General features: G+C 50.7%; 1 protein-coding gene across 7 annotated transcripts; it reads left to right on the top strand.

The window, feature by feature from the left end:
• Window positions 1–14,350: 14,350 nt before the first annotated feature.
• Window positions 14,351–58,762, top strand: LMO1 (LIM domain only 1). 7 transcript variants are annotated; one of them, XM_034932090.2, is made up of 5 exons: window positions 14,612–14,749; window positions 19,546–19,805; window positions 52,579–52,792; window positions 55,982–56,107; window positions 58,347–58,762. In XM_034932090.2, exons 2-5 carry the CDS (start codon window positions 19,781–19,783, stop codon window positions 58,450–58,452), a joined length of 471 nt encoding a protein of 156 aa, XP_034787981.1. In that variant the 5' UTR covers window positions 14,612–14,749; window positions 19,546–19,780; the 3' UTR covers window positions 58,453–58,762. The 7 variants fall into 7 exon arrangements, with proteins under 7 accessions (XP_057155075.1, XP_034787981.1, XP_063464161.1 ...); XM_063608090.1 differs by lacking the exons at window positions 14,612–14,749; window positions 19,546–19,805 and adding exons at window positions 20,095–20,396; window positions 28,566–28,669; XM_057299092.2 differs by lacking the exon at window positions 19,546–19,805 and having other exon boundaries at window positions 14,351–14,749.
• The last annotated feature ends 502 nt before the right edge of the window (window positions 58,763–59,264 follow it).

Genomic DNA, 59,264 nt, shown 5'->3' with positions numbered 1-59,264 from the left:
TTACCTATTGAATAGCCCATCTGTGTCTGCTAATACCAATCCACTTTCCAGTGGATTTCCACTTCTACCTATCAATTTCCCAAATGTTTAACTTTCCACTATCCTTCAGCCCATCCATCCACTCATCCATCTATTTACCCACACTCTCTGTGTGCCAGACTTGAGTTAACTTATTCATTGGGAAACACTTTTTATTTGATATATATGTATATATATATGTGTGTGTGTATATATATATATGCATATATACACATATATATATATATTTAATTTGAAAAGTACTGAGATCATAAGGGCTGGCTCCTAAAATGGGTCCTTCCTCCAAGAAGGAAGTGTGGAGATGGGGGAGACCACTGAGGACTGGAATCACTATAGAAGTTTACCTAGAGGAAGACAGATGAAGCCAAGCCATGGAGGACAGGATGGCAGGGGGAAGTCAGAGACTGACATGGCTAAAGCTGTGCAATTCTGGAAGGGGCAATATAGAGAAAGGAAGGGAGCCATGTTTGGAAGGCCTTGAAATGTTGGGCTTTGTTAGCGTGCTGTACCAGAATACAGAAGGCTGAGCAGGGCCAGGTGCATAGTCTCCGGGACTTCCAGTGCCCGCTCCTATAAAGGCCCTCAGTGGTCCCTAGCCAAATGCTTTCCCTTGGTGGAATGCCTGCAGTTCCCATGTGTCTGCCTAAGGCTGGAGCCCTTTATGCCTTCCACAACCAATTATATGTTAGTTGGGTTTCTTTTGGTTGCAAGTGATAGAAACTCAACTTACTCAGAACATCCGAGCCAAGAGAAGGGCAAGAAAGGGGCTGGTCTTCAGAAAAAAAATAGAATTAGGCAACAAAACACTATTGGACTATGTCTGTCACCCATCTCTGCTTGTCTCTTCATGCTGGCTTAGAACAAATTTATCTACATGGCAGAGAATACGAGTCTCGAGTCTTGACTTTCACATCTTTTCTTTTTTTTTTTCTTTTTTTGAGCTGGAGTCTGGCACTGCCACCCAGGCTGGAGCGCAGTGGCGCGATCTCAGCTCACTGCAACCTCTGCCTCCCGGGTTCACGCCATTCTCCTGCCTCAGTCTCCCGAGTAGCTGGGACTACAGGCGCTTGCCACCACGCCTGGCTAATTTTTTGTATTTTTGATAGAGATGGGTTTTCACTGTGTTAGCCAGGATGGTCTCAATCTCCTGACCTCGTGATCCGCCCGCCTTGACCTCCCAAAGTGCTGGGATTACAGGCGTGAGCCACCACGCCCGGCCTGACTTTTACATCTTATAACTTTAGCCACCAGAGAGAAACAAACCCAACTCTCTTGGTCCCAAGTTCAAAACTCCTAGTGGGAAAACCCACTGGGCCAACTTAGATCAGTTGCCCACTTCAGGGTCCAACAGGCCATGGGGGTAAGATTGTGTAAGAGCTGGATATCTTTCACAGGAACGTCGGAATAGAGTAATTGGGTAGGGGGAAGTACTTAGAAGGTGGGGGAGGAGGGATTCTCAACAGACAATTCCATATTTGTCTATTAGAGTGACTGCTATGGTTTGAATGTGTCCCCAAAAGTTCATGTGTTAGAAATGTAATCCCCAATGAAACCGTACTGAGAGATGAGACCTTTAAGAGGTGATTAGTCACGAGGGCTCTGCCTTTATGAATGGATTAATGCTGTTATCTTGGGAGTAAGTTTGTTATGGAGGGAGCGGTGTTCTTATAAAAGATGAGTTCAGCCTCTTTTTGTTTCTCTCTCTCCTTCACTGTGTTCTCTTGCCCTTCTACCTTCTGCCATGGGATGACATAGCAAGAAGGCCCTCTCCAAATGCAGGCCCTCAACCTTGGACTTCCCAGCCCCCAGAAGTGTAGGAAATAAACCCCTGTTCTTTATTAATTACCCAGGTTCAGGTATTCTGTTATAGCAGCACAAAATGAACTAAGACAGTGACCATGAACCTTGGCACCCAGCATGAGACCTGGCCTTAGGATACATGAGACAGTGTTGGTTGTTAACAAGAGGAACATGAAGGGGAATGGGAGGCTTTCAGTCCAGACTAGCAAGCAGAAGTTTCATCCCCACCTGCACTCCTTGCGATGGTTCTGCTGGCCTTAGCAGGTCTAGGCTTATCCTAGACCAATTGGTTCTAGGTCAGTAGCTTCCAGCTCCCAAGCTCCTGTTAAGATCACCTCTAGGGAAATGCTTATGGTCAGGCTGGGCTAGACTGGACTCGGAGGCCATCCCATGGGGCACAGGTTTGGGTGTTATCACATTATTCTAAGAGTTGCCCGCTCTGTCCGGGAGGGAGGTGGGGGGGTCAGCCCCCCACCGGGCCAGCTGCCCCGTCGGGGAAGTGAGGAGCCCCTCTGCCCGGCCAGCCGCCCCGTCCGGGAGGGAGGTGGGGGGGTCAGCCCCCCGCCCGGCCAGCCACCCTGTCCGGGAGGTGAGGGGCGCCTCTGCCCGGCCGCCCCTACCGGGAAGTGAGGAGCCCCTCTGCCCGGCCAGCCGCCCCCTCCGGGAGGGAGGTGGGGGGGTCAGCCCCCCGCCGGGCCAGCCGCCCCGTCGGGGAAGTGAGGGGCGCCTCTGCCCGGCCGCCCCTACTGGGAAGTGAGGAGCCCCTCTGCCCGGCCAGCCGCCCTGTCCAGGAGGGAGGTGGGGGGTCAGCCCCCCGCCCGGCCAGCCGCCCCGTCCGGGAGGGAGGTGGGGGGGGGGGTCAGCCCCCCGCCCGGCCAGCCGCCCCGTCCGGGAGGTGAGGGGCGCTTCTGCCCGGCCGCCCCTACTGGGAAGTGAGGAGCTCCTCTGCCTGGCCACCACCCCATCTGGGAGGTGTACTCAACAGCTCATTGAGAACGGGCCATGAAGACAATGGCGGTTTTGTGGAATAGAAAGGGGGGAGAGGTGGGGAAAAAATTGAAAAATCGGATGGTTGCTGTGTCTGTGTAGAAAGAGGTAGACATGGGAGACTTTTCATTTTGTTCTGTACTAAGAAAAATTCTTCTGCCTTGGGATCCTGTTGATCTGTGACCTTACCCCCAACCCTGTGGTCTCTGAAACATGTGCTGTATCCACTCAGGGCTGAATGGATTAAGGGCGGTGCAAGATGTGCTTTGTTACACAGATGCTTGAAGGCAGCATGTTCGTTAAGAGTCACCACCACTCCCTAATCTCAAGTACCCAGGGACACAAACACTGCGGAAGGCCGCAGGGTCCTCTGCCTAGGAAAACCAGAGAACTTTGTTCACTTGTTTATCTGCTGACCTTCCCTCCACTATTGTCCTGTGACCCTGCCAAATCCCCCTCTGCGAAAACACCCAAGAATGATCAATAAAAAAGAAAAAAAAAAAAAAAAAAAAAAAAAAAGAGTTGCAGAGCCAAGTTGCTAGGACCCTCAGGCAAGGAAGGCATAAAGTAGGAGGTCCTAACCTGTTGAGCCAGGCACCCATCTGTGGTCCTATGAGGTAGAGCTTGGGAAAAGCAGCCCCCAGACCTATTTTTGTGTCCATAGGCCTGGACCACATCTTTAGTTTCAGAGAGTCTTGTCTACAATAGCAGAAAGAGAGAGTGAAGGGTGAGCCTTGCCAGATTCCCTACAGGTGGAGCAGCTGAGCTGAAATGTAGGGTCAGGATAAATACCCATCTGGGCTCAACTGGAGGCCCTGAACATGAAGCAGCCTTAGACATAGGCAGTAGCCTATCCTAATCCACCTGCCCTTAGCTCCCTGGTCCAGCCAAAAAGAAAGAACTTTGGATGCTTCTTCATGTCCTTCCTTCCATCTCTCCCAGGATCAGGCCTTTCGTGAGCATCAGGGAACTTCTTGAAACAAGGAGAAAGCAGGGAGCACATCAAGGCTCAACCTTGGCTCCAGGTTTCCATCCTGGGAAGCTCTTTGGAAACAAGGAGCCTGGCAAAGCAGAGTCTAGAATTGGAAACTTGGAACTTGGAGAACACATTCAGACTATTTATTGGTGGGGAATCAGAGGATCAGTGTATTCATTAGGAAAAGGGTTAAGCTACTATAACAAAGAGGTCCTAAGTTACAATGGCCTAAAGAAGATGGAACTTTATCATTTATCTGTCGTAACAGGAGATAAAAAGTCTAGGTTGGTAGGGCTACTCCACAAGGCCACTTAGAGACCCAGCTTCCTTCTGTCTTATTTCTCTGCATACCTTAGGGTATTGATTAATCAAATCTGGGTGCTCTAATATCTATATTCCATCTTATGGAAAGTGGGGAAGATAGGAAGCTGTGGATAAGCAACTTGTTTCTTCATGCCGGTATAGTCTTTGTCTTTCCCCAGAACAAATTTATCTACATGGCAGACAACATGAGTCTTGACTTTTACATCTTATAGCTTCAGCCACCAAAGAGAAGAAACCAACCCAGCTCTCTGGGTTCCGATGTCAAAACTCCTACTGGGGAAACCCATTGGTCTAACTTGGGTCTCTCCCCTTGTAAGCAAGAGGTGAAAATAGCTTATATCTCTCTTCTGCCTACAAATGAGAACTAGTAACTTATCTATAGCCATTGCAATGGAAGCTGGAAATACAGTCTCCAGTGCCATGTGCCCAGGAGGAAGGGAAAGACATGTTGGATATGCCACCAGTAGTCTGCCACACTCAGGAAGGGGAAGTTACACAGTGTGAGATCTGCAAGAAGTGGAGTCAGAATCACGATCTAGGCCTAGTGTCACCAGCAAGTCTGCAGCTCCACTTCTACCTGCAGGCTCTGAGGGCTTGAATTAGCATCCCGTCCCCAGGTGTGGTCCCCCAGGCTTTAGAAGGCTCAATCTAGTACAAGCCCCAGGTGGTAGCTGTGACCTCCAGTCCTGATAGGACTCAAATATTTCTGACTCACCACAAGGGGTGTTTGAGCACAGGGGCTTGGAGAAGCCCAGGCAAGTCCTAGGTAGCAGCAGCTATGGAGGAATATGTGCTTCCAGGGTTTTTTTGTTTTGTTTTTGTTTTTGTTTTCTCCTCCAAACTTGTATCATTTTGGAGTTGGCAGGGCCTCTCAGACAGGTTGGATGCTGGGTGAGAAGGAACCCCTTTGGCTTTTTCCATCATGGGGCAGGGGTGGGGCAGGAAGACCCCACCAGAGATTGAGGGAGAGAGACCAGGAAGGGGACTAGGAGTGCCCTCCCATCAGTCCCACATACCTGGGCCCCTGCCTGCAGCATGGAGAAGGACTGTTTCTGAGATGCGTGTGCTGTTGGGACATGCGGTTGTAGCTCCAAGGGGACCACCTGCATGTGGGTGTGTTCACTCTGGTGAGCCGGTTGGGAAACAGTCTGTTTTCTGGGAGTGAGTCACAGTGCTCAGCCCCACGGCCCAGTCGGTTGGCGTCCATGAAGCTCACGGACCAGCACCAGCCTCCAGAGCACGTGGCACAGCTGGCCCCTTAGACCCAGCCCAGGATCACTCCAGGTCTCCAGTCATCAGTGGACAGGTGATTAGGAGGGTGGGAGAGGGAGGAGACGACCCCTAGTCACATAAAATCAGGGTTCAGATTGAGAGTCTGACATTGCAAGTCAAGCTGTGTGGGGTTTGGTTGCTGGGGTATTCGTAGCCTCAGAGGGGACTGTGGGCACCCAGGAGCCCCTTTGGTAAGGGTCTCTGAAAGGTGGGAGGTGCAGAAATGAAGCCATTTGGAGGTGGGGAGAGGTCCCTACAACAGCTGGCTGGGGAAGCCTGAAAGCTCATCAGCACCTCAGAGGTTTTTGCCATAATCAAGTCTCAGAGCAAGCTAGTTGGCTACATAAATGAAAGAACGGAGGGAAATATTTGAGCCAGGCAAATTCTCCCAACAGGGGCTAGGGTGGCAGGTGTATGGAGTAAGAGTAAGTTCAGAATATCTGAGTTGGATTGGACCCCTGAGACCTTCTTCTCTGACCCGTTTTTCTCCCAAGGTAGGAGGCTGGAGAAGAAGATGCAAACACTTATAGCTTAATAGTTTTTCTTTGATCGCTGTCACACAAATAATTATACAAATAACTATGTAATTAACTAGATCATTGTGATAAGAGCTATGGAGGAAAAGCACAGAGGGCCCCATGTCAGACTATAACAGGGAGGCCTAACCTAGTCTTGAGGGGAGAGGCCACCCTGACATTTAATCCTGGATCCAAGGGATGAACACGAGGTGGTCCAAATAAAAGGGGGCAAGAACATTTCAGGCAGAAAAAAATGGTGCACCTGCAGGCCTGGAGACAGGTGGTGGTTCAGACAATGACAAGGGTAAAATGCTACATCATAGGAGCAAGGGTGGGTGTCAGTGATGGGAGACGCTTCAGGAGAGCCTGCTCATACACAGCCAAGTGGACATGCAGAGAGAGGATGGGGGCTTGCTGTGGAGAGCAACAGGAAGCTTTGAGGGTTGGTTGACGAGATCTGATTTGCATTTTAAAAATATCTCCTGGCTGCGCATGGAGTAATAGAGGCTGTATCATTGAGGCCCAGGGTGGACTTTGGGTGGGGGCCAGTAAGGAGCTCTTGCGGCAGTATGCAAGAGATCATGGCGACTTGGACTAGGGCAATAGCAGTGACTGATTGGAGGGTGTGTCAAAAACAACTCCCATTTAATTTCTAAATTGAAAAAAGTATAAATTACTCATACATTATAAATAATGAAAAGATAGGTGTATACTTTTTGTTTGAGTCAAGGTCTCACTCTGTTGCCCAGGCTGGGGTGCAGTGGTATGATCATGGGATCTTGGCTTACTACAGCCCCTAATTCCTGGGCTTAAGCGATCCTCCCTCCTAAGCCTCTCGAGTCACCGGGATTACAAGTGTGAGCCACCATGCCTGGCTCAGTGTATATTTTTTCCTTCACTCTTACCTTCCATTCTCACTCGCTAAGGTCACCAATGTTGACAGCCTGAACAAGTGCAGGCTTTCACATCTTTCCTTCATGTGCATCTTAACAGAAAGAGGTTTTCTTTTGAATGGGATAATATTACTTGATACTCTGCAATCTACTTTTCCCACTAAACAGAACATCACAGATGTCCTTTGCAAGTCAGTTGCTCTAACTCATTTTTAACAGTTGCATAATATTCTACAGCAGAGTTGTAGGACAATTAATTCAATCATTGATTGGCACTGATATTCGTATGGTTTCCAGTTTTCTGCCACCACAAACAATGCCGAAATTAGGATCCTTATGTATAGGTGATTTCCTCTTATAGGATGGAGTCCCAGATAGAGGATTTATAGGTCAAAAGGCATGTACATGTTTAATAAATAGTGCCAGATTACCTGCCCCAAAAGTAATAGCTCGTGCCAGATTACTTGCTCAGTAGCAAAGGAGAGTACATATTTTCTCAAAATTGTAGCAGATCTGGACATTTCACTTTTTAAAAATTGCTTGCCAATCTAATGAATTTAAATAATGAAAACTTATTTTGCTTTAGTTTGCATTTTCCCAGTGAATAATGAGGGTAATCATTTTATTGACCATTTAGATTTCCTCTCTGAATGGCCTGTTCATTCTCTTTTTCCACCTTTCTTTTAGGCTTTTGTCTTTTATTTACAATTTATAGAAATTCTTTGTATATACAGCATATTTTGCAAATATTTTCCTAATAAATCATTTGTATTTTTCTTTTGTTTGTGCTATCTTTTGCCATAGAAGTTCTGAAAATCAAATTTAGTATATTTATCTTTTCCTTTGTTAGCCCCAACAAATTTATTCATGTTGTTATCCAAATCTATTAAATTTTTCTAATAAAATATCTTCCAATATTTTCAATGTTTTATTCTTATTTTAAAATATTAAGCCACTTGGAACACAATTTTTATATTTAGGGGAGGTAAGGATCCTATTTGTTTCTTCCAGATGAATAACCAGTTATGGCAGCACCGTTTATTGAAACAACTTTATTGAGACATAATTCACATACCATACAATTCACCATTTAAAGTGTACAATTCAATGCATTTTAATATATTCACAGATTTGCAAATCTCCACAATTTTAGAACATTTTTATAACCTCAAAAAGAAACTCTGCACACCTTAGCTATCACACCCCTACTATCCCCAGGCCCTAGCACCGACTCATCTACTTTCTGTCTCTACAGACTTGCCCATTCTGACATTCAATATAAATGAAATCATACAATACAGTCTTTTGTGAATGGCTTCTTTCACTTAGCATTATGTTTTCAAGGTTCATCCATCCTCTGGCATGTATCAGTACTTTATTCCTTTTTATGGCTGAATAATATCCATTTGTCAGTTCACGAACATTTGGTTTTTTTCCCACCATTTGGCTGTGATGAATAATGCTGATATAAATATCAGTATACAAATTATTGTGTGGACCTATGTTTTCAGTTCTCTTGGGTGTACACCTAGGAGCAGAATTTCTGGTTATAGGTGACTCTGTTTAACTTTTTGAGGAGCTGCCAGGCTGTTTTCCAAAGTGGTTGCACCATTTTACATTTCCGCCATCAGTGTTTGAGGGTTCCAGTTTCTTCACGTTCTTGCCAACATTCGTTATCTCAAGTTTTTCATTCCAGCTTCCTAGTGGGTGTGAATTGGTATCTCACTGTGGTTTTGATGTGCATTTTCCCAATGACCAATGATGCTGAGCATCTTTTCAGATTCTATTGGTTTATTTGTATATCTCCTGTGCAGAAATGTCTATTCAGATGGCACTACCACTTATTAATTTTTTCTGTGATGAATTAAAATGCAACGTTTATCATATATTAAATTCCGTTCTGTACTTTAAACTGTTTATTGTCTCTTTGTTCCTGTGATCTATTTCTCCCTTCCTGACTTACACCACACTATTTGATTATGGTAGTTTTGTAGTATGCTTTATTATCTAGTAATGCAAGTTGTATCCAATTAGTCTTTCTTTTCACGTGTTTTGTTAACTAGCCACATATATTTATTTTTTAATTGCACTTCAAGTTAAATTTTTTTCAGTTCTAAAAATTTTTAATTTGGGATTCTAATAGAAATTGCACTAAATTGATATATTAATTTTGAAAGGATTTACTTTTATGATAATATCTTCTCTTTTAGAAATATGGTTGTCTTTCTATATATCCAGATCTTGTTATATGTCCTTCAATATGCTTTCATGAGTTCCTTTAAAGAAGACCCTTATCTTTGTGATGATTGTTGTTTTTAAATTATTCCTAAATATTTGCTTTGTCACTATTGCAAATGTTCTATTTCATTGCCATTTCTAACACATCATTGCATTTAGAAAAAAACTACAGCTTTCTATCTATTTATCTTGTATTTAACTACCTTCTCAATTATCTAATAATTCTAGTAACTTTCACACTAAATTTTATTGGATTTTTGGTTATATAATTGCATAATTTGTAAATAAACATATTTTTGTCCTTTCAAAAAACAGCTGTTTATTTTAAGCAGTTCATTTTCTTGTCTTATTGAGTTAAAGTCTCAAAAAATGTTGAATAATAATGATGATAATGGATATTCTGTCTTAGTTCCAATTTATGGAAATAGTTTCAGAATGTCACATTTATTTATTTTCTTTTGGGTTTTGGTAAACAGTCTTAACAAATTGAAGTAGTTTTCTTCTATTTCTATTTTGCTTAATATTTTGTTAGTAATATATGCTAAATTTTATCAAATGATTTTGGACATATATTACTATACTCATATTTTGTTCCTTTATTTGTTGATGTAGTGACTCATACTGATAGAGTTCCTGATGCTGAATCATGTTTGTGGTGTTAAAATAAACCCTCCTTTGTCATGGTGTTTTATTCTTTTGATACTTTTTTTTCATGTCAAGATAGCTAATATCTTATTTCAGCTTTTGCGCTCTTATTCAAGCTGTTCTGTGAATTTTTTTCTTTTAAAATTCAATCTTTATAAGGTTTGGGATTAAGAAAATGCTGGCTCATAAAACAAACTAGGAAGCTTTCCAAATTTTTCTCTTGTCTGGAATAGTTTAAATAACATTAAAATCATCTGTTTTTCAGGTTATACAAAACTCATTTTAATGTAATCTGTGCCTTGTGGGGTTTTATTTTAATTGCGATAAAATACACATAACATAAAATTCACCATCCTTACCATTGTTAAGTGCACAGTTTAGCAGTGTTAAGCACATTCACATTGCTGGGTAACCAATCTCCAGAACTCTTTATCTTGCAAATCTGAAAATGCTATACCCATTAAATTCCCCATTCTCCCTTCCCCTGAACCCCTGCCAACCACCATTCTACTTTTTGTCCCTATGAATTTGACTACTCTAGGTACCTCATATAAATGAAGTCAAGCAATATTTGTCCTTTTGTGACTGGCTTACTTCACTTGGTATAACATCCTCAAGGTGCATCCATGTTGTAGCATGTGTCAGAAATTCCTTCCTTTGAAAGGCTGAATAATATTCTTCTGTATGTATCTATCACATTTTGTTTATCTATTCACCCATTGGGGAACGCCTGGGTTGCTTCCACCTTTTGATTATTGTGAATAATGCTGCTATGGACATGGATGTACAAATATCTCTTAGAGAACCTGCTTTCAATACTTTTGGTTTATTTCCAGAAGTAGAATTGTTGGAGCATATGGTGCCTAGTGATATTTTAATGGCATAGTTTTAATATCTTTTTAAATGTATTCTGTTTATTGGCCTATTTGGGATTTCAACATCTTCTATGCTCAGTTTTGATAATTTTCTACTTTGCTTGAAGTCATCCATTTCTTCCAGGTTTTCACATTTATTTTCATAGGCTTACTCATATTATTGTTGTAATTTTTTAACCTTCTCTGTACCTGTGATATATCTCTTTTCTTATATCTAATATCATATATTTGTGCTTTATTTTCTTAACTAGGTTTTCGTGGAAGTTTTTTTTCCATTTTGTTAGTCTTTTCAAATAACCAAGTGTTGGTTTTAATTTTCCCTTTTAATTACCTTTTCTATTACTTGTTTATTTTCTATTTCATTGTTTTCTGACTTCATTAATCTTCTTCCACTTTTTTGGTTCAGTTTATTCTTTTCTAATTTCTTAGATTGAATATCTAGTTCATTTTCTTCCAGTCTTTTTAAAAAATATTTCAAGCATATGAGGCTATATTTCTTCCTCTGAGTACAGCTGTGTTCCGTAAGTTCTGTATGATATGCTGTGTTTTCTATTTTCATTACTAGATTGGTAATTTCTGTTTTGATCTTATTTTGATCCAGTACTAATTTAATGGGATGTTTCTTAATTTTCAAGCAGTTTATGCTTTTAGCTTTGAAGTTGGCTTTGTTTGACATTAATATTGCTGTTTCTACTCCCTCTCTGCTTGCATTTTCTTGGTGTATCTTTGCCCATTGCTTTATTTTCAGTCTCTTTGTCACCTTGTTTTGGGAGTATTTCTTGTAAACAGCATTTGGCTGTATTTTATTTTTAACTTACTCAGACAATCTGTTTTTTGATAGGGAAATTCACTCTCTTCATGTTTAGTGTAACATACTGATATACTGACCTCCACCGCCATTGGGAAAAGCTGGCGGTTGCACCAGGGACAGCTCCCCTATTATTGTTCTGGTCCATTCTTTCTCACACAGCCTTTCCCTTCATGCCAGTCATGCAGCTAAGACAGGTTGGAACATAAAGGCATAAAAATGCCAAATACCAGATCCCACAATTTTACAGTAATTAGCCCCAAATTCTGATGTTCCAATTCTCCTCTCCAGGATCTTCCTCTCCAAATAGTTGTGAGACCTAGGAATGCTTACCCATGTGACCCAAGTGCCCTCTGGACACCACTAGATTTTGAGTTCTGGATAGTCATTTTCTCTCTAGCAGTCCCAGGGTTGGGAGATGGGGGTTGATGGATTATGAGAAGAGACGCCGTCTGTATAATTAGAGCTGTTGCCTGATGCTCTTGCCATCTTGCCCGAGCTGCTGTTAATGCCACCAAGTTGCTAATCCCAGCTGCTCTCTTTTCCTCTTGGCCCAGCAAGGTGACACCTCAGCTTCTAATGACCAGCTGCTTCGGAGGGGGCTCCCATAGCCAAGCTGCAGGGCTTCTAGTGACCCAGTTTCTCATTTGCACCACGGCCCTCTTCTTCTGAGAGTGCTGGTCAGGGGTGAGTTAGGCCCCACCTTGCACCATACTTGGAACTGTTCTTCCTCTAACCTCCTGGTCTTGCTTCTCAGTCTAGTCCACCCATGAGGATCTCCTGTCAGGAACCTCACTGTCCTTCTGCCAGCAGGCCCCCGCTGAAGATCTCAGTCCTCATGATAGATCTGTCCCTTCAACTTTAGCTTTGAAGTTGGCTTTGTTTGACATTAATATTGCTGCTTCTACTCCCTCTCTGCTTGCATTTTCTTGGTATACCTTTGCCCATTGCTCTATTTTCAGTCTCTTTGTCACCTTGTTTTGGGAGTATTTCTTGTAAACAGCATTTGGCTGTATTTTATTTTTAACTTACTCAGACAATCTGTTTTCTGATAGGGAAATTCACCCAGCTGTGGACTGAGTTCAGTGTCTTTCACCAGCAGTTGGGGCCCCATATAAATGCAGAGATAGGGCGGGGCATCTGCTTCATTATCCCTGATCACTCCATGATGTTTACACTCTCTGAAATTTCTCTTTCTTTCTATGAAAACCAGGAGGCTGGTCTTTTAAGAGCTCACACAGGCCCTTGCTGCAAGTGATGGTGGGAACAGGGAGTCTGGGTGCTTACGCCTCAGGCTGGCTTCTCTGAGTGTGAACTCTGGCCAAGCAGAGATACCCAATTGCAAGGCCCCGCTAGTCTGTATGGTGCGTTTGTGCGAAGTAGCAAAAGGTGCCCTCTCTGGGTGGGTGCAGTCCGTGCCAGCTACATGGCTTGGAGGGTGGAGGGGTGCAGAATTTCAGGCCCTACTTGCTCTTTGACAAGACGCCTTAGTACATGGAATAGCCAACACCCATCTAGGCAGTCACTCCTGGGGAATTGAGAGCAGCTGATTTGGGAGATCATTCTGAAGAATCTCTCTGCACAGTCCTCCTTTCTTCACCAAATTGAATATAATTCATGCAGTCATTTCACAAACTTTCCCAGACACTACGTGGGTCTGTTTGGGAGGATAGAAGAGAGTGGGAGGAGTCAGGATGAGCTCCCTCCCTTCTCTCTACCCCTCAATCAGAATGTGTTTTGATAAGTGGGGGCTTGGGGACAGTATAAAGGTGACTAACTGCACCTCCCTTACCAATTAAATTTTTTAAAAAGCTGCTATGGAAGGAGCGAATATTAGTTTCCTGATTTATAAAGCCAAATGGATTAAGCTCATTCATTGCCCGAGGAAACAAAAAGGAAATCTTCAATACCTCTGTGCACATTGAGAATAGGAACAATGCCGGTCTTTAGAAAGCAGAAACCTAATTTGGGGGAATCAATTACCCTCTGTGTCCTGCCTCTGTGGGCTCTCTCACTGGTTCTCTCAATAGATTTCCTGGGAGGTAAAATGTGGAGAAGTTGATCAACCACAGGCACACCCTCGGTACAGCCTTGAGACAGGAGGTGAAGAACTAGGTCTAGGGTGGGTGGAGTTGGGGGTTCCTGGGCACAAGGGTGGGGTGGGGAGGGTTTTGGGATAAAAGTTGAGAGTGGGGGCGGTATTGAGAGGGGCAGTGAGAGGGCAAAGTGGGTGGTGGTGGTGGGAACCTGGGGTTTATAACTGGGGGAGAGCAAAGCCCAGTTGATGCCTGAACAGGTGACCGGATGGAGAACACTGTGGCCCAGCCTGGGTCCAGAGTCACCACCGCCTCCTGATCCTCTCGGATTTCTCCTCTGTGATCTGCACTTTCCCCCGTGGGGCTGAGCATGCCGCGGGGAATGGCTGGGCAATAATGAAAAAAGAAAGGGGATGGGGCGCCTGCCACGGTAGCCACGGAGTCATATTCACAAAGTCACACACAGAAGCACTCTCGCGATCTCATACACATTCCTGTGCCGGGTCCCAGTCCAGGCCCACTGTCCCCAGACCCAGAGTCACGCCCAGCCTGGCGCACTCATTCAGAATCACAGGCACGGAGCCCACACTCCTACCCGCACACACCCAGCCGCAATCGCACGCGTCCCACCCCCACCCTTGTCTTGAGCTCACACAGTGGCTCACCACCCCACACAGCCCTCACTCTGGCATGCGGACACACACACACACACAGCCCCTCACAGGCACACACTCTGGCTGTGCTTTTGTGTTTTGTCAGAATTAATGAGAAAAGTTCCCGTGCCCTGCGGGTAATTAGTGTCCTTGGAGTTAAATAAGCTAATGGCGGGCACCTCTGGCCCAAGCAATTATGTTTGTGTATTGAATAATTGATTCAAAGGGGGGGAAGGGCCGCTAATCAGATCTGAGCATAATGAATTGATTTAATTAACAGGGGAATCTGAGGGGCCCTGGGAAATGCAGCCTTCACTCTGCTGAGGCGAGCGCGGCCGGCACGGAGGAAGGACGCGCGCGCGGCTCAGGCTCCGGCTGCGGCGCGGCCCGGCCCGGCCCGAGCAGCTGCTGCTCGCGAGGCTCCCGCGATCCCGGCCTGGCCGTCTCGCCCCCGCGCCCGCCCCCCAGTCCCTCCTCCTGCGCTCCCTGCCCGCGGGGCTGCGCTCCGGACTCCGGTCCGTCTGCCCCCGTCGGCGGTCGCGGCTCTCCGGACTCGGCGCCCGCGCGGGGCCGGCGGGAGCAGCGCAGGCGGCCGGCGGCGGGAGTCGGAGCCACGCGCCCCTCCGTATCCTCGGCGCTAGTCCGGCTGGAGCCGTCGGGACCATGGTGTTGGACCAGGAGGACGGTAGGTGCCCGGCACGCGGGACGTGGGGCGGAGACTGCGGCGCTGGCCCTGCGGAGTCCACCCCGCTAGCGGCGGCAGCGCCCTCAGCACCCGCGGGCCGCCTCCGGCTGATGGGTGGCTTCCCGGAAGCGCGGCGGCTGATGTGTGCGCCGGTGCCGGGGTCGGCGGTGCCAGGCTCAGCGCCCGGGCTTCGGCGGCGGGATTAGGAAGTCTCCTGGTCCCAACGAGGCCGCCAGCCCTGCGCGCTCCGGCTGGGAACTTTCTCACGGACTCTTGCCGCCTTGCGGGCATCCGGAGCGCCTCTGCGACCCGCACCGCGGGCTTCCCGGCAGTGCCCACTGCCAGCCAGTCTCCCAGCCTCTCTGGGTGTCTGCACGTTCCCCTTCCGCACCCTACTGCGGAACGGATCCCAGCGGGGTGGTGGGGGTGCCCACAGATCCTGCAGGTGCAGGGGTGAGGGTGCCGTCAAACCAGCACTGTCTCTGCGGTCTGGCACTCCGTAGCTGCGGGATGGGTGACATTGCCTCCGCCCCTGGCAGTTCACCCAGCCTGGCATGTTGGGAGGTGCCACGCTGGCTGGGGTAGGTGGGTGGGCCATCTAGTCCAAAATATCAGGTCCAACTGGAGGCGGTTTTACCTTGAAGCTAATGAAGTTTAGGGTCCTTCAGGTTCCTTCAGCTGCCAGGTCCTTGGTGGTAATTTGGTATTAGTAGTCTTGTAGTCCTTTTCTTAAAGAGCCCCACGCCCGAACTACAGTAAGCTTTGGACCTCACAAAATTTCCATCCATCCCTGGGTCCAACTCCTACCCTTTCCACTGCCAGTCTCTTGGAAGAACACACAGCTCTGGCTGACCCAGAGACCATCCGCGGAGGCTGGGACAATCCCTTAGTGCCTGAAGGACGAAGTGCTGGGGCAGGAGGCTGGAAGGTTTGGGGTTGAGAGGCAACTTCTGGGCTGCAGGGAAAGGGTCTGGCTGCCTGGCCTTCCTCTCTGGCCCAGCTAGTCCCTTGACCCACCCTCCCACCACTCACTATAGTGATCAACTGTCCTTGTTTGCTCAGGACGATCTCAATTTTAGTACTGAACATCCTGTATCCTAGGAAACCCTTGAGTCACAAGGCAAACTTGGACAGTTGGTCAGTGCACACCCAAAACCTTCTCAGGGCTGTGGTGCAGGGGTAGGGGAGATTTCTTTGCTATGGTGCAGATTTGGCTTAGGCCTCCACAAGGCCTAACAATCTATAACTGCAGCTTGCAAGAAGGCCTCTCCAGGCTCTCCAGAAACCAAAAGAGGAAAAGTTTGCCGACTGTGCACTTCTTCACTCCAGCGGGTTGCAAATTCCTGTGCATTGGCTGCTTTTGTGTAAGTAGGGGGAAGGGAAGGGCATCTAAACGTGGCCAGCAGGCATCCTGATTGCACTGCGAAGTCTGTAGGTTTACTCTGTCCTGTCAACTGTGGTGGCCACAGAGAAGGGGTCCTCGTCACCCCAATACCTCTCTGAGCATCACCTGTGTGGCTAGCTTGTAACTCCATCTTGGAGGCAGCTGCATTGTGTTGGGAGCAGGCCCTCTGGCTGAGGCACATCTGACAGTCTCCACCAAAGAGTTCTGTAATATCCAGTCTGCCTGGGCCCTCAGGCCCTGGGTCCCACTATCTCCCACCCCGACTCCTAATGCAGGAACTCTTCCTCAGGACTTTCCTGCCTGGTGGAGGGGCACATTGCTGGGACCTGCCTGGATATTTGTAAGACAGCCAGTAGCACCCACTTTCTCCTTAAACTAACCTTGGGGATTGATAGTTGTCCTCTCCCTGCCATTCCCAGAGGCATTTCAAGGGCATTTTGGAGCACTCTTGGCTTGTTGAAGTGAGAGTACATGCTCATCACCTGTGGAATGTGTTGGGTGAAAACTACCTCCCCCAGCCCCAGGGGATCTGAGGATTCCACTCTGGTGCTGTGGGTGTGTCCCTGGACCTAGAAGCAGCTTGGGTGGGGTGAGCATGGGGGTGGGGCGAGTATGGGGGTGGGAGTTACTTGCTTGCCCAGTGAGTGGAGAGAGGCCATCAGATGGGATGAGTGATGTTCCTATCTGCCTCTGTCAACCCAGCAAGCCCCTTCCTGGCTGGAAGCTCAAGCCACCCAAACCCTCCAAGACTTGCTGTGAAGGTTCCTCTCCAGATCAGTTTGGGAGCACCATGCTCACAGCTGGGGGTGCAGAAAGAGCCACCTGTGGGCACACACAGCACCAGTCCCCTGCTGGCATGCCCTACCTGCTTCTGCAACCCATTGCTCCGCACCCCAGGCCTGCTCCAGTCCCTGGGTTTGGGGCACAGGGCCCTGACTCCCCAAAGGGATGCCAGTCATGTGGCTGCCAATTAGGTACTTTGCAGGCTGAGGTGAGCTGGTATTCAGACAAACTCGTGGACAAGAGAGTGGAAGAGTGGCCACAGCTAGCCCAGTCCTGGTTTGTGGGTCAGGGCCAGCCCCTGAAAGTGAGGAGAATCTGCCCCTGGAGGTCAGTAGTAAGGCTGCATGCAGCCCCGATGGAGTGAACGCCTCCAGTAGCACAGAGGTTTCTACGGCAAGAAGTTGCCCCTTGCCAGCCTGTCAGGCCCTGTGCTTGCTACACTGTCTAGCCCCCAGCTCTGGTGGGTGTGAGGGGCTGGCACCAAATATGCCGGTGGCAGCGGTGCCAAAGCCTCCCTCATACCCTGAGGGCATGGGTCTGGTGGCAGTGGCAGGGGAGAGATCAAGCTCGCAGTCCTGAGGCTGGTGAGTCTGAGCAAAATGATATATTTAACATCAAATATACTCAAGGACTACTAGGATTAAGTATTCAAGATGAAGGGGAAAGTGAAACCCTCTGAGCTGCAGATGAGGCATCTCATTAGAAGCAGTGCTTTTCTGTTTTCTCAAAGCCTGACTTCCCTGCCTAGCAGAGAGGAATATGGCTGCAGCCCGCTGCTCCCCATCCCTGTCAAGCACTGGGGCCTCCCAGGGTTTAAGGGGTAAGACCTAGCCTCCAGGTCTCCTTCAAACCAGATAATCTCCCCCTATCCCCCTGCATTGTCTGGAGTGCCACAGTTTACAAAGCACATTAACATGCATTAGCTCATCTGACCCCCACAGCAACCATAGATACAGGAAGAGTAGGTCTCCCACTTCACAGCCAAGGAAACTGAGGCCCAGATAGAGAAAGAGACTTGCTAAGGTCCACTGTTGGTAATTGGCAGAGATGAGATAGAATCCCAACTGGTGGCCCTTCAGCCCCTTTCTCTTTCCCTGGGTCTAGTCCTCAGAAGTGATTGCCAGGACCAAGCCTCCAACACATCTGTCTGGAGCCCTCCTTGGGCTGAAGAAAAATCATTATTTCTATCCCACCTTGGAACTCTGTACTGTCTAGGCAAAGAAAAAAGACTTGGGATTTAAAAGTAGGTGGCCTTCCGGCCAGGCGCAGCAGCTCACGCCTGTCATCCCAGCACTGTGGGAGGCTGAGGTGGGTGGATCACGAGGTCAGGAGTTCGAGACCAGCCTGGCCAATATGGTGAAACCCCATCTCTACTAAAAAATACAAAAATTAGCTGGGCGTGGTGGTGTGTGCCTGTAATCCCAGCTACTCGGAAGGCTGAGGCAGAAGAATCGCTGGAACCTGGGAGCCGGAGCTTGCAGTGAGCCGAGATCACACCACTGCACTCCAGCCTGGGCAACAGAGCAGGACTCCATCTTAAAAAAAAAAAAAAAAACAAAAAAACAGAAAGAAAGAAAGAAAAAAGAATGAAAAGAAAAAAAGTAGGTGGGTAGGTGGCCTTCCTAGGGTAGGCAGCCAGAACATCAGCCCCAGGATTCTGGGGAGAAGCAGGGTCCAGGAGAAGAGATGGGGACTGTCTCTTTTCCTGCCTTATGAGTTATAGAGCAAGAATCGTCAACTCCATAATAGCAGCAGGAATCTTTGTTTTGTTCAGTGCTGTATCCCTAGTGCCTTAGAACTGTGCTTGACACATAATACATGCTCAGTAAATATTTGTAGAATGAGAAAAGCTTTCAAGGCCATGCCTGGGCTTGCTTCGAGAGAAGTTGAGATAAGCTCTCCCACTCCATGGAGTCAGGATGCTTTTGGGGGTGCTGCTGGGGTCAGGAGTAGTGCTGTAAGACTCAGGGTAGGATCGTTTGTGCCCTGAAGAGGGTTAACTTTGCCAAACAATCCGGGAAGCAACACGAAACCCCGGGCAGAACTGGTAGGAAGGAAAAGGATGTGATCAGAGAAATATTGCTCTGAAGAAGAGACAAAAATCAAGGCTGAGGGTCTGGGAGTAACAGATGGGCTGCGTCCTGCAGACAATCATTGAAGACCACGACCCTGGGATCAGAGCAAAGACGCTCACCGAGCTAGGACCTAGAGGCCTCCAGGTGGCGCTGCGGAGCCGGGCAGCCGTGCGTCTCCACTCCCCATTAACCCGGGAGGGTGGGGGCCTCAGGAAATGTGTGCATTTATTCAGTAGCAGGAGTGCAAACCTCATACATTGAGGGAGAAAGGCAGCGGGAGACGGCCACGAGATTCCCCCATCTCTTTGAATATAATTTTAGATTGAGATTCAGATTAAATCCGAGGGGAAAACACTTTATGAGGCTGAAAGCTGTGTCGTTGCCAGAGACAGGGTTATGAGCTATCAAATGCAATTACATTAAGACAGATTATACTGGGCAAATTGAGCCATTTAGAAGGTGAGAATCAAAGAAACGGCTCTGATCCTCTTTTCCCCCTTCTCTCTCCCTCTCCCTCTCTCTCTAAATTGCAGTTCGTAGTTCCTTCCAATTCTGAGGCACAAAAGTAGGTGAGACTGCTTTTGTATCTGCGAAGTGCTTCACTCCTGAATGTAATTCTAGCTGAGTGCAATCTAGGTTAAGAGCCGGACAAGCGGGTAATTAGAGCCCGCTAGCTGCCCGAGGACCGGCCGCCCCGCCAAAGCGCGCCCCGAGTCGGCGCCCTTCTCCCGGCCGAGCCTAGCTGCGGCTGGACACGGAGCGCCCGAGATGATGGTGCTGGACAAGGAGGACGGTAGGTGGCGGGCCGGGGTCTCGACGCCCCTCACCCCCTCGCCCCCTCGCCCCCCGCCGCGGCGCGCAGGCACACACACGCGGGGACAGGGGCGCACACCTGCTGGGCTGTGCGGGGATTGCGGGGCGGGCGGCGCGCTTGGGGCCGGGGCTGGGGCTGGGGGAAGTACCGGGGGACAGCCGGGCGGAACTTGCGGGGGGAGGAGGTGGGCGAGCCCCGGGCTGCACGCGCCCGGGGCCGCACGCCCCCCGGGTCCCGGCCGCGAGCCGAGGAGCTGTGCACGGACCGTGTGCTGCGCCGCGGAGCCGCGCGGAGGCTCCGGCTCCCCTGCGATCTCCGCGTCGCGGAGGTTCGCTTTGAGCATTTTGTCTCTGCGGCTGCTGCTCTCACCGCAGCCATCACCCTCGCGCCAGCCGCCGCGTAACCCGAGAGGCGCTGAGCGCCGAGCAAATCAGCGGCTTCGGGGAGAATCGGGCTCCAGAGCTCGGGGCAAGCGGGAGCGCGGGAGGACGGCGCGAGCGCCAGGGTGCCCGGCAGGCGAGGGAAAGGCGGGTTGGACCCTCCGGGGGACATCTGCATGAGCGTGACTCGGTGAGAAAGAGAGCCGCCTCTTGTGCCGGCCCGCTAGCTCCCTGTCTCTCTGAGCGCGGAGGCGGGAGTTTGGCCCAGAGGAAGAAAGTGTCCCGCCGCCGGCCGGTAGCGCTTGTGCGGGAGCGGCCTGCGAGAGTGGCACGGACCTTCCGTGGTCGAGCCTCAGTGCGCCCTAGAAAACTGCAGGGCACGGGAAAGGTCGGAACAGAGGAGCCCATGGCTGCTGGAAGCCACTAGCAGGTGGTCCCATAGACCCCAAAGCCTTACTGGCAGGGAGTGCCCTGCAGTTAAATGTCCTAGAAGGCTGGGGATCCCAGCCCCCTTGGGGGGAAAGCCAAGTGGGTGCCCTAAGATGAGTCCCCAGGGTCAGGAGAGAGGCAGTACCTTGGCTGTCCCAGGACCTCCTGCCCTGTAGGTGAGGCCTGTGTGTTGGTGTTGCAGGGGCATTTGTATGTGACTGTTGGTGCCCACGCTGCCGCCGGCGTTCTGCCATTGGTGAGGTACCGAAAGGGTAGGTTTGCTTTGAGTCAGCGGGAATCCTCTTAAAGTGACTGTAGTGGCCATCCTCTGCCCTTCCACTCAGGAGTCTCTGCTGGGCCTGAGCCCTCTGTCCCTGGGGCAGCGTTGTTATTGATGTGGCCAGTTGGTGAAAATGCAAAGCTAAGTGACTTGCTCAGGGTCACACAGAACGTTCGCATTGCTGCTGCCAGGTGCCGATGCCCCCAGGCTGCTACCGCCTTCTGAGACATCCAGCAGGGAGGGAGAATTTGAAGTATCTGGCCTGGGGGAGGCATCTAGGAGGACCTGTGGCTCTCAGTATGTGTGTAGGAAGAGAGAGGATGGGGGGAACCTCAGTGCTTCTGGGCTAGCTGGGGTGGGACATCATCTTCAATATGTCTTCTCTATTCACGGACCCCTTCCCAGGAGCCCCACGTAGGCCATCGGAGAACTTCATATAGAATGAAAAGGAGAAGAAGGGGTCTGGGGTCGGGCCAGACAGGGAGGGAAGAGACCTTGATTTAGTGCCTTTCATCACGAACTTCCCATGTTCACCTTCCCTCTTGGTAAAAATGAAGGGCTTGGAGAAGCCAGGGGAGAGGGTACTTCCTTGGTACCCGGAGATACTGTCACTATGGGGAGCATGCAAGGTTCATCTTTAGCAAGGTTATTTGGCATACTTGGCTCCCCAGGCCCAAGCCAGGAATCCAGAAGACTCGGGCTCTGTACATGAGAGGCCTCAGGCCAGGGAGATTGGTCTCATGCCAACAAGATGACACCCCCTACCTGCACCCAGGATCTTGCTCTGCCCAGGCACCACATGATGCCTCTGGCTCTGAGATAATACAAAGGGTTTCAGATGAGCCTTGAGTGAGAATGGATTTCTGGAGGTCATTTTAGCCAGCTCCCTGCCTCCAAATTGCAGTGTACCTCAAGCACCCTGGGCAGATGTTTCTTCTGGTTTCTGCTAGATCTGTGGAAGAGAGCTCCAGATGCCCCTCCATCCCCAGCCTGTCCAGTCTAAACAATATGGTGCCCACTACCATGGAGCTGCTGGGCTCTGGGGTCCATTACAGCACAAGCACAGTCACTGGGGTCCTAAGCAGCCACCTATTCTTGTCCTACCCAGCCTATAGCTGTCTTTCAAAAGCGACGTTTCTGCTCATGCATGTGCACTCCACTCCCTATTAAGAGGAGTCTGGCCTCCCCTAGTTCCAGGAAACCTTGAAGATGGCATCTTCAATTGGGGGAGGGAGAAAGGTTCTGGATCCACTCATCTGCTCCTCCAAACCAACCACCTAACTTCTTCCTGAACACTTCTGCCCTCTCAGCAGATGGCTATCTGAACTGGGTGGCAGCATTCCCCCACCCCCCGGGTCCCCCAAAGGGTGCGTTCCCTGCATACGGCACCTTTTGTCTGGCTGCAGCAGGGACTCAGGGCTGCTATTAACCACCCCCAACGCCTTTTCTCCACCTGACAGCATCTTGTCTGGAGAGGCTGGGGCTCCTCTGGTTGAAGTCGGGTCTGCCAGCTGCCGAGGACCAAAGCTCCCGCTCTGCTGGGCTGCAGGGCTTTCATGTTGCACTTCTGAAAGATAATAAAATATCAATCGTTTTGCCGTAGCAACGGGTTTAAGAGACTTTCTGAAGTATTGAATCGTCAGAAAAAAAATTTTTTTTTTTTGCTTTTAAGCACAGTGCATTATTAATAAAGTAATCCATTAGGTCGAGCAGTGAAGGGTCACCACAGAGACAGAAAGATCTGTTTTGCAAACAGTTAAACTTCGGGTTTTAAGATTAATTGCTTTCATTTGGATGCTTGCTCTTGGCCTAGCCATCTCCACTTTACTGGAACTCAGGGTCCGGGCTTTCTACATGCTGCTGGGTCTGCCTGTCAGCGAAATGGAACTGAGCTCCAACTTTCCCGGAGAAACAGCCCTTCTTCCCCTGGCACCTGCGGCTTGGGCTGGCACCAGGCGGTGGGCTTTTTGGGAGGGTTAAAGTCCCAAGGGAGCAAAGAGAGCTACAGCTCTGAATGCTACCCAAGTCAAATGAGCCCCTGGGCTGTTCGAGAAGAGGCCTTTGAGTAGGAGCAGACAGCAGAGAGTCTGAGAGGGCCCAAGAACAGTGAGAGCTTTGGTCTGTGGGGGACTGGGCAGGAGAGGATGCTGGGGCATCCAGCTGGGGATGCTGGGATGCTCTCAGGTGCACACAGGAGAAGGGCAGGGCTGGGTATAAATGGCCTTTGCAAAGGCCCAGCAGGAAGGCGGGGGTGACCACAGGAAGCAGCAGGCGGGTTGTGGAACTAAACACCAGACATGATTCCTAGAGCATTTTTAATAAGTAAAAATGCCCAAGAGAGTGAAGCTGGACTGAGGAGGACCAGACAGCGGAGTCTTCAATTGTTAATGACTGCTAGGAGCACAAATTCCACAGCTGACTCAGTTAATCCACCAGAGCCGGCGCATGGCTATGCTTGGGTACGAACCAGCCCTTGCTGGGCCACCAGTAGGATTTCCTAGGATAGACCCTCATGTTCTAGACCACAGAGAGTCCCAGGGGCCTCTCCTGGCAGAGTGTGCTCACGACCGTCCCAACCCTGGAGAGGGAGGCAGGCCCTGATGCTGTTCTATGCCAGAGACCCCAGCCCATCAGCAGGAAGGTGGAGCCAAGTGGACACTGCTGCCTGCTGAGGCCTGGTAAAGGCCTTGTGAGTCTGGCAGGGTGGGGACCAAATTGTGCTTGCCCAGTGCCTAGAAGCAGGGGAGCGGGAGGGTTACCATCTGCATCTACCATGACCAGCCCCAGCGGCAGCCTTACTTTCTGCTGGGAATGAGGCATCACATCCTGAGCTGCACATACAGCCGCTTCCCCTTCCTGCCCAAACTTAGCCAGGCAGAGTGTCTGTAAAGATGGGTAACCACCCCCCCCACACACACACACCCGAGCCTTGGGTGAAGAAGCAGGTGCTTCTCTCTGTTCCCTGCTCTTCCATTCATTTGCTCACACAGAGCAGCACTAAGGGGGGACAGGGAAACAACATAAATTGGTCTGTCGTCCGGAATCCATGTCTCGCTAATGTACCCAGATTAACTCAACTGTAAATTGTCTCCTTGGATGGCGGTGTCTTGCTAAAAGTTTCCCATATGATTCATGATTTGGATTGCTTTTAACGGCTATTGGCTAAGCAAGCCAGTGACTGTACAAGGTGATGCAATTGGCATTAGCGAGGGGAGGCACGGGAGCGTGTAGTGCAGTCAATACTGCATTAACTACTGATGCCCAATTACAGGGAGCAGGAGAGAGCCTTTCAGGAGCATTAGGACTGGGGGAAGCTGAGATCACTGGCCGCTGCTCGCCTAAAAGCTTCACCCTTTGGATGCCGGGGCTCAGTGCTGGCATGACCACTCACTTGGCCTCTGTGGCTGTGGGAACTGCCTTTTTCTCTTGCTGTCTGTTTCTGAACATGTCCTCAAAAATGTCTTTAGCACATGAAAATGTATGTTTCCCTAGAGCTGGGACCCGCTGCTCATCCCTCCCGAGTAATTGATTCCTTACCCCTACCCTGTGTCACCCTGTATCTCAGAGTCAGACCAGGCAGCTGCCCCATAAGCTTCCATTTAAGGAACTTCACAGCAGGCCCTATTTGTGGGCAGGACCAAGAGGAGGTCTATTTTGGTCTCTCACCCTTGGAACAGATGGATGATTGCCAGTGAGCACCGGCAGCTGACTCCCTGTGGTCATGGGCAAAGGAAACACGAGGTTCAGCCATGGCCCAGGGCGAAGCTGCCAGAGTTGGGAAGTGGCCATGGCTAGACGGGCTGGGCTGTCTGAGCAGAAGACAGAGCCGTGATGGTACAGCTAGGGAAGGCTGGGGGTGAGTGCCTTGAGCCACGTTGGGGTCTAGAGCAGATGCAGGCCCAGGGAGTTAGGAGCTCCCTCCAGAGCTGTGCCCCCATATAGCAGGGAGGCCAAGGCTGTTGTTGGATCCATGTCCAGGGTCCAGAGGGCCTCCCAGAAAGCCCTGATCAGGGACATTGAGAAGATTGGAAGATGTTAGGGCAGAAGGTAGAGGTGTCCCAGTGTGCCAGGTACTGTTTGACTTGTTGCCACCTCTATCATTGCACTAAGCTATGTAGGTCCAATATGTCCACTGTGATTTTGTGTTCCATGTCCACCCAGTGTAGAGGTTGCTTTGCTTCCAAACCTTTGCCTCTCTACCTTCTCGTCTCTACAGTGAGAACAGCCATATCTAATTGGCAGGATTGTACTCAGGATTAAGTGAGATACTATCCATGTACACATTTGATAAGCCAGAAAGCCTCATGGCTGTGTGGAGCAACATTGCTCCATGCTCAGTTACAGTATGATCTGAAAGAACTCTGTGTCCAGTCCAGTGCTTTGTTTGCTGGCAAGCACTGGGCCTGCACCCTCACTCTGCCAGTTTATTTATCATGGCCCTTAATCATTGCTGCCTGGGAGGCAGGCTGACCTCACTATTCGCCCACGTCCAGATCACCAAGACAGGTGGCACCTTGGGAAGAGGTCTCTAGGACCACTCTTTGCAAGTTCCTCCATTTATAGGGGGAAGGTTGAGGTTTAAACAGGGCAAAAGGGCTGCCTAGGGTTCCATGGGGAATTGGAGCCTAGAGCATCAGCATCTTTTTTCCATGCCTTCTGCCCTAGCCCTGAGGCGTGATGAGGCTGGGTGGTAGAAAACTCTGATTACAGCAAACATCAGCTGGACTGGGACCACAGACCATGTGCTTGGGTGTCCCAGTTATGCCCCTTGCCAGCCTACTGACAGCCCAGAAGATGCAGTTCTGTCCTCAGATGTAAGGTGAAAGGTGCTGAGGGACACTCACCTGTCCTGGGCCTTTGGAAGTGGAGAAGCCCCAGAGGTTCCTATGGCATGTATCCCATCTTGCTTCCCTGTCCTGTCTGGAGTTGGAGGACACTGAGACATGCAAGGTGTCCTCCCATTTCCAGACTTAGCTCTTTGTGGTGCTGCTAGAGTGAGTTTTCCCAGCAGGCCCATATTTGGGATTGGACTACACCAGTGGAGTCAACTTGTCCTGGCTTGCAAGAGATTCTGTACATCTGTTCCCAACTCTGAGTTCAGAGACACTGCATTGGTAGCTTGAAGTCAGCCACAATGGGAGTATTTGTACCATGGATGTTGGCAAACACTACAAATCAGGGCATTTTCCCAAAGACTTGGTCATTAAGCATGCATCAGCACACCACTGGATTGCATTCATCTGGGACTCTGGACCTACCCTTTTCTCCTCTGCTACCACCATTCTCATCTCACCTGCTATCTTTCTTGTGGTGCTCATTACAACCAGTCTGACCCAACCTCTGCTACCCTGGCATCCTGCCTGAGGCCTACTGCTGCTTTGACCATCACACTAAACTATGCAGGTTTAGTATGTCTGCTCTGGTTTTGGGTTCCATGAAGACTCAGCATTTGCCTCTATTCCCTTGTTCCTATGTCCTCCTTGCCTGGCATGCCCTTTCTCCTTTAGTTGGCTGAGGCTTCTCCCAGAACATTCCAGGCCATGCTCAGAGACACATCCACCAAACCTAGCAACAAGCTTGTTCACTACTGGTGGGAGTGTGTTCGTTTTGTGTTCTGTCCAAGGCAGGACTTCACAGTAGCTGATACAACTGGGGGCAAATTAAAAGCAGGTGGTGTGAGAGGAGTGAGCAGATTGGTCCAGGATGCAGAGGCAGCTACCCAGTGTGAAGGCCCATGGGCTCAGGTCACTAGCTCCTCCCTCCTGTGCCTTCCCCTGGAGGTCAACTGGGCTTTCTTGAGTGGCCTCCTGTCTACAGGTGTAGTCCGCTAGCATGATACAGAAAACCTGGGTTTTGTCCCAGCTGACTGCTGTGTGACTTCAATGCACTGGGCCTCAGTTTTCTCATCCCTACAAAGGGTGAAACACCTAAATGGCACTTTATGTCCAAACACACACTTGATAAACCAGAAAGGTTCATGCTTGTATGAATTGGCATTGCTGTCTGTACAGTTACAGTATCATCTTTTGGCTTTGGCCTCTCAGTCCTTAGGAGTCATAAAACACAATAGCTATCATTATACTGAAGTCGTACTTAAAAGTGCGGCATTGGCCGGGCGCGGTGGCTCACGCCTATAATCCCAGCACTTTGGGAGGCCGAGGCGGGAGGATCACGAGGTCAGGAGATGGAGACCATCCTGGCTAACACGGTGAAACCCCGTCTCTACCAAAAATACAAAAAATTAGCTGGGCGTGGTGGCAGGCGCCTGTAGTCCCAGCTACTCAGGAGGCTGAGGCAGGAGAATGGCGTGAACCCAGGAGGTGGAGCTCGCAGTGAGCCAAGATCGCACCACTGCACTCCAGCCTGGGCGACAGAGCGAGACTCCGTCTCAAAAAAAAAAAAAAAAAAAAGTGCGGCATTGTGCTATCTGTATGTATCAATTAGTTATTGCTGTGTAATCAGTTACCCTAAAATGTAGAGTCTTAACACAATAAGCATTTATTTAACTCAAAAATCTGTGGGTCAGTGATTTAAGCAGGGCTTGGCTGAGCAGTTTTTCTGGTCTCAGCTGGGCTCACTCACATCTGGAGGATGGAGGATGGCTGATCAGTTGGATGCTGGGCGTGACAAGACTGCATGGCCCTCATTAGCCAGAAGGCTTGTCCGACTTGTTCTTATGGCAGAGACCGGTCCAGAAGGTGTGGAAGCACAAAAGGCTTCTCTTTTTTGAGACAGTCTCACTCTGTTGCCCAGGCTGGAGTGCAGTGGCACAATCACAGCTTCCTGCAGCCTTGACCTCTTGGGCTCAAGTGATCCTCCCTCTTCAGTCTCCCAAGCTGAGACTATAGGTCCATATCACCATGCCTAGCTAATTTTCGTATTTTTTGTAGAGATGAGATTTCATTATGTTGCCCAGACTGGTCTTGAACTCCTGGGATCAAGTGATCCACCTGCCTCAGCCTCCCAAAGTGCTGGGATTACAAGCGTGTGCCACTGCGCACCACTGCACCCGGCCTACAGAAGACTTCTTGAAGCCAAGGTTTGGCACTGGGATCTTGTCACTTCTGCTGCATTCTATTGGCCAAAATAAATCACAAGGCCAGCCCAAGTTCAAAGGGTGGAGAAGCAGATTCTGCTCTTGAAGGTAGGAGGTGAAAAGTCATATAACAAATGGTGTGGCTATGGGGAAGGGTAGAGAATTGGGGCCATTTTTGTAATCAGTCCACCAAGCATCTTCCATGTATAATCTCATTTAATACCCATAAGAACCTTAGGAAGAAGCTACTATTACCCTCATTTTACAGATGAGAAAATTATTGTACAAAGAGATTGAGTAATTGGTTCCAGCTCCCACAGCTCAAGAATGCCAGGGCTGGGCTGTGAACCCAAGCAGGCTGACTGCAGAGTCAGTGCGCTCACTCTCTCTGCTCTGTCTGCTCCCTTTTCCAGCTGTCAGACCTGGGGATGGAGAGAAAGACGCTCAGAGTTCAAGGAAGGGTGACGAACCTGTGAGAAGATGACTTGGGGTGGGAGGAACGTTGCTGTGGGCAGTTTGAGGGGGGCTGCCATGGGACCCCAGCTCCATTCCTCCCAGGGCCAGCCTCGGGGGGGAGGGACCATAATGAGGTCAGTCCCCATTGCCTCTTTCAGGTTTTCCTCTCTATCCTGCAAAGCCACTAGACAGCTTGAAAGGATGTGATGTTCTGTGTTCCCTGAGCTGACTTAGACCTGAGCATATATGCAGATGCAGCCAGGTGAGAATCAATTCATTGGTTGGCCCCTAGCCTCAAAATGGGGTGGTAAGTGGGCTGGTGAGAGGCCTGTGTACATTCATAAACCAGCTGATTGAAAAGCAATATTTCAGATAAATACAAGCCAGCGATCTATCAGTGGTTGTAATAAAACCCAGGCTTCAGGCTGTGATTTTATTTTGAAATAATAAGAATTGCTTGATTCTTTTTACTTGAGTTACCATGGTAATTCCGGCGTGGAGCAGTGTTATATTGATTTAGAAAGTGGACAGTAATATTTCTTTTGTGTTATTCTGTTTCTAGGCCTTGATTTCTAATTTCCACTTGGAGATTACTTTTATAAATTTCTTAAGTCCTTCCACTTTTTTTTCCTCTCACAGTATAATTTTCCTCTCATACGCCGCTATGTTCTGAGCTTATTGGTTTGCTCTTATTTTAAATTAAACTTGCTGGTTTCAAATATTGAAATGACATCTTTGTCTGTGTCTGTACTTTGGTTTAGCAAAATATTACAGTCTGACGCTTTCTGCTTAATAATTTAGGGGAAGCATTCTGTCGGCCCTCACTGGGTGCTGATAACTTATGACTCAACCAACGCAGGCCTTAAACTCCTGACATTTTAATATTGTGTGGCGGGAGTGGCTGCCCCTCTTCTCTGAGTCTCAGCGGGGAAAAATTTGTGGGGTACCCCAGAAAGGAGTTTTAATAATTCAACTTTGCTGGTTGGCACGATGACTTGATAGAGAGCAGGAGGGAGACCCACTCTTGCCAGACAAGTGGGAGCAGTGCTGGCCTGGGCTCCTACAGTCCTGCTCCATCCTGCGTGTCCTCTCCCCTCGATCTTTAAAAACCCTAATCCTGACGACAGTATCCAGGAAGGACTGTGTGGGGCTACCTGTGGGTGCCATCAGAATGTTCAAACTCTCTGATTCTCAGTTTTCCTATTTGTAAAACAAATAGGAAATGGGCTTTGAGTCACACGGGTTCAAATCCTGCCTCTGCTGCTAAGTCATTCTGATGAGTAAATTCTAATAATAATTCCAAGTAGTAAAATGGGTATGATCACGTTTACCTTTTAGGTCTGTTGAAACTTGAACAGGCAAAGCTTCTGAGAGTCTTGTAGATGACTGGTGCCATTTCCCTGTCCTCCCTGGGGTACTGGTGAGAGCAGGGGAGACAGGGGAAGTGGATGTGCTTTGGAAAGCTTGCCCTGCTCCAGACAGGCCTGGAGTTCCCAGCTTTGGGAGGATTGCTCTTTGGAAAGGATCCACGGCTGTGGCTCCTTGAGGACGTGAGGCAGCTTCTCCCACTTTCCTCGTCTGCCCAGCTGAGGGCAGGGGGCCTGGGTAGGGCAGTGGGAGACAGGGTTCTGTTCTCTGGGCTCCTCTCCTCGAAACACTCCACATCAAGGCCTGTGCTCTAGGAGGAAGTTCACAACAACACGGGTTGTCAGGCAGAGAGCTGTCTGCAGGGCCCCCTCTCAATGGCCTGAGGAGAGGACCCTTCTCTGCAGAGTATATATGCCAGTGTGGCAGTGTATTAATTATCTACAGCTGCGTAACACATTCCAACACACATTCCAAAATTAGCAGCTAGAAACAATACCTACTTATTCTCTCGTTGCTGTGGACCAGGAATCTTTACTTGGTTCTCTGCTCCGGGATTTCTCTCAGACTGTGATCAAGGTGTGTCACCTGGGGCTGTGGGTTCATCTCAAGATTCATGTGGGGTTGTTTCAAGCTCAGTCATTTGGTGGCTGGCAGAATGCGGTTCCTCACGGGCTGCTGGACTGAGGGCCTCCACACCTTGCTGGCCGTGGTGGCCATGCCGTATGGGCCTCTCCAACGTGGCTGCCTGCTTCCTGAAAGCCATTGAAAGACAGTGTCTGCTTACAAGAAGGAAGTCTGTCTATGAATCACAGATGTGACATTCCATCACCTTTGCTGTGTTTCCTTCCTTGGGAGCAAGCCACTAGGTCCAGCCCACACTCAAGGAAGTGGGGCAGATGATACAAGGGTGTGAGTGCCAGGAGGCAGGATCACTGGGGACCATCTTAGAAGGTGGCCTGCCATGAGAGGCCAGCCTCTGGAATAGCAGCTGCCTCCAGAGAGAATGCCTCACCAGCTCCATTCCCAGGAGGACTCCTGGGTCACCTCATGCCAGGGAAGGGCACAGATGTCTCGGAGTCTTTCATTTCATCTTCACAACACCCTTGGGAGGCTAAGAGGACAAATACTAGCCCCATTTTGCAGAGGACTAGGTTGTGTCCAGAGAGGAAAAGACACTTGGCTGGGATACCCCAGCAAGTTGGCATATTGAAGAGTTTAGGCCAGAACCAGGCCCCGCCTGCCATGAGCCTGGGGAGGTGGCGGTGAAGACACTCACAGGCCCTCCTTGGCTGTAGCTGTGGGAGGGATGGTGCTGAATATGTGTGGACACACACACATGCTCACACACACACTCACACACATACACACACACGCACACCCCCCCACACAAATGCACACTCCCACATACATGCACACATTACACACCCACCACACACCCACCACACACCCCCATACACACCTATACACACATACACACATTCACACACACGCACACTTACACACAGGCAGGCACATGCACTCTCACACACACTCACACACACACTCCACACCCCTCCACCCCTCCACACACACCACACACACATACCACACCCCTATACCCCCCCATACACACCACACGCACACCTACCTGCACAGGCAGACACATGCACTCTCTCTCTCTCTCACACACACACACCCCTGGACCAGCGCTGGGGGCTGCTGGATTTTGTTCTCACAGATGGTCAGTTTTCCAAGGCTGGGAGGGCCCTATAAAGCCGCCCCAGTGGGGTCTATCACCCCAGGGTCTCCCTTCTCAGTCCGCAGGGATGATACCCGCAGAGGAGGTGAGGGTGGTTCCTTCCTGAGCCAGCCTCCCCGCTGCTGTTGGATTGAGGGCCCCGCTTCTTTCCTGGCTGTTATGGGGCGGTGGAGGCGGCGTTTTTGAGGCAGGCTGGGTAAAGGTAGTGTCGGCAGTTCCTCACGTGGGAGCAGGGTGGAGGAGGCTCTCGTGTGGGCTGGAGCACTCCCATAAACAGGCTGGTGAGCACGGGGCTGGGAGCCAGAACTGCTGCATCCACATCCCAGCTCTGCCACCACCTCACGGTGTATCCTTAGGCTGGTCCCTTCCCCTTTCTGGGTCTTGGTTTCCCCATTTGCATTCCCAGGGTGGCTGCTGGCTTCATACCTTGTGGTGCCATATATGGAGACATGACTGTTGGGGAATGGGTGTGGCAGGGCCAGGCCAGCAGAAAGGAACTCCCAGTGAGGTCTCTTTCTCTTTCACTGGACTTCTGGGGTCGGGACACACAGTTTCCCAGGTGAGAGCATCTGTTGCCCTTAGCCCTCCACACTTGGTCTTGTCACACTCGAATCCAGGTGGAAGGCCCTGTCCCCTGCTGTTTCCAGGTAGAGTCTCAATTAGGAGGTAGAGGGGACCCCTGGAGCAGGTTCAAAGCCTGGAGGCCAGTGAGTGGAAGTCATAGCGTAGGGCTGAGAGTACCTCAATTACATCCTTTTATGGCTGGGGAAACTAAGGCACCGAGAAGCGTCTGCTTCCTTTCTCAGCTGAGTGTTTCTGAAATACTTTCTGAGTAGAAATGTCTGTGCCCAGCAGAGGCTGCATCCGACTGGCATGGGGCCTCGGGCTGCACCCCAGCTCTTTGCCTGTCAGTCAGAGGCTGTCTCTTCCAGGCAGCTGCTCTCCCCCGAGCCAGAAGCTGTTTCCCATCTGTGAGGCATCTTCTTGGCAGGGGCCAGGGCTCCGGGGAGCAGTGGGCAGTGGGCAGGGCTCCCTCAGGCACCTGGTTCCAAGCTGGTACTCCACCCAAATGCAGAGTTCAATGCTTTGACCTGCCTTTGTGCCCTGAGGATGTTTTCATGCTATTCTTTGATCCTCAGAGTGTTTATCAGATCACTGCTAAAATATGCCTTCTACATGAGCATAAGATCTCATTAGTATTATTGAGATATTATTCTCAAAAAAAAAGATCCAGGAAGAAATTAAAATTGGTTGAAATAATTAACACAAAGTAAAACTGGCAACAACTAAGACTGCACCTGGTAAAGTATGTTATTGACTAAAAATTGACAGAAGAATCAAATCTTCCTGACAAAGTTTAGATCTGCAGAAGTTGGCTCAGGAAACATCTTCTGGTAGAAATAATTGCCAGAAAAGAAATCCCGACAGTGGCAAAAACTCTAATTTGTGAGATCTATAGTGAGCCAAAAGCTGATCATAAGCCAATAGTCACCTTCAACAATTTAAAAATAATTGATCCCGATGAAAATAATCTCCACAAAAATAAAAAAAAAAGTGGGGAAAGGTGAAGAAATGGTTTAACATGAATGAATAGAAAAGTGATCAAGGAATTAAATTGGCTTAATGAAGCTCATTAAGAGTTACTTTCTTGATGAAAAATCCTCAGTGTTGGTATAATTTTTATCATAATGTAGATGTTAAGGGCTAGCCCCTGCTAGTAGATGCTTAGTAAATATTTGTTGAGCGGATAATGAATGAATGAGTTTACAGGTGAAGGAGGTCAGGAGAGGATTGGAGAGAATCATAAGGATTCCTTTGTCTCAGAGAGAGGACAAGGAACCCCAAGTTCAAGACTGCAGAGGCCATTGTGACTGGAGCTTGGGGCATCATCGGTGAGGCTGCAGGTGGTCAGGGTTGGCAGCGCTACATTGTGCAGAGGCTTGCAGCCGTGGGTAGGAGTTCCAGTTTCTCCACATCCTTGGGGCACACGTGCAGGTTTGTTACATGTTACATGGGCATACTGCATGATGCTGAGGTTTGGGGTATGACAGATCCTGTCACCCATCAGTGTCTGTTGTTCCCATCTTTATGTCCATGTGTACAACAAGACAGCTTTGAATGGCTTTAGGTAGAAGCAAGACTCATGCTCAAATTTACATTTTATTAAGACCATTTGGTTTACTCTGTGGAGAGCAAATGGGAGGGGATAAAACTAGAGGCAGAGAAAGCAGCATATGATGGGGAGGGAGGGGTTCTTTTTCAGCTTTACAGATGGACCTCTCCTCATCCCTCTGGCTTCAGACGGCCCCACACTCCTGTCTGCCTCCCTTCAGTTTCCTCCAGAGCTCGCAGTCTGGGTCTGTGCAGGGTGAGGCAGGTGGGGGTCTGGGTTGGTCAGAGGAGGCAGTTGAGGTCTAGGAGTGAAACTGTGCTGAAGCTGTGGCCTTGGGAATGGGAGCTCATCTGAGGTCTACTGGTGGTCAAGATCCTGGCTGGAGCTGCTCAGCTCCCCGTAGCAGGGCTTGAACTTGTGGCCAGAGCTGGAGTTGAGCTCCAGGGAAGGTAGACCAGAGCCCCTGGCTGCAAGCGTGTCCTTGCCCAGCTTTGTCCCTGAGGCCCTTGCTTGCCCAGCCCAGCTTTGGCCTGAAGGCTTCCCTGACCCTTCACTTCCCCCTCTGCTGCTGTCATGACTGGACCACAATCCTGGCTTTCTAGGCTCTGAGGGAGGGAGCCAAAGACTGTGGGCCTGAGGCAGGTAGGAGGACACTAGGACTGGGAGGCAGCAAGTCTAGACCTATCCAGCCACCCATGGATCAGTCCCTGACTCCTCTGACCTCCTCTGATCTGTCTGTAAAGTGTTTCTTGGCCCTCCCACTCTGGGCCAGTGTTCTTTCTCCCGAATGGCTTTCATGAAAGCTGCTGATTCTGGGAAAGAGGTGTGGCTCACGGTCTCCCTACGCTTACCTATTTCTACTCCAGTCCACCCCCAATTATATTCAACTAAGATCAGTCCAGAGAAGAGCAGAACTTGTCTGAGGCTGCAGAGCACCTCCGTGGAGTCTGGGAACTATGCCTAAGGTCTTGCCTCTGCAATGAGCTGTCCCTCAGGGGAGAGGTCTGTATAGTGGTCTGTCTGTAGACTCAGGTGTCTATGTGGTGCATGGGCACCACTCCTGCCCGGCTGCCCAGGGCCTGGAGACCCCCCAGCCCACTCCATGCTGTCTCAAGGGCACACACTCTTCTCCCTGTGGTCCATACTACCAGGAATCCTGCCCTCCCTTCCATGGCAAAGGCTTTGGACTCACTCTCCCAAGGAGAGAGAACCCCCAAGAGCACCAGCTCAGATACATGCAGATGTGAAATCTTTAGAATTCTTTGAAATTGATGGCAGCGGCATGAGGGCCTGACCACTTGCTGCAGGGGTAGCTGTCTTTTGACTTGGGAGGTAACAAGCATGGACTGTGGTCCTCTGACTGTGAGATCACGGGCAATCTTGCTCTACCACCCACTGCTGTGTGTTATTGGGCAAACCACTTAACTTTTCTGAGCCCTGGTCACATAAGTTAAGACCCAGAACATCCTCCCTGCCCCCTGCACAGAACTCAAATGACAGAAAATGTTTTCATGTGTTTTGCCAGCCAGGCAGCACTGTGCCCACCCGAGGAGGTGTTGGTGAGAACACAGTGGCTACATAAAGGGAAGGGTACTTGCAACATGTACTCCTGCCACCCCTTACCTTGAGAAGTCTTCTCATCCCTGGGCCTCATAGAACTTTGGGGGAGAAATTTAGAGAAGTTCAAGGGTAGTTTCCCTAAGGGGCAGCTTCCCAAGACAGCATTTCATGTTGAATCCATGTAGACTCAGGGAACTGACCTAATGACTAGAAAATGAGCATGTGTCCACTTGCTTCAAGGCCCGGATAGTCCTTTCAAGTGACCAGACCTGTCCTGTCCCCTCCATAGGGCTCTCTCCATTGTGGGAGGATTGGAGGCTGGTCGCCTCTGCAGAGATGAGGCCTGAGCCGCTGTGACTACTCTCAGTCTATCCCTGCTCATTCCCAACTCTGGGGCAGGCAAATGCCCCTGCCCCAGTGCGGCCCCAGCTCCCCCTGCTGGCCAGGATGCTTCATCTTTTTGGGTCGTCCTCTCAGATTAGCTACAAAGGGTGCTGTCCCTAGTCTGGGCATGGTGCTCTCCCCCTTCAAAGGCAGCCTCATTGCTTTCCTTCCTACCCTCGTGGCCTGGATCTAAGCTGGCACATCCCTGTGCCAGGTGGGGCTCACAGGCCCTGGGAGAGGGCAGCATCCCTTACCCAACCCTGCCTGGGGGAGTCCTCACTATGATGCTATTCATTATGCATGTAGCATTATGCACATACTGTTATGTACTCGTGGTGTCCAAGGTAGGACAAGCTCAAGGTCCTGAAAGAGGGACCCCTCTGCCATGGGCATGCTCAGTTTGCAGGTAGGGCATAGTCCTTGAAGGATGCAGAAATTTCAACAAAGAGAGACCTGGGAAGACAAAATGATAATGCAGTTGTGGAAGCAGATGGGCCAAGGAGAGTGATGGATCCAGTAAGGTTTGAGTTTCCTGGGAAGCAGGGCTGGAAAAGCGGATAGAGTCAGATTTCTGGATGTGGGGGTCTGGGGAAGGAGGTAAGGGGGTGCTCTGGAGCCCTTTCATCCTAGCAGGGGGATGGGGTGACCAGGGCCTGCCCCCTGTGAGGCTGGCCATGGGGCCTCCCAGGTCCCCCCACCTGGCAGCTTCTAGCTGCCACAGGTTATTGCCCCCCCTATGCTGACCCCAGGACTGAATATTTTATGAACTGGTTTCTCCTGTTCTCAAAGGAATATTTATTTGTTTTTGTTTGTTTTATAATAGCTTTATTGATTTATCATTTGCATACCACAAAATTAACCTTTTTAAAATATATACTTTAGTGGTTTTTGGTATATTCAGAGTTGTGCAGTCATCACCATTATCTAATTCAAAAACATTTTTATCACCTCAAAAAGAACCTTCAGCCCATTAGCAGTCACTCCCCATTCCTCCCTCCCTGGCAACCACTAAACTACTTTCTGTCTGTATAGCTTTGCCTATTCTGGACATTTCATATAAATGGAATCATGCAATATGTGGTTATTGTATCTGTCTTCTTTCTTGGCATAATGTTTGCAAGGTTCCTTCATGATGTAGCATATGTCAGTACTTCATTTCTTTTTGTGGCCAAATCATATTCCATTGTATGTATATGCCATGTTTTATTTATTCATTTGTCAATTGATGGACATTTGGGTTGTTTCTGTTTTTTGGCTGTTGTGAGTAATGCTGCTAGGAACGTTCATGTACAAGTTTTTGTTAAGACCTATATTTTCATTTTTCTTGGGGATATACTTAGGAGGGGAGTTGCTGGGTCATATGGTTTCGATGTTTGTCCCCTCCAAATCTCATGTTGAAATGAGATTCCCAGTGTTGCAGGTGGGGACAGGTGGGAGGTGATTGGATCACGGGGATATCTCCCTCATGAATGGCTTAGCACTATCCGCTTGGTGATGAGTGAGTTCTTGTTCAGTTCCCTCAAAAGCTTGTTGTTTAAAAGAGTGTGGCACCTCCCCCGTCTCCCTTGCTCCCAGTCTCGCCATGTGACTTGCTTTTTCCCCTTCCTCTTCTGTCACGATCGGAAGCTTCCTGAGGACTCACCAGGAGCAGATGCTGGAACCATGCTTGTACAACCTACAGAACTGTGAGCCAGTTAAACCTCTTTTCTTTACAAATTACCCAGCCTCAGCTATGTCTTTATAGCAACACAAGAAAGATTAACACACTGGGTCATATGAAAACTCTGTGTTTGGGGATATTTGTTTTTAAATTCAAATGAATAGTACATGAGTGTTTAGGAGAGAAGCCATCCTTGGTTGTCCAAACTTCCGGAAGGGAGGCTGCCCTTAGCCTGGTACTTCCCTAGTGAGATCCTGGGGTTCATTGGCACTTTGGATAAATCTTTTGCCTGCTGGCTTCAGTTTTCTGATCTATGAAGTGGGGTTAGTACTGATCTTTGCTCACCTCAAGGGCTTCTGTAAATAGCTACTACTTGCCTAGCATATCAAGGATAGCAAAGGACTTCTGCTTGCTTTAGGTACTTTCATTCTTCAGCCCTACAAGTTGAATGTTATTGCTCTAGTTTTGCTGATGAGGAAGCTGAAGCTCAGAGAGGCTAAATGACTTGCCGGAGTTCACAATATGGGTCGATGGCAGAGCCTGAACTTGAACCCAGGCTCACCAGAGTCCAAGTCCCTGGCCTGAACCCTTGCCTCAGATGTGTCTCTAAGCAAGGCAGGGCCCAGACATGGCCAGTTGTAGGCTCTGAAGCGGAGCATGCTGTAGGAGGGAAAAGGATGCTACGAAAGTCCATTTTGAGCTGTGTGACTTTAGATAAGTTGTTCCACCTCTCTGAGCCTCAGTTTCCCCATCCACAAAATGGAAGCAATAATTACAACTTATAGCACCACAACAAGGACTTGGAAAGATGCTGTACATGAAGTGCCGGGCATGATGCCAGGCACACAGAAGGTAGTTGGTAGAAGGTTATAGGGCACATGAGGAGGGGTGAAGAGGATGCAGGGTACTGTGGAACTGTCGGGGAGAAGTGGCTGGCTTCTGGGCTGGTCAGAGCAGGCTTTAAGGAGGAGACCTTGCTTGGGCTGGCCAGGAAGGTGAGCAGAAGGTGGAGAGTCCCCTGGGAAGGCCCAGTGTTTACTGACCTGGTGCTGCTGAAAACCATGAGGGGTTTCCAGGGTTCTCAAGAGATCTCCCATGTTGGGAGTTTGTGGACAGCCTCTGCTGGTGCCCCCAGTCCTTACCCCCAGGCCAGCCTGCAGATGCCTGAGAGGGGGGCTCACATGACTGCCTCAGTTAGCCCGAGTGGTAATAAAACACTTTAAATTTATTGTGACATTTGGATTTAATTAAAAAGTACACACTTAGGGAAGTAGAACATAATGGGGAGAGAGGCAGGGTGGCTTTTCCCCTCCTTTCTTCCCCAAACTAATTAGCGTTGTATTTTAAATTGTTTATGTGCCGCTAATCATCGTAATAAATCATTTATACTGAAAAAGACACACTCGGCTGTGCCCGCCGTGCGGGTTCCGCTCACAGGGCTCTATCGTGAACAAATTGATCTGGAAGTGAATTTATTAACCACTAGGGAAGAAATCATTAGTGCTTTCTCTAAACATTCCCCAGGTACGCTTTATTGCTGCAGTTTATGCTGTAACTAAGAGGAGCATTACCCAGGCCCATGTTGTAATTTCCTTGCAAAGCCAGCAGCCCACTCCCAAGCTGGGGGCTAGGAGGGGCTGGGGAGTCCCTGCCTCCTCTCCTATATGTGATCTGGTGACCCCAGCCTCCTTTCCCGGTGCTCCTTATTCCAGAAAGGGCTCCCTGTGAAGCCCCTGCAGGCCCGAGGCCATGGTGGCTGCATTCTGTTGTCTCTTACCCACAGGGTGGTTCACACTCATTCATGTTTATGTGTCAGGAGTATGGCTTAAAGTTGGGAGCTAGCCAGGGGTTTGGAAAACTCTGGGGCTGGGGCTGAGGGAGTCAGTGATCTCAAAGAATCTTGTCATAGACCAGCTTCCCCACCCAGAGATGGGGAACACACGCACTGTGAGCTGATGATAGGCTGGGAGGCACAAATGGGGCTCAACAGGGACCCAGGCAGGAGTGGGGGGCTGCAGCCGAAGCTGCCAGGAACATCCTCTGTGGGCTCATGCCTCCAAAGGCCTTCCTACTGTGGGCCTGGGGCCCTTTCTAGGGTTTGGCTAGAGCAGTCTGTTCTGGCTTGGTGAGGCCCACTGCCCCGTGCCTCCTTGTCCACCTCACCTGGGTGCAGGGCCCAGATGGTACTTGTACTCCAGACATGGTCTGACAGATGACAGACAGCATGGCTGTCAGCTCCCTGGCTGCAGACTCTGTGCTCTGGATAATGCAGCCTGCGGCCATACCAGCTTGCCCAGCAGCCGGCCCACCCTGCTGACTCTCACACAGGATGACACTTTCCCTTTGCACTTGGGGGCTTCAGACCACTGTCACTTCACAGGGGCTGCACTGCAAGACACTCACAGCAGGCTTTCTCCCACCAGGTTTCCAGAAGAGACATTCACTTCTGAACAAGGATCTTCTGCCTGGGAGCCCATGCCTGGTTTAGGATACAGATCCCAAACTGTCTGATTCCAAAGCTTGTATTCTAAACAGCTTCATCTACGGATGCTCCCCGAACCTCCTCAGCCATGCGGGGGGCTGAAGGGAAATCTGGCTCACGTGGGCCTTGCTTTCAGCGTCTCTCTCGCTTATCCAGGTCTGCAAAGAAGGGCTGAAGCAACCCCCACGGCCTCAATAGGAAGCCCCGGGGCAATGCCTCAGGCAGGCATCCCAGAGGCAGTGCTGTCTCAGCCCCAGCCAAAGGGGTTTCCATCCCTGCCGCTCTTGGGGGTGGGGCCTGGATTCTCCCTCTTAACCCCCAGCCCTTCCTCCCCTCACCCAGCCCCGTGGCTAGCAGATGGGTTCTGGCGGCTTCAAGAAGGAAGCAGGAGCCGGCAGCTGCCTAGGTCCAGCTTGCCGGGAGGGTCCCCTCTTTGTGCCTGGAGAACACATTTAAAAGTTTGAATTCAAAATTGATTTTGAAGGGCCCTAATCTCCCATCCCCTGGTGCTCATGGTGTGTCTACAGCTCCTGCCAGACTCTCGTTTTCTGGTTCAGCGCGCTGGTGCTCACGTCCCTGATGCTGTGAAATTGAGACTCGTCTGAGAGTCCATGTCCTCCTCCTCTGTGGAGATTGCAGGCCTCTTGGGAGCCCTGTTTCATTAGATGGGTGACGCGGGCTTTGCGGGTGCCCAGGGAGCAGCTGAGTTGCCGTCAGGGGAACACAGCTTCCAGATGCTCTCCACCGGTCCCCACAGCTGTGCAGCTTCAAGTGGCATCCTGTTAAGGAACATAGGGGCTGGCTCCAGCAGCCCAGGATGGGATGGGGGTTGGTGGAAGCTACAGACTGAGAAAGGCTTGGGCCTGGGGCTTTTCTGTAGCAAACTCCAGGGGTCGCTTCCTCCCACTGGCCCCCAGAGACTCAGACTATGCTGACAGGGAAGAGTAGTCATTTTTGTAAGCCAAAAAGACCCTCAGGTAGGGAGCTGGGGAGGCTAGGTCTGTGCCAGAGGTGACAGCCAGAGCTGCTGGAATTACAGAGATACCCACTCCCCCCTGAGGGCTGAGATGGGTATTTATGTGTAAAGGGAGGCACGCAGTGGAGGCAGGGGCTGGAGGATGCGTTTTTGCTGCTCTTTTATCTAAAGGATAAAGGGTTTATATTTGCATGAGAGCTGTTGTTCCTCAGCTGGAGCCCTGGGGTGGCTTCTCAAAAACCTGGATTGTGGCAGCCATGACCCAGGAGCTGCTGTGGTTGAATCTGCTTTGTTTGTTAGGGCCACATAGCTACAGGTACCTAGGGGGTGTGGCACAGGGGCAGCAACAAGCCTGATTAAGGCTCCATCTCTAGGGGCCCTGCCTATCTGAATTGGCCCACTCTGGCCAGCAGATTCTTGCCAGTAATATCTGGATAGATTCCATTCAGTCTCTTGATGCATGAATTGAGCTGATGGCTAAACAATGACTGCTGTGGGGCTCAACACTGGGAACACAATAGTGGACAAGGCATGTAGGGCCCCAAGAACAGCCTTCATGGGGCTTTTGTTCTTATGAGAGTACCCAATCAATCAGACTTTTTTTTTTTGTTTTGTTTTTTGGAAACTCACAGAAAAGTAAAACAATTACAAATTGTGATGAAAAACTCAGAAGGAAATTACTGAAGTGTGGGGAGCTCATTTAAATAATGAAATAAGGAGGTCAAGAAAGGCTTCTCTGAGGAGATGACATTTAAGCTGAAGCTTGAAGATGAGAAGGAGCCAAGTATATGCAGAGGCAGAGGCAGGGAAGGGTGTTCTGGGAAGGTAATAGCATGTGCAAAGGCCCTGAGGCAGGAAGGAGTCTGGAGTATGGCTGGAGCACAGTGTGGGAGGGGAAGGCAGACACCAGACCACATGAAGATGTTACAGGCTGGATGAAGAGTCTGGATGTTATTCTCAGGCCATTGGATGTTATGGAAGGGTTTCAAGTTGAGCAGTGACCTGCCCTGGTTCATCTGGAAGATCTCTCCAGCTGCCGTGTGAAGAATTGGCTGTGGGTACCAGACATCATGCCATGCTGGTAGTGCATTGAGAGACGGTGATGGCTGTGGAAATGCGAGATGCAGGTGGGATGAGGAGCAAGAGTTGGCAGGGAAAGGGGTGAGGGGGATGGAAGTCTGAGGACGACACTTAGTTTCTGGCCAGAGTGCTGGGTGGATGATAGTGTGGGAGGGAGGAAGTCTGGGGTGAGGGTACAGGGGCCAGGTTTGGGGAAGAAATCAGGAATCCTGCTTTGGACCTGTTGTTTTTGAGCTATGTCTGAGACTTTCTAGAGACAACCAAAGAATGGAAAGAAAATGCCAATACCCATCCTGGAGAAGGAGAACACATTACAGATAACTATGCAATTAACGTAAGCCTCATTCCAAGTGACAAACTCCAGTGAGCACATGCAGCTTCTGATGTTTCTAAATTCCCCCAACTAAAGAACCACAGAAAATTATGTGAGGCTGTGAGAGCAGACTGCATCTACGCCTGCTCCAGAATCACTATGCTCCAGAATTACATCCAGGCCTTCCTGCAAGCTCTCTATGATCTGAGTATTTGTGTCTCCCCAAAATTCTTATATTGAAATCCCAACACCCAATGTGATAGTATTAGGAGATGGGGCCTTTGGGGGTGATTAGGTCATGAGGGCAGAACCCTCATGAATGGGATTGGTGCCTTCTTAAAAGGGACCACAGAGAACTCCCTTGCCCCTTCTGCCACATGAGGCTGCAGCAAGAAGATGGCCATCTAATGATCCAAGAAGCAACTCTCACCAGACACAGAATCTGTTGGTGCCTTGCTCTCGGACTTCCCAGCCTCCAGAACTGTGAGAAATAAATTTCAGTTGTTTATATGCCACCCAGTCTGTGGTATTCGTTATGGAAGTCTGAACTGACTAAGACAGTCCCCTTAGGCTGTTGCTGTTGCCCCAAACCAGAGTCAGCTTCCCTCAACAAGGAAGATCTGTGGGGGATGTGTGGAAACTCCTCAGTCCCTTTATGTCATGGTGAGTTCAGGCTTTAGATGCAGTATTCCTAAGGATAGGTTATTCTTCACCAAAACGCACTGCAAAAATGCAGCATATGAAGCTTCCCGCTTTGTACTCCTGCACAGGAAATGGCCCCTCTGGGGAGCTCTGGGGATCAGCAGCCCAACCTTTCCCTGACAAGGGGTCTTTTATATTCCCGCAAGGAGTGTTTCAGAGCCGTCTTCTTTTGGTAGGGTCCAGATTGGGTCCAAGTGAAAGTTCACTTTCCCCATTGCTTGGGGAAAAGATGACGTGATGCTGCCTCTGGCCCTGGGACACAGCAGGCAGGGTGTGGATGCCTCCTGGCCAGCAGCCTGGATCTGCAGCCTCGATTTGGCCACTGGTGGCTTTACCCTTGGGCAAGTTGGTGAGTTCTCCGCACTCAGGGTCATGACAAGCATATGTTCCTGGTACAGAGCAGGCACTCATTAAGGGGTAACATGGTTTACTGTCATCTGGTTGAACATGACTATGGTGGCTGCAGGTGCTGGGGGTGAGACTGGACAGTGCTTCCCTTAGGCCTTCCCTCCTGTGGTGGGCTCTAGCGTGCAGGAGAAGCTTGGCACTTAGAGCAGACAAGCATTGCTGGACTTCACCCTGAACCAGGCCCCTCTCCAGGACTTCTTCAGCTCCAAATGTCTCACCCTGAGCTGGGCCTGTCTCCAGGACCTCTCTGCTCCCCGCCCTACCCATCCCCTCATTCACACACAAGGCCCTGGCTGTTGGTTGAGGCTCCTGCCATCATTATAGCCCTGGGTCTGGAGTCCCCAGCCCAGCCTCCTCCTGAGGACATGTGCCATCTCAAGGCTTCTTTGTCCTTCTCAAAGCTGTGATGCAGACATCTTGGCTCTGCTTCTACATGGCCCTCTGCTCCCTTCCCAGCCCTGTGCCCTCTTTTTACTTAGTTTCTGGTCCATGTCCCCTTGCTGGCTCTGCCCAGAAGCCCTTTCAAGATTCCACAGCAGTCATAGCATTTGAAGGACCAATAGATGAGTGGGAAAGTCCTGTGGTCCACCCAGAGACAGTGCCCTGCATGTACAGTCATTCCTCTTGGTTTTAGCCCAGGCCCTGATCTAAGTATGTCCTCAGCCCCCACCCCAGCACCATCTGGCATCCAGGCTGCACCGGAGAATCCAGGCTGTGCAGGGAAGCCCTGGGCGTGTGCTGGATGGGAACTTGAACTCTGGAGTCTGACAGGCCAGGATTCCAATCTCTGCCCTGCAGCCTCCTAGCTGCATGACCTTGCATGACCTGAAACTTCCCAGGCCACCGTCTTCTCATCTGTGAAATGGGGGTAATCATTTAGTGCATCAGAGTTAATATGAAGATTCATTGAGATAACACTGTAAGATGGTTAGCCCAGCACCTGGCACAGTGACTGCTGAGTAAATGGTGGGGTTTATGAAAGGCATACAGAGCTCTGATGACGGCGTCTCCATCTCAGCTCCGTTTTTAAATTGGGTATCACATATATGCAGTTAAATGCTCAAGGCTCAAATGTTCAGCTCAGTGAATTTTTATACAGGTATGCACCCATATCAACACTCAGATCAAGACATAGGACATTTTCAGTACATTGGGCTCCTTGTCCTCCTCTCAGTTGATAATATGTCCCCCACCTCACCCCAAGTAACCAGTATTCTTTTTTTTTTTTTTTTTGAGATGGAGTCTCACTCTGTCGCCCAGGCTGGAGCGCAGTGGCGCTATTTTGGCTCACTGCAACCTCTGCCTCCCAGGTTCACGCCATTCTCCTGCCTCAGCCTCCCGAGTAGCTGGGATTACAGGCGCCCACCACCACGGCTGGCTAATTTTTTGTATTTTTAGTAGAGACAGGGTTTCACCGTGTTAGCCAGGATGGGCTCGATCTCTTGACCTCATGATCCGCCTACCTCGGCCTCCCAAAGTGCTGGGATTATAGGTGTGAGCCACCGCGCCCATCCTCCAAGCAACCATTATTCTGACATCAGATCGGTTTTGCCTGTTTGGGAACTACATATAAATGGAATTATACAGTATGTACCTTTTTGTGTCTAGCTTCTTTCATTCAATATTATATTGTCTGATTCATCCAGGTAGTATGTATTAGTAATTCATTCTTTTTAATTGCTACATACTATTCCATTGTACGAATATACCATAATTTATTTTGTTTTACTGTTGATGGACATTTATGTTGTTTTCAGTGTGGGGCTATTAAGAAGAAAACGTCTATGAACATTTTTGTGCATCTGTTTTGATGGACATAAGCTCTCATTTCTGTTGGGCATATACCTAGGAATATAATTGTTGGGTCATAAGATAACAACTAAATTTTCTCAGCTAATTGCTTTATGCTACTATGCCAAACATTGTTATAAGTACTTCATGTTTATTATCCAATTTAATCCTCAATCCTTTAAAGTAGGCTGTCTTCATTTAGCAGGTTAGTAAATTGAGGCAGAGCTGGGAAGCACCAAAGCCAGAATTCAAGCCGAGGCTGTGTGTCTGCAGGGCCCACAGTCTCAGGGCCTACACTACCCCGCCTCTTCTCACAAGCTCCCTTAAGGGGTGAGCAGCACCAGAGTCAAAGCTGCCAGTCCCTCTACTGAGCTGACTGCCACCCCATGGGCGGAGCCTAGCCTCTCAGCCTTCCTCTCCCTGCCCTCGTGGGGAGCTGGAGGCCATAGGAGCCCCTGCCTCTCTCCCTCATCCTCACAGTGAACATGCTGCCTGCAAGTGGGTGTGCAGAGGGGCGGTAATGACCGTGCTCTGGGTGGCTGTAGCCGCGCGTTTCAACAGTTGTTCTCGTTGGCTTTTGATTCCAAATGAGTAGGAAATGCTATTAGTTCAGGCCTCGCCTGCTGCATGGCAAGGCCCTGGAATAGGAGTGCAGTGAGACGAGAAATTGTGGAGATAAAACTGGTGTGAAATGGAGGCCTTCTCACAAGGCTGGATGTGTCCGTGCGAAATGAAGTTACTTCTGAGAAAACGAGATTTAAAGAGATTCTGCAGAATTAGATTACACTTTCAAATTTCCTTATTAAAGAGGATTGATGCCTAGGAGGGGCTGCTGGTAGGCTTGGTTTGGGATCCTACTCTGCAGTTCCCGGGCCTGGGTGTGGGCCCAGGCAGGCAAAGCACCTTACAAGGTGACAGGGACCCAGACCCCCGAGACCCAGAGAGTGAGTCTCCCCACCTCCAGCAGCTGAAGTAGGCATAAGGATTGTGGGGTCAACTTCTGGGTAATGTCTGACATTGCACGTGGGTCCATGAGGGTAACACTAGAGGGTTCATGCTCTTCCATTTCCTTCCATCTTCAGGCCTCTTACTTGCGGGTTTTGTTGAAATCAGAGCTTGATTCTAAGCTCTGATCCACTTTTTGACACTGTAGTCTTTTAAGAGACTAAACGTGCATGGGGCTGCTTGTGCATATGTGTGCCTCTGTGCATAAGTGTATATTTATATAAGCACACCAAAATGCATGCTCATACACACACATGCGTTTGCTTAGATGCATGGGTATGTATTTTCATGCAACTTACTGAGCACCTACTGTATGCCAGCACTGTGCTGGGTACTCTTGTGGGGAGAATGAAACAGACACAGTCCCTCCTCACATGGACCTAGTGTACGTGTGTGATCATGTGGACGTGGGGAAGTATCTGTGTGCTGCTGTGCATGTGTCCTGCAGCTGTGTGGCGAGCGTCTGCATGCTCTCCATGTGTCTTCTAAGCTCTGTGAAGTCTCCTGCTTGGGTCTCAGCCCCCCTCGGCATGCAGCCCAGCAGCACAGCACGTGAGCCAAGTACTTTGGCCCTAGAGATAGACTGCCAGGGTTCACAGGCCAGCTCTTTCTCCTACTAACCCCAGCACTTTGGGAAGTTGAGGTGGGAGGATTGCTTGAGCCCAGGAGTTCGAGACCAGCCTGGGCAACATAGTTGAGACCTTGTCTCTGAAAAAAAAAAAAAAAAAATTCCTCCCCCCAAAAATTAGCCTGGCTTGGTGGTATGTGCCTGTGGTCCCACCGATGCAGGAGGCTGAGGTAGGAGGATTGCTTAAGCCGGGAGGTTGAGGCTGCAGTGAGCTGTGACCACATCACTACACTCCAGCATGGGAGACAGAGGAAGACCCTGTCTTTAAAAAAAAAAAAAAATACCAAGGCTACACTTGCCTCCAGGGCTCTTTCCAGAGCAGCCAGAGGGTCCCGGAGCTGTCACCCTCTGAGTTGCCACAGCAACTGCTTCCCATGTGGCTGGTCACTGGAACAGCCTGTTGGACAGATAGGGTGGCTTCCTTCTACACATACTTGCACTGACCACTAGACTGGCCTTTGGGTGGAGCTGGACTATGGCCAGTGCCAGGGTGACTTTAACCACAGTAGAACAATCAACTCAGTTCGTTGCTCCTCAAAATAAGTGTCTCTCACTATCCTGTCTCATGTGTTGAGGAGAGTGACACTAATCAGAGTGAACGTTTTGCTGTGGCCCTTAGTCCTTAGCACATCACATAAATTAACTCCGTTCTTTCTCATGGTGACTCGGAAATGAGTACTGTTTTCATACCCATTACACAAAAAAGAAAACTGAGAAAATGTTAATTGAGGTCACACAGTCAAAAGTGTCAGACAAACCCACATTGAGAGATATTCCATGAAATGACTGGCCTGTACTCTTCAAAAATGCCATTGTCTTGAAACACAAAAGAAAGGTTTAGGAATTCTTCCAGATGTAAGTAGACTAAACTTGACAACTGAATGCGATGCAGGGCCCAGGATTTTTCCATAAAAGATATTTTTGAAGAAATTGGTAAAATCTGAATGAGGTCTATAGATTAGATAATAATGTTATGTCAATGATAATTTTCTGATTTCAATTATTATACTGTGGTTATGTAAGAGAATGTCCTTGTTTTCAGCAAAGCATTTGCAAACCGAAAGTATTAGCGGGTATAGAGGCTTCCTGTTTGAAACCAACTCTCAAATGATTTAGGGAAAAAATTATAGGTAAGTAGGTAGAAGTAGGTAGAAAGATGGAGGATAAATCAAATGTGGTAAAATGTTATATGTAGGGAATCTGGGTGAAGGGCTTACAGGAATTTTTTCTACTATTCTTGCAAGTGTTCTGAAAGTTTGAAATTATGTCAAGAGACAAAAAGTTAAAAGAAAAAGAAAGCAAGTGCTCGAGCAGGGATGGTATCCTGGGGCGACCGTTAATACTATCAGTTCCTGTTCACTGTGCCCTGGGCACCAGACTCTGTGCTATGGCCTCATGTGCAGAACCTTATTCTATCCTCACCACATTCTGAGTGGAAAGACCATTGTGGCCCCCCAGTACACACATGCCAGTCAGAAAGGTGGGGGGATTTAATCCAGGCCCCCCAGCTCCTTGGAGCAGTTCCGACTTGAAACTAGGCTCCCTGATTTCAAGGTCTGAACTCTTAGCCTCAGTCCCACTCTTGACTCTGACCTTTTTGGGAGAGTGGGGATGGGCAGGACAAAGGCGTTTCTTTCTGGAGTAGTAGCAGAGTGAAGGTCCCGGGACACAAGCAAACAAGATCCATTTGCGGGAGGGAGAGGAGCTGTGTTCCAGGATCCTGCAGGGAGCAGAGCCAGCAGTGCCAAGCAGGACACACTGGCGTGTGGGAGGGGCTGCAGATGCCCAGTGGAGTTGCCAGGAGGTGGCCACAGTGGCTTGCAGCAGGGGAGCCACGGGGAAGAGCCTGGAGTAACCTGGAGCTGGGTGAGGTAGACGTTCTGGGCTGGAAGACTGGCCTTGGAGGAGCTCACTGGGGTAAGCATCCCCCAGGCTGCCATCCAAACCAGGGGCACTGGTAGTACTGGAGCCTGTGGGCTTGGCAGTTTGGGAAAGTCCATGTGCTGGAGCTGAGGGGCAGCTGGGCTGGGACAGGTGGGCAGGAGTTGCTGGGGACTTGGGTCTGGCCTAGTGGACTGCTCTGGGGTCCATGTGAAGATGAGGGCATTTCTCCTCCGGGCTGGAGGGAGAGAGTGGGAGGGGCGGGATGACCTCTGGCAGTGCCTCCCCGTCACCTGGACTGTCTGGCTTTCCCCCAGATTAAAGAGCGGAGGGTGAGTGTCTGGCAGCCAGATGAGTCAGACTGGGAGGCTTCTCTCCGAGCCTGGCTGCCTCCTTCCACCAGCAGCCCTGCCTCCACCCCCTGCTAGAGGTAGGGGTTGGAGTTCAGCCTGTTTCCCCTCCAATGTTGTTCCCCCCACATCCTGAGACTTAGGGGTGACCCTGGGTTGAGTGGACTGGTTTATTCTGCTGGGCCCAGTGCATGCATCTGAGTGTGTGCCCAGGCGTGCGTGTCGGCGCAAACATCATCCATTGTGAAATATCAGTGTTTTCATGGGTGAGTAGTAATTACTGGGTAATGCTTTAAAACCTTTCCTGAAGGAGCACAAAGCCATTTTTTTTCTAAAGTCAGGAGTACATTGAAAGGATTACCATGTAGATTTGATTTTTAGATAACACTAAAATGGATCCCAAATGGACTTCAGCAAAGGGATGCTATCTCCTTAATGGAAAGTGCATGGCCCGAGGCTCAGGTCCCAGAGCCAGGCTGGGGAAGGAGGGAGGGAAGAGGTGTCTGCAGGGGGGCAGGCTGGCAGATTGGGTGGGGGGCTAGGTGGGAATGGGGGAGGCAGAGCAGGAGGGAGGGCCTGGACCCTGTGGGGAGCTTATCCCTCCATCTGGGGAGCAGGAGACTACAGAGCCCCTCCTGAAAGCCCCTCCACCTTTCCAGGAGTGTTTTCAAGTCTCCTGGACCAGCCCGGTGAGAGCAGACACAGCATGGATGCCCTATGAGGAAGGAAGGCTGGCTCCACTGTTTTGTTTGTTTGACCCCCAGAGCTCTTCCACTCTCCTGTGAGAAGCAAGGGATTGCTTCCATTTTTCTTATGGGCAGATGAAGGAAGTTAGGCCCAGAGAGACCAGGGGGATATGCTCTGGACCCCATGGCCACAGGACTGCAGACCTGGAGTCTGGTCCCAGGCCCCTCCCATGGGGCTGCCCTGGCTCAGGCTTCCCCCAGGATGCCAGCCTTTCTCGTGGGAGGTCTGTAGGCCCAAGGGTCTCTAGACGCTCTGGGGCCTTCTCAGCCAGGCTGACCCTGGTGTTCCATGTCTTGGTGGACATGGGACACTTTGGCAGAAGCTGTGTGGCTTCTATAAGAGTTCTCCAGAGCCAGGAATCAGTTCAGCACCCCAGAAGAGGGGTGTCCAGGTCTTAAGGTAACCTGCCTGTGCAGAGGCCAGCCTGGGCACGGGCAGTGGGGAGGGGGACCTGCGGCAGCTGGCAGCTTCACCCCTCATGGCTTCCACAGGGTCCTCTAGGTGCCAGATGCCTCCAGTGAAGAGATTGTCGACGAGTGCTGAGTTTACAACCCTGCAGGAGCCAGGACAAACATGCTGGGGTCTGAGCTTGGAAGACCAGCCTGTCCAAGAGCCAGGGTAGATGGAAGAGAGAGTGGGCCAGCTGCTTCACGTGCTGGGGCCTCTCACCGTCTCCCTTCATTTTGGGCTATAATTTAGTGGGCTAGGGTCTCCCCTGAGTACGGAGGTTCCAGCCATTCACCCATGTTCTGGTAATAGCCCAAATATAGAGCCCTGGGAGGGGCTCAGGACCACTGGGAAGGGAGCCAGGCCTGCTGCAAGCCTGGCTGAGCAAAAGGAACGTGAGCCTTATAGGGGCTGTAGCGGGGGCGTGGCCCAAGATTTTCCCAGTCGATGTTTGAGTGCGTACCTCTGCTGGCTGCATGCTCCCTGCACAGGGCCTAAGGACAAGGTCCTGCCCTTGGAGCCCTACCCTGGTCCAGGTCCCACTCTGGGAGGCCCCTCATTTCCCCATCCAGCTATTTTAACTCCTCTCCCATTTCCCCACACCTCCCTGTAGGCCAGGACTTGGAAGGAGCCTCACAAGACCCCTTCAGTTCTCAGGGGTATCTGCTCCCCAGCTGCCCTCCTTGGGCTCTTTCAGAGCTCTGTGCCAGGCTGGGCCCTGCTAGAAGAGACACAGGCAGGCCCGAGGACAGAGTCATCCTGTGCCCCATCCCTCTCTCAGACCAATTAACCTTTAGAGCTGCATTAAGGAAATTAGGCAGCAAACTCACCAGCTAACAGACAGGCCCTGCCGGGACTGCAGGGAGGAGAAGGAGGAGGGAGCCACTGGCCCTGCGCACTGTAGCCTGTGGGTGGGCGCCAGCTCCCCAGACTCACCTGTCCAGGAGAAGTCTGAGGAGCCAGCTGGGCTGAGAGCGAGCACAGGAGAGGAGAAGGAGCCCTGGGGCCAGCTTGACGGTGGCTGACTCAAGCCCCTGTAACTGTCTGAGCCTCAATTTCCCCATCTGTAGTATGAGAACATTTAACTGGAAGAACTCTGAGGGCTCTTCTGACCTTACATCTGTGGATTCTGAGACCAAGGCCTCTTGTGGCTGGTTCTCCCCTAACGCCCAAGGAGGAGAGAAGCAAAAGGAAGGGAAGCAGCCCAACCATTCAGACTCTGGGCTGGGGGCAGTGAGGAGGGCTGGGAATGGGAGGGACACCAGGGGATGGGAGGAAGGCCAGAGCCCTGGAGAGAGCAGGGGTCCTTTGGAGAGGACGGGGCCAGTAGAAGGACAGACTCCAGGGGAGTGTTGGAAAGCCGGGGAGGTGGGGAGGGGTGGGCCCCTATCCAGCTGCGCCTCGGTCAGGAACGGAGCATGCACACGCTCCCTGTCTTCACAAGGGTTCTCAGGCAACTGCCACAGGCTCCTGCCCTGTAAAGTCACAGAGCAGGGCTTCTGAGGTCCTCTGCACTTCCCTCCCAGCCTCACGGGTCCACATGGATGTCCAGGCTACTGGATGACATATGTCCCCATCTCCTCCTCAACGGTCCCTGTGGTTCCAGGAGAAGGGACTAGGAACCCGTGCCTCTGTCACTTCATGCCCACACCTGCACGTCGTGCCTGTGTGTGAGGGGTGTGTGTGAGCGCACATGCTCGCCTGCCGCGACGGGAGGCTCTGCCCTGTGGTGAACATCACGTTGGGCCCTTTGTACTTGGTGCCTGTGTGTATGTTGGGAAGCTGGTATGGGCCCTGGGAGGGGCTGATGGCTGAGAGATCCTAATCCTGGTAGAATGAGGAAGGATCCAGAGGCTCAGAGCCTGCCCTCCCCCAGGCCAGGGCAGGTGAGGTGTGACACCGCCTGAAGCATTCCCAAGGGGAGCCCCAGCCAGGCCCTGCCAGCTGCCTCCGCTTGCCTGCCAGGAGCCCCAGAGCCTCTGCTCCCTCCTGGGAGTGTCCCAGGGGCGTCTCACTTCCTTCTTGATGCCATCACAGCTCTACATGGATAGACCAAGAGGCTGTAGCACTTCAGCTGGAGAAAGACGAGTTGGCACAAAGATCTGGGGGTTCTAGAGGACCTCATGGGCCTGAGGAGACTACATTTCTTAGGCTTATTGCTGAAAGAGCCAAGGTGATGGCGGCTTCGCAAGGCGAGCTTCAGGCTAACTCCAGATGAGACCGCACAGGGGATAGAGGCCGGGGCAGGGAGGAACAACTCAGGGAGGCCAGGCCTGGGGTCTGTGTGTGCCTTGGAGCAGAGCAGCCTCTGGAGGGACCTTCACAGGGCCAGGGAAACAGGCTGTGCCATGTAGCCCAAAGGGCAGGACCCGGAGCCAGGGGAGGGGGTTATTGGGGAGAAAGCGAGGGCTCCTGGGAGCCCCAAACCTAGAGGGGGCAGCAGGGAGAAGCAGTGAGCTCCCCATTCTTGGGGGATATTCCTTGAGGCCCAGAGCTACGGGGCCCATCCTGCGTTCCTGTCTGTCTGTCCATCTGCAGGCGTGCCGATGCTCTCCGTCCAGCCCAAAGGGAAGCAGAAGGGCTGTGCGGGCTGTAACCGCAAGATCAAGGACCGCTATCTGCTGAAGGCATTGGACAAGTACTGGCACGAAGACTGCCTCAAGTGTGCCTGCTGTGACTGCCGCCTGGGCGAGGTGGGCTCCACCCTCTACACCAAGGCCAACCTCATCCTGTGCCGACGCGACTACCTGAGGTGGGCTGCCAAACCCTGGCCTCCCAAGCCCTTGTCCTGCTCAGAAAGCTCCCCATCCTCAGCCCCAGCGTGACTGTGCCCCTGGCCCTAGACCCAGTACCCTGTGTGTCCTCTCATTCTTGACTGTCCTGCCCCTGCCCTGCTTGCCCCAGATACCTGAGAAGTCACCTGAGGGGAAGGCCCAGGTCGTTATGCCCTTGGACTCGGTACCCAGCACAAGTCCAGGGCAGGCATTTGTAACCTGGGGCCCCTAAGTTGAGCTTTCTGAGGGCCCCAGTCTGGCTCCGCCCCCCTGCCTTGGCCAGGTGCTTCTGACCCACCTGATCTGGAATCTGGGAGGGGATACCTCAGAGGGGCTTTGAGAACAGGTGTGGAAGCTTTGACTTCCCCAGGACCCTCCTCCCTAATGCAGTCTCTTTCCATCTCCCAGTGTCCAACTTTCCTTTCTAGATGGTCCTTGGGAGCAGGCATCCATTTGCCCAGGGAAACTGGCAGGCAGCCATATCCTAGGAGCAGGGCCACTGATGCTGGAGCTTCAAGACCTGGGTTGGAACTAGCTGTGAGCCTTTGGCTCCTAATCTTCTCCCAGCCTCAGTTTACTTCCCCGTGAAGGGTGAAAGAATGATGCTTCCCTGCCTTGCATTCCTCTGAGCTCTAACTCACCCTCCCTACAATTTGGATCCTATTCCCTGGGGCCACCTCCCCCAATTAACCCTCCCTGAGGCCATTTATGACATCAGCAAGGCTGGAAGGAGGCCACAAAGCAGGGCCTTGGCTGAGACCCAGCACCTGCATTTGGCTCTGTCACAGGCTGCTGGATGGTTGCCGGGCTTGTGGGGAAGGAGGGCTCATCGCATTAATTAACAGGTCGGGGCAAGGGCTTCATGGGGCTCCCTCTGCCCAGGTCTGGGCATGTTGCAAGGGGGAGGTTATCAGTGGAAGCTCCCTCAATTCCCCAAAGATCCTTTGACTGACCCGCCTGCCCCTTTTAACACCTGCATTTAAAAGTGATGCAGTAAAACAGAATCTGTGACTTAGTGCTCCTTGCCAGGGCTGGAGGGGAGAGGCTGAGACCAGAAGCAGGGGTTAAGGAAGAATGTTCAGGCTAGGCGCGGTGGCTCATGCCTGTAACTCCAGCACTTTGGGAGGCCGAGGCAGGCACATCACTCCAGCTCAGGAGTTCGAGACCAACCCTGGGCAACATGGTGAAACCCCGTTTCTAAAAAAAAACAAAAATTAGCCAGGTGTAGTGGCTGCATGCCTGTAGTCCCAACTACTCAGGAGGCTGAAGTGGAAGGATTGCTTGAGCCCAGATGTTTGAGGCTGCAGTGAGATGTGATTGCGCCACTGCACTCCAGCTTGGGTGCCAGAGCAAGACCCTGTCTCAGAAAAGAAAAGAATGTTCCTGGGGATTCACCCCTTGAGGACCTAGAAGGGGCCTCCATGTCTGGAGGTTTAGGGCATCACCTGGGGGCTGACCCTACCAGGTTAGGACGATGTGGCAGACCATCTGATGGGTTCACAGGACTTGGAGAGAGAGGCCCACAGTGTAGGATGGGCTTATCAGGAAAAAGCACCCTCAAGCATACAGGGCCCTGCCAGCTACTAGGGATGGAAGGTAATTTTTTTTTTTTTTTTTGCTCTGGCAGAGGCAAGGAGTGACTGTAGGACCATCTAGACCAGTGGGCTGGAATGGGAGCGTGGCTTCCTTGAGCTGCTCAGGCCTGGAGAATGGCTGTCCAGAGCCTGCGCCCTCTGCAGCAACTGTTCCTGGGCCGATGGCAAGAAAAGCCCCTCTTGGCAGGCAGATGCTGTGGCCTAGCCTTTGTCTGCCTTAATCTGAGCCACCAGGCAGCTCAAGCTGATGAATAATGGAGCCAAGCTCATCTGCAGGCGCCTGAGCTTGAGCTGGACAAATCAGGGATTAAAGGGGCCCCCCACCCTCCTCTCAGCCTCCTTGCCTCACTTGGGGCTTGCTCTGTCTGTGTGCAGGAAAGAAGCAAGGAGGAGCCGGGATGGCTCAGACCATTGGGACATCCAGCCAAGGGCTGGCCTGCATGGGGAGGGAGTAAACTCCCTGTCCCTAGAGCTTTACAGCCAGCAGCTAAGAGGAGGGGTGCCTGCCTCAAAGAGGCATTTGTGCCAGATGTCCTTGGTGCTTCCTTTGGGCATCAGTTCTGTTTTACAGCATCTTTGAATAGGATCATCCATCCCTATTTTACAGAAGGATAAACTGAGGTTCAGAGAAAGAAAAAAAGGGACTTAGGCAAGTAACAGTGAGTTTGTCATGGAAAAAAGATTTAATAAAACACTTTAATTTTGGCAAGGCACAGTGGCTCACACCTGTAGTCCCAGCACTTTGGGAGGCCAAAGCAGGAGGATCAGTTGAGGCCAGGAGTTCGAGAGCAGCCTGGCCAATATAGTGAGACCCCATCTCTATTTTTAAAAATCAAATAATAAACACTGTAATGTTAAAGGTGGGAAAAGCATGCCATGCAGTGGTTTAGAGCACGCCTTCTGGACCAAGGCCCTGTGACTGTCCAAGTTGTTTCTCTGTGACTCATATTTTAAATCTTTAAAATGGGGAATAATAATAGTACCACCTCCTAGGTTTGTTGTGAGGATTAAGCGTTTATCTTTGTAAAGCTCTTAGATTAGTGGCTGACACATAGTGAACACTACCTAGGTGGTTGCTTAGTGAGTTGTGACTGAGAATTTACAACAGGTTTCACAACTACCCCATAAAGGGTGTGTTTCAGGCTTTGTTTTACAGATGAGGTAAATGAGGCTCAGACAGACTCACTGACTTGCCTGAGGGCACACAACCCAAGATTCAGTCTGCCCCTGAAATTCAGGCTTGCTCAGGGCCCAGCCTAGGATTCTCTTGGTGGCTCCAGGGCTTGAGGACCTTTGTGGGAGCCTGGGAGGGGGCCTTGGGATGGGCAGTGACAGCCAACTCCTGACTCCCTACACACCCTGCCTGGAAGGGGATGTGCTGATTTATTGGCAGCCTGATCTCTGGGCAGAATCTAGATGCTGCCCTCAGTGCTCTTATCCTATTGCCTGAGCCCACCTGCTGAGCCCACAAGTTGGAGTATGGGAAGGACCCTGGATGGAGGCAACTCCTTTCCCCCTGCCCACCCAGCTCCCCAGAATGCTGCTGAGTCCTCTGCGCCCTTCCCTCGGCAGGCTCTTTGGCACCACAGGGAACTGTGCTGCTTGCAGCAAGCTGATCCCAGCCTTCGAGATGGTGATGCGGGCCCGGGACAACGTGTATCACCTCGACTGCTTCGCCTGCCAGCTCTGCAACCAGAGGTCAGTGCTGGACTGGCCGACCCAACACACTCCCCAGACGCCAGCCTGAGGCCTGCTGGGATGGGCCAGGAGCACGGCGGAGGCGTGCACGCAAATGCGGGTTGCGTGTGTGTATGTGGTGGTGCGTGCAGGTTATGAGCGTGCATGTGCTTTATGTGTTTTATGTGTGTGTAAGCTCGGTAGCCAAATGTGTGCACTTTAATATTGGGTGTGCACATCTGTGTGGCACATTCTGTGTGAATATAATGAAGGCGTGCATGAGTTTACTGTGTATGCATAGTTGAGTGTGCATGTGCATGCATGTGTATTTGTAAATGTACAAATGGGCACATGTGCATGATGGAATTAATATGCATTTGTACATGTGTTTTTAAATGTCTGGGGGTGTATGTGTATGTGCAATGTGTGTGCATGATGAGGTGAGTATGCATGTGTGTATACATGTTTTATTTTATTTTTTGAGATAGTCTAACTCTGTTGCCCAGGCTGGGGTGCAGTGGTGTGATCTCACAATCTTGGCTCACGGCAACCCTTGCCTCCCGGGTTCAAGTGATTCTCCTGCCTCAACCTCCCAAGTAGCTGGGACTACAGGCGTGTGCCACCACGCCCGGCTACTTTTTATTTTTATTTTTGTATTTTTAGTAGAGACGGGGTTTCACCATGTTGGCCAGGCTGGTCTTGAACTCCTGATCTCAGGTTATCTGCCCACCTCAGCCTCCCAGATTGCTGGGATTACAGGTGTGAGCCACCGCGCCCAGCCTGTATACGTGTTTGAAACGTGCATGTGCATGGGATAACGTATCCTCCCACCCCCGTACCCAGTGTATAGTATGTGCATGTGTGTGCATGTATGTTCCAGTGAGAAGGGGTTCCCAAATCTGGAGGGCAAAGTCCCCTCAGGGAGTGGCCACTCTCTCCTCACCCAGCCCTTGTGATTCTGGTTCCAGCCCAGCCTATTTTCTGGTCTCTTGGCCCCAACTCTGTGCCCTAGCCCTGTGGGAGTCCCTGGGGACCTAAGGAGCCAGAGCCCTTCAGCCCTGGCTGGGGCCTAGCACCAGAAGGCAGGCGCTCTTCTCAGGAGCCCCCAGGTCAGGTAGGAACGCATACAAGTGCTCCCTGAAGTGAGGTTCAGAGGGACCTACAGGGAACGCTGGTCTGGCTGGGGGCTCTGGCCGGACCTGCTGTTAGGAGGGCTCAGTGAACTTACAGCACCACCTGGTGGTTGAACTGGGATCTGCTGGAACTAGGCCAGCGATCTTGGGGTCTCACTAAAGGCCTCACCCACCCTGGGGACATCTTTAGGGAAAGGACCGGAATCTTCCCTTACTTGGGGAGGACTAGGAGACCAATGAAGGGCTTTCCTTCGGTAGGAGAGGAGATAGTGGAACGGGGTTACCTCCTAGAAGGATGCTCTAGGTAACTTATCAATTTTGTTTAGAGGAAGAATGCCCTGTACTGAGCCATCCTCTTAAATTGGGGAGAGGGATAGACGGATGGAAAAAACAACCATTTTATCCCTCCTTCCTTACCCATCTCTGCCTTTTTTTTTTTTTTTTTTGAGATGGAGTCTTACTCTGTCGCCCAGGTTGGAGTGTGGTGGCGTGATCTCGGCTCACTGCAACTTCCGCCTCCTGGGTTCAAGCAATCCTCTGCCTCAGCCTCCCGAGTAGATGGGATTACAGATGCCCACCAGCTAAATTTTTTGGATTTTTAGTAGAGATGGGGTTTCACCACCTTGGCCAGGCTGGTCTTAAACTCCTGACTTCGTGATCCACCCACCTCAGCCTCCCAAAGTGTTGGGATTACAGGTGTGAGCCACCACACCCAGCCCCATCTCTGCCTTTCTCCATCTGTCTCCCCCCTTGGTCTTTCTCTGTTTGTGCTTTCCCTTTCTCCCTCTCTGGGACTGGGGTAGGCTGTTCCTGCACCTCTCCACCAACCCCCCTAACCCTACACTCACCTCCACAGGAGACCTGACTATGGAAGCCTGTGGCCCAACTGTCTGTCTGTCCTACCACCTCAGGCTACAGGGCCTGGCCAAGGTTGGGGCTGGCCTGGGGGAATTGCCCAGGTGTGCCGTGGGGACTTTTGGCAGTTCCCTCTGGAAGGTTCAAGCAACAAACTCCCCCCACCACCTCCCACATAGCTCACCTCATAGGCCAGGCCGGCTTCTGTCTGCAGCCCCCCCTTACCCACTGGGACCTTCCCATGGCTTCTCTCTCTCGCTTGGATTTTCTAGATTTTGTGTGGGAGACAAATTCTTCCTGAAGAACAACATGATCTTGTGTCAGATGGACTATGAGGAAGGGCAGCTCAATGGCACCTTTGAATCCCAAGTTCAGTAACGCCCGGCGCCTGGCCTCCAGGCCCGTCTGTCCATCTGCCCGCCTGCCCACCTGCCTGGCCGGCCAGCCAGCCACTCTACCAGTGCAGGCTGGCCAGCCGCTCTCCTGCCACATAAGAACTTCTCCGTCCTCGATGGGAGGGATGGCCCTTCCTCCTCCACCACCGCCCGTCTGTGTGTGACCCCTCCTGGGGCCAGGCCGGGCCTGTACAGTCTGTCTTCTGTATATAAATGGGAACATTTATTTTATGAGAAATGTAATGCGATTTTATTACTGGCGTGGATTAAACTTATGAATGTTTCCGGGAGGTTACTCTGCGTTGTTCACATGACTGACACAGACCTGGGGCCCCTCCCCTCTGCCTCTCAAGGGCAGGGCACAGAGCAGGGTAGGGGCCTCCAGCATGTGCTGTTGCTGGGCAGGGGAGCAAAAGGTTGGCTTTAGGGGAAGAAGCTGGGAGGAAGGAGACAACTCAGAGCCTCCAGCCCCAGCCAGAGGTGAGACCTGGGGTATCTTCCGTCTGGGAGAGCACACACTCTGGCCCTGAGTAGGTGCCTAAGAAGAGGGGCAAGATGAAGCCTTCCCTACCCTGTGTTCCATCCCCTCTGTTGAGACCCCAGACTGACTGCACAGATGGGGACCCAGCTCTGACCTTCTCCCCAGTAGGACCACAAATCTTGTGTCCTCTGCCATGGGAGCACCATGCTGAAACCTCTCTTCCCTTTTAGGGTGACAGACAGCACTTGTTGTCTCTGCCCAGCAGCTGGGGCCCAGCTTTCTGCTCTTCTGAGTGAGCAAGAAAAATCCTGTTT

This window comes from Pan paniscus, chromosome 9, assembly GCF_029289425.2.
Source record: "Pan paniscus chromosome 9, NHGRI_mPanPan1-v2.0_pri, whole genome shotgun sequence".
Lineage (NCBI taxonomy): Eukaryota > Metazoa > Chordata > Mammalia > Primates > Hominidae > Pan > Pan paniscus.
This window is presented reverse-complemented; position numbering and strand designations above follow the sequence as displayed.

Coding starts and splice junctions, on each gene's coding strand:
- LMO1 (XM_008971379.3), top strand. CDS start 48,397: ATGCCCAGTGGAGTTGCCAGGAGGTGGCCACAGTGGCTTGCAGCAGGG. Junction 48,533..52,578: donor CCTTGGAGGAGCTCACTGGG/GTAAGCATCCCC, acceptor GTCCATCTGCAG/GCGTGCCGATGCTCTCCGTC. Junction 56,108..58,346: donor TGCCAGCTCTGCAACCAGAG/GTCAGTGCTGGA, acceptor TGGATTTTCTAG/ATTTTGTGTGGGAGACAAAT.